The sequence below is a fragment of the Rousettus aegyptiacus genome, unplaced genomic scaffold, assembly GCF_014176215.1.
Source record: "Rousettus aegyptiacus isolate mRouAeg1 unplaced genomic scaffold, mRouAeg1.p scaffold_m13_p_1, whole genome shotgun sequence".
Lineage (NCBI taxonomy): Eukaryota > Metazoa > Chordata > Mammalia > Chiroptera > Pteropodidae > Rousettus > Rousettus aegyptiacus.
In genome coordinates this window covers 87,505,895-87,577,983 of record NW_023416284.1, presented here as the reverse complement: position 1 = coordinate 87,577,983, position 72,089 = coordinate 87,505,895, and the positions used below count along the sequence as shown (strand labels likewise).

The 72,089-nt window shown below is 36.2% G+C and overlaps 1 protein-coding gene and 1 non-coding gene across 3 annotated transcripts; one reads left to right on the top strand and one right to left on the bottom strand.

Moving 5' to 3' along the window:
* Positions 1-7,746: 7,746 nt before the first annotated feature.
* Positions 7,747-7,819, top strand: TRNAR-UCG. Its single transcript has one exon. It is a non-coding gene; the product is annotated as a tRNA-Arg (tRNA).
* A 30,051-nt stretch (positions 7,820-37,870) lies between these two features.
* GPX5 (glutathione peroxidase 5) lies at positions 37,871-44,920 on the bottom strand. 2 transcript variants are annotated; one of them, XM_016133327.1, is made up of 5 exons: positions 44,834-44,920; positions 42,629-42,782; positions 39,743-39,860; positions 39,162-39,261; positions 37,871-38,077 (listed from the first exon to the last, which is right to left on the bottom strand). In XM_016133327.1, exons 1-5 carry the CDS (start codon positions 44,918-44,920, stop codon positions 37,871-37,873), a joined length of 666 nt encoding a protein of 221 aa, XP_015988813.1. The 2 variants fall into 2 exon arrangements, with proteins under 2 accessions (XP_015988813.1, XP_015988814.1); XM_016133328.1 differs by lacking the exons at positions 37,871-38,077; positions 39,743-39,860 and having other exon boundaries at positions 39,200-39,261.
* Positions 44,921-72,089: the final 27,169 nt, after the last annotated feature.

Below are 72,089 nucleotides of genomic sequence, written 5' to 3'. Positions count from 1 at the left end.
CATAGATAGGAAGTCATATGCCTGTGTTATGGTAATATTGAGGGTAGACGCAGGCTCAGTTAACTAATTTTGCCTATATTGGTTGAGTACTCCAAGAGTAAGGTCATACAGTTGTCATCTGTAGTTAATTGACTATGATGGTACAAGGGAGGTGCCTGAAGCCATCAGATATCTTGTTTTCCTATCTAGCTTTGGGTATATGTTTAACTACAATGTCCTGTTATGTATATTTTACTGCTAAACCGGTCTTGGGGCCTCGTTAATCCCTCATTGTCTTTCTGCCTCTGGCTCATCTCTACCTATCTATCTACCCCGTCATGACCCCATCAAGGACTGGGAACTCTAACATCTTTCAGGTTTAGGGGTGACAACAACCTTCTGTAACTATTTCCTGCTGAAGAAGAGCAGTAGTCATTCAAAGTTCCCACCCTTGCTCTGTGTCAGGAGGGAAGAAGGGCTAAGTGATTAGAAGGCCTGTCCAACTGAGCTTAAGGGTCCCAGTGAATCCTCGGGGAATATAGGTTGGTAACTGGAGGTCAGTACCACTTGGAGCTTGATGGCTTCTAGGCAAGAAGAAAATATTTTACTATGAGATTCAGAATAGAAAGCTCTAAGAAGAAGAAGAGAATGAAAACAAAAGTAGGCTAAGAATTGGTGAGGAACCCTATATTCTTCGTTTTTTTTTTTTTTTTTTTTTTTTTTTTTTTTTTTACAATATCTATAGTTATAAAATGCTCAAAGCAGCACAGAGATGTGGAAATAACTGTCCTTTTGGAGAGTACACATTCAGATCAGATGAGACCAAAACCTTGACATGTGTAGAAGAGCAGAAAGCAACGTTCAAGTGCCATTTTATTTTGAGTCACCAGCTCTCTTCTCTCTTGTATGCATAAACTTTTAAAAATAAAATGTTGTTTGATATACTTTGATTTGTATGTATTTTATTCTATATAAAATATTTAATATCAAATAATAATACAGAATAACATTATATAGGCTTTAAACTTTACTTTTTAAAATATAATTAATCTTATCAAGCATATATAAGACTAAAATTTTACTACTTTGAATTATTTGAATGAACAAATAATTTATGAACAAGTAGTTATGAAGAACAAATAATTTAGATATAAACGAGTACATCAGAAAAATGTTGTGAAGAAGTAATATTTTTTAAAATTAAGACTGCATTTTTTTTTAGAGCAGTTTTAGGTTCACAGAAAAATTGAGGGCAAGGTAGGGATTTCCCATATGTGCACGACCCCCAACCCATGCTTATCTCCCCAGTTATCAATATTCTCTACCAGAGTATTACATTTGTTTTGTGAACCTACAATGACATATTACTACCCGAAGTTCATAGTTTACATTAGGATTTACTCTTGGTATTGTACATTCAATAGGCTTGGACAGATATATGACATGTATCCATCATTATAGTATCATAAGAGTATTATCACTCCCCTAAAAATCCTTGGTACTTTGCTTATTTATCCCTCCACTCTACCCACCACCCTTGATAACCACTGAATTTTTTACTGTCTCCATAGTTTTGCCTTTTCCAGTATGTTATACAGATAAAATCAATTGAAAGGGAAAGTATACTCTATAAGCCAGAGAGGAGTTGACTTGTATAGACAGAAGTCCCTGGACCTGGCCCCTGGCTGGTCCATCATCCTAGAAATGAGGGCTCCAAATCCTCACAGTTTGATTGGTCAAAAAGGCATTGTCTTGATTGGTCAGAATGGAGCCACTCTTATTGGTCAGTGAAGATAATGATAGGCTATCGCTGCATAGCTCTGATTGGTTGGGGAAAGTCTCAGTCCTATTGGTTGAAATACTATTGCAGGAATTCCTTTATAAGGACTAGCTCAGGTGACAGAACACAATGTAGGCAGGCAGTATAGTGCAGGAGGCATGCTTCTCCCTGACCTGTGGTTTATGTGCAGAAATGGGTGCTAGGCTCCATTTATTTTATCCTTTTTTAAAAAATTTTGAGCCCAGTTAGCCACCAGGCACCCTTTTTAGTAGGTATCTTCTTTCTCAGGATCCATGGGACATTCTAATTGCTGTGCAGTGGCATCTCATTATTTAAATTTGCATTTTCCTAATGACTTATGATGTGGAGCATCTTTATATATGCTTATTTGCCATCAATATATCTTCTTTCGTAGGGTATTTGTCCCATTTTATATTGTTGAGTTTTAATATTTCTTTATATATTTTAGATACCAGTCCTTTAACAGATACATGGTTTCCAAAATAAGTCTATGGCTTGGTTTGTTCTCTTAACATTATCTTTTGTAGAGTAGAAGCATTTAATTTTAATAAAGTCCACCTTATCAATTATTTCTTTCATGGATCATGCCTTTAGTGTTATATCTAAAAAGTAGTCTCTATACCCAGGGTCACCTAAGTTTTCTCCTTTGTTATTTACTGGAAGTTTTATAGATTTGCATTTTACATATTAGATCGATGATTCATTTTGAGTTAATTTTTGTTAAGAACATAAGGTCTGTGTTTAGATTCATTTTTTTGCAAGTAAATATCTAGTTCCACCATTTGTTGAAAAGACCCTCTTTGCTTTATTGTATTGCTTGCTCCTTTGTCAAAGATCAGTTGTCTATGTGGGTCTATTTTTTGGCTCTCAGTTCTGTTCCATTAATTTATTTGTCTGCTGTTTTGCTAGTACCACACTGTCTTGATTACTGTAGCTTTATAGAAAGTTTTCAAGTCAGGTAGTGTCAGTCTTCTAACTTTATTCTTCTCCCTCAATACTGTGTTGTCCCTTTTGGGCCTTTTACCTCTCCACATAAACTTTAGAGTTAGATACCAACATCTACAAAATAACTTGCTGGAAGTTCAAGTGGAATTGAATCTATAGGTAAATATGGGAAGAATGACATCTTGACAGTATTAACTTTTCCTACCCATTTTTAATTTCAGATTCCACTGTCGTTGCTGGTATATAGGAAAGCAATTGACTTTTGTAAATTAATCTTGTATTTTAAGAACTTGTTATTATTGATTGTTAGTTTCAAGAGGGTTTTTTTGGTCAATTCTTTTGGATTTTCTACACAAATTGTCATGTCATCTGCAAATAGTTTTATTTCTCCTTTCCAATATGTATACTTTTTTTTCTCTTTACTTGTTATTTTGCATTAGCTAGAATTTCCAGTACAGTGTCAAAAAGGAGTGGTGAGAGTGAATATCTTTGCCTTGTAGCTGATCTTAATGTTTCTTACCACAACTGTATGAGTTGTAGGTCCTTTGTAGATATTTTTTATGAAGTTGAGAAAGTTACCCTCTATGCATAGTTTACTGAGAGTTATATTTATTTATTTTTATCATGAATAGGTGTATTTTGTCAAAAACTTTTCCTGTATCTATCGACATGATCATGTGATTTTTCTTTTTTAGCCTGTTGAGGTATTACTACATTAATTGATTTTTAAATGTCAAAGCAGCTTTGCATAACACTTGGTCATGATTTGTAATTCTTTTATACATTATTAGATTTGATTGCTGATATGGTTGTGAGAGATATTGGTCTGTAGTTTTCTTATACTTTCTTTGTCTGTTTTTGGTATTAGGGTAATGCTGTCCTCATAGAACAAGTTTGGAAGTATTCCCTCTCTTAATCCTCTTAAAGAGACTGTAGGGAATTGATATAATTTCTTCCTTAAATGTTTGATGGAATTCACCAGTGAATCCATTTGGGCTTGTTGTTTTTGTTTTGGAATGTTGTTAATTATTGATTTAATTTCTTTAATGATGTAAGCTTATTCAAATTGTCTATTTCTTTTTGTGTGAGTTTTGGCAGAATGTGTATTTCAAAGAACTGTTTCATTTCACCTAGTTTATCCAATCTGTGGGTAGAGAGTTCTTCACACTATTTCTTTATTACCCTTTTAAGGTCCATGGGATCTATAGTGATGCTCTCCTTTATTTATGATATTAGTAATTAATGTACTGTGTCTTTTTTTCTTAGTTAACCTGATTAGAGGCTTTTGATTTTATGTCTCTTTTCAAAGAACTAGATTTTCATTTAACTGATTTTTTCTATTGATTTTCTCTTCTTGGGTTCATTGATTTCTGCACTAATTCTTATTTCTTTTCTTCTGCTTACTTTGAATTTGCACTTCTTTTTCTAGTTTCCTAAGGTGGAAACAGATGATCAACTTTAGATCTTTTTCTCTTCCAATATGTACATCCACTGCTATAAATTTCTTTCTAAGCACTGTTTTTACTGTATCCCCCAAATTAAGTTAAGATATGGTTTCATTTTCATTTAGTTCAAAATATTTATTAATTTTTCTTGAGATTTCTTGTTTGTCCCATGTGTTATTTAGATGTGTGTGTGTTTAATATCAACGTGTTTTGGAATGTTCCACTTTTCTTTGTTATTGATTTCTAGTTTCATTTTGTTATAGTGTATGGGCAGATATTGTATGAATTCTATTATTTAAAAAATTTCAAGGTATCTCTCATGGCCCAGAATATTGTCTATCTTGGTTATGTTCCATGTGACCTAGAGAAGAATGTGCATTCTGCTATTGTTGGATGAATTGGTCTATAGATGTTAATTATATTCAGTTGTTGTTGAGTTCAAGTATATCCTTATTGATTTCTGCTTGCTGATCAGTCCATTTCTGAGAGAGAATTGTTCAAGTGTCCAACTATGATAGTGGATTCATTTGTTTCTCCTTGAAGTTCTATGAGTTTTTGCCCCATATAGTTTGACACTGTTGTTAGGTACTTACAGTTAAAGAATTATATCTTCTTGGAGAATTAACCTCTTTATCATTAGATAATATCTTTCTTTATCCCTGATAACTTTACTTATTTGAAGTCTGCTCTGTTCAAAATTAATATAGCCAAATTCTACTTTTTTTTGACTAGTGTCAACATGGTATATTTTTCTCCATCTATTTATTTTTAATCATATGCATCTTCATATTTAAAGTGGGGTTTTTTGTAGACAGCATAAAATTGGGTCATGATTTTTGATCCACTCTGACAATCTTAGTCATTTAATTTATGCAGTTAGACTATTAACATTCAAATTAATTATTGATATACAGTTGACCCTTGAACACGCTGAGATTGAGGATGTCAACCTCCTGTGCAGTTGAAAATTTGCATACAACTTTGACTCTCCAAAAACTTAACTACAATTGTCCCTCAGTATTTACAGTGGATTGGTTCCAGGATTCACCCCTACCTCTCATAACAGATATCCAAATCCTCAGATGCTCAAGTCTATTATATAAAATGGCGAAGAACAATGTATACAGTTGGATTCCCAACCATGGATCAAAAATGCTGTTTTCGAATTAGAGGTTGGTTGAATCTGCTGTGCGAACCTGGGGATAAGGAGGGCCAAATGTATATGCATTGGAAAAAATCCGCGTGTAAGTGGATTCAAAACCATGTTGTTCAAAGGCCAATTGTAGTTGGATTAATATCGACCACTTCATTACTGTTTTCTCTTTGTTATCTTTGTTCTTTGTTCCTAAATTTGGCTTCCACTCCGTTCTGCCATTTGTGGTATTTAATTGAGCATTTTATATGTTTGCATTTTATTCTTTCTTAGCATATTGATTATATTAAAAAAATAACACTTTTTTAGTGGTTTCCTCAGAGTATATAATACATACTTACAGCTAATCCAAGTACATTTTCAAATAATGTAATACCACTTCATAGATAATGTGAGTACCCTACAAGAGCAAAATAATTCTAATTCCTTTCTCATATCCCCTGTATCACTGCTGTCAATCAGTTTACTTATGAATAAACATGCATAAGCACATATATACATAAGCATATATAATTGAATACGTTGTTGCTATTATTATTTTGAGCAAACTTATCTGTTGGATTAATTGAGATTAAAAAAACAAAAGTTTTTATTTTACCACTTATTCTTTCTTGGATGCTCTTCTTTTTTAATGTAGATCCATGTTTCTGATCTATATTATTTTCTCTCTCTAAAAAAATCTTTTAACGATTCTTGCAAGGCGGGTTCACTGGCCACAAATTCGCTTAAACTTTTGTTTGTCTGAGAAATTTTATCTCAGAATGCTTACTAGCAATTAAAAAAATGAACTTGATACAAACAACATTATTTTAAGACATAAGAATCTCAATACAATGATGTCGAGTGAAAGCATAAAAAGAGTCTATACTATATGAAAATTGTTATAGTTGTCAGGAAAATGTGAAAATATTTTTTTACTAACTATAATAATTTATTTTTGTTTGCTTAATTAATCTTTGTACATGAGCATGTCAACTGTTAAAGATAGTTCTGTTTCTTTCTTTCTAGTTATTGCACTTGTTTTTCTTTCTTTTTATCTAGAAGGGAGTAGAATTGTTGATTCTTGGTATACTCCATGTGTTACTAATATTAAACAGAATGTTTTGAATTTTTGCCTTTAAGTATTAAGTTTTCTGCAGATTTTTTTTTTGTATTTAAAAAATCAAGTTAAAGAATTTTTTTTTCTATTTCCTGATTATCGTATCATAAGTGGACACTGAAATTTATTATGCGCTTATTCTGCCTGTACTGAGATGAACATAACTTTCTCCCTTTAATTTCTTGGTGTGATGAACCATAACAACTGTTTTTTAATGTTAAATTGACCTTTTATCTTTGGTATAAACCCAAATTTGTCTCAGAATTTTTAAGCATTGTTGAATCCAGTTTGCATTTTTTTTTAAAAGAGGATATTTGCATTTATGTTCATGAATGAGATTGACCTATGACTTTGTTTTTTCACATTGTCTTTGCCTCTGGTATTGATATTAAGATGAAGTCAGGCTTACAAAATGAGATGGAGAGGCTTCCTTTTGTTACTATATTTGGAAGTGTTTATGTCCAACTGAAATTATTCTCTCCAAAATGTTTTGTAGGCCTTCAAAATGAAAGTGCCCAGGTTTGGTGTTTTCTCTGTGGGAAAATTTTTGGCTAGTTATTCAATTTATTTAATGACTTAGGGCTATTCATATTTGTCATTTTTTCTTTAGTTAAATTTAGAAATTAATATATTTTCATTACAGAATTTGCTGTTTCATTTAAATTTTTAAATTAATTGGGCAAAATTCTACCTACTGGATATATGCTTGCTTATTTTATTTATTTATTTTGGCTACCTTTTCTCTCCTTTTAGGTCTCAGTTTAAGCTTAATTCTTGATGTGTTTACTGAAGTCTGGGTTAAGAACGGACTCCCACATAACACAACTGCATGACTTCACAAGAAGACACATTTTCTAATTGCTCATGTTAATGGAGGAAATGAAATGGAATAAACATTGCTAAGAGAATCACTTAAAATAGAGTCAGGAGACCATAGATGAAGTAGGGCCTAACTTGTGATGATTTTCATTTACTCCCAGGGTGTCAATTCTGACTTAGTCTCCATTGTGAAGGCAAACTGAGTGAGTGTGACCTTGATTTCTTAGGGACATTCAAAATCTTCCTATTTCTTTACAGTTTAAGGCAGCTGCTGAGAGACACCGCAGCACAAGTATAAACTTTTGTTCAGCAAGGCAATTAATGTGAAGTAAAGAGCAAGAGTTTGGAGAAAATCAGAATATCCATCAAGCTTTAACTAGTTACCGTGTAACATTGGAGTATTTACTTATGAAGATAATCTTTTTATTAAAATTACATTAAATGATAATCCAAATAGTACAGATGCTTCCCACTTGCTATACATTTTGAAAAGAGAAGCGGGTGAGACCACGTGGCCTAATGGATAAGGCGTCTGACTTCGGATCAGAAGATTGAGGGTTCAAATCCCTTCGTGGTTGTATGTTTTCTCTACACTCCCGCTTTCCTGTCTATCACTGTTCCAACTCAAATTTTAAATTACAGCATCCCAGCACACCGAACATCTCCCCTTGGATCGGTCTGATTAAGAGAGTAGGTTCAGGGCTCTCTCCCACTTCCCAACTGCCCGTATTTTGAGAGTTTTTGGCCAGGCATGGCCACAAATCTTGCCGACACTCTTCTAGTGGATTGAGTGAGTCCAGTGAGCGAGGTGGGAACGTCAAGGCACGTGCCAAAATTTGTTCATCTGGTCAGAGAGTTTCCGAGAGGGGTCGGTTATTTTAGCCCCAGACGACTCTCATTCTGTTGTTTACAGTTGGCACTCGGAAATTTGTAACTCTGTTGAAAAATTTGTCTTTTTTTCAAGTTAGTTTAAATGTCGCCCCCTTTCGAAAGGAAAACTCACATTTTAAAGGAGCTGGAGAAACAACGTTGAAAAAGATCCCCTGTGGGTTCTACCCATCCAGATTAGTGAATTATACTTCCAGCAATATCTGAGGAACCAAACAGGGTTAAAAACCGAGACCTGAAACCATGAGAAAAATGGAGCCAGGCAAATTAAGACGAAGAGGGAGCAGCTTCTACAAAAGTGGAAAGAATCTGGCCAAATACATTTGAATAGTTAGATGAAATAGACAGATATTAGAACAATATGATGTATCAAATTAGATTCAAGAAGGAATCACAATTATGAATAGTCTTAAACTATGAAATAAGTTGAATTAGTTGTCAAAAGACTTCTAACTGAGAAAATCCCATATCCGTTATCTACTGGAGACTTCCTTAAAACATTCAAAGAAGAAACAAATCTAATCAGACACAAAACTTCCCCAATATAGAGGGAGGGAGGGAGGGAGGGGGAGAAGGAGAGAGAGAGAGACAGAGAGACAGAGAGACAGAGACAGAGAGAGAGACTGAGAGGAGGAAAAGATCCATAACTATGCTCGCAGAATGCCTCTACAATAAAGATAACGAACATATATATTACCTCCAAAAGTTTCCTCTTATCCTTTTATAATCCCTATCCCCCTCCCATGACCACTGCTTTCTGTCACTTTGTGGTTCTATGGAACGGTATATGTTTGTATTTGTTAGAATTTTATGTAAATGAAATTATATAGTATGGACTCTTATTTTATTTAATTTTTAAATTAAGTTTATTGGGGGGTAATATTGGTTAATACAATTATATAATTTTCAGGTATACATTATAATTTATAATCTATATATTCTATTGTGTGATTACCACCCAAAGTCCAGTTAACTTCAGCTACCATATATTTATTTGATCCCTTTTACTCACTTCACCCTCCCCCTACCCCCTTTATTTGATCCCCTTTACCCCGTCTACCTCTCCCCTCATCCCCTACCCTCATCCTCTCTACTCTCCATTGCTTTTAGGTTTGTAGCCCACATATAAGTGCTATCATGTGGTTTTCAACTTTTTCTGTCTGGCTTATTTCACTTAACACGATTATCTTGAGGTCCATCCATGTTGTCACAAATGGCAGTATTTCATCTTTTCTTATGGATGAGTAATATTCCATTGTATACATGTACCACAGCTTCTTTAGCCAATTATCTTTTGTAGGACACTTTGATTGCTTCCATGTCCTGGGCACTGTGAATTATCCTGCTATGAACATCAGCATACAAATATCTTTTTGGATATGGGTTTTCAAATCTTTGGGGTAAATACCCAGAAATGGGATTGCTAGATCATATGGTAGATCAATTTTAGTTTTTTTGAGAAACCTCCATACTGTTTTCCATAGTGGTTGTACCAATTTGCAGTCCCACCAGCAGTGTATGAGGCTTTCTTTTTCTCTGCATCCTCTCCAACATTTGTTATTACTTATCCTGTTAATTATAACCATTGTAACAGGTGTGAGATGGTATCTCGTTGTGGTTTTGATTTGCATTTCCCTAATAGCTAGGGATGTTGAGCATCTTTTCATATGTTTGTAGGCTTAGGGAGAAGTGTCTGTTCAGGTCCTCTGCCCATTTTTTTTATTGTATTGTTTCTTTTTTTGTTGTTATTGAGTTGTATGAATTCTTTGGATATTTTGGAGATTAGACCCTTATCAGAGGTGTTGCTTGCAAATGTATTTTCCTATTTGCATGGTTGTCTCTTTACCTTGTTGACAATTTCTTTTGCTGAGCAGAAGCTTTTTAGGTTGATGTAGTCCCATTCATTTATTTTTGCTTTTAATTCCTTTGCCTTTGAGATCACATTCATAAAATCCTGAAGTCCAAGGTCGTTGAGTTTCATTCCTATGTTTTCTTCTATGCATTTTATTGTTTCAGGTCTTATATTCAGGTCCTTAATCCATTTTGAATTAATTTTGGTGTGTGGTGATAGACAACAGTCTAATTTCATTCTTTTGCAGGTGGCTTTCCAATTTTCCCAGCACCATTTCTTGAAGAAGCCTTCTTTTCTCCACTATATATTTTTGACTTTTTTGTTGAAAATTATTTGCCCATATAAATACGGGTTTATTTCTGGACTCTTGATTCTGTTCCACTGGTATGTGTGTCTGTTTTTCTGTCAGTACCATGCCATTCTGATTACTGTTGCTTTGTAGTATAATTTGAATTTGGGCAGAGCGATGCCTCCAGCCTCATGCTTTTTTCTCAGGATGGCTTTGGGAATTCAGGGTCTTCCATACAAATTTGTGCTTTCATACAAATGTGATGATTTTTTGTTCTATTTCTTTAGAAAATGTTGATGGTATTTTGATGGGGATTGCATTAAATCTGTATAATGCTTTAGGTAATATGATCATTTTAACTATGTCGATTCTTCCAATCAATGAACGAAATATCTTTCCATTTCTTTGTATCTTCTTTGATTTCTTTTAATAGGATTTTGTAGATTTCATCCTTCACATGTTTCATTAAATTTACTTCTAGGTATTTTATTCTTTTTGGTGCAATTCCAAAAGGAATTATTTTTCCACTTCTTTTTCTGATGCTTCATTATTGGAGTATAGGAATGCTATGGATTTTTGAATGTTGATTTTGTATCCAGAAACTTTACCGTATTTGCTTACTGTTTCTAATAGTGTTCTTGTGGGGTCTTTAGGGTTTTTTATATAATCATGTCATCTGCAAATGGAGACAGTTTGGCTTCTTCATTTCCTATGCCTTTTATATCTTTCTCTTGCCTGATTGCACTTGCTAGAACCTCCAATGTTATACTGAATAACAGTGGTGATAGTGGACAGCCTTGCCTTGTTTCTGCTCTTAGAGGGATGATTTTTAGTTTTTAACCACTAAATACATGTTGGCCGAGGACTTGTCATATACGGCCTTTATTATGTTAAGGTACTTCTATACTGACTTTGTTAAGTGTTTTGATCATAAATGGATGCTGTATCTTGTTGAAGGCTTTTTCTGCATCTATTGATATGATCATATGATTTATGTATGTTGAACCATCCATGTGCCCCTGGGATGAAGTCGACTTGACTGTGTTGTATAGTCTTTTTAATGTTACTGTATTCTGTTTGCTAGTATCTTATTTAGGATTTTTACATCTGTGTTCATGAGAGATATTGGTCTGTAGTTTTCTTTTTTTGTGTTATCTTTACCAGGTTTTGGTATCGGGGCAATGTTGGCCTCATAAAATGTGTTGGGAAGTATTGTCTCCGCTTTGATTGTTTGGAAGAGTTTGAGAAGAATAGGTTGTAAATCTATCAATGTTTGGTAGAATTCACTGGTGAAGCCATATGGTCCTGGACTTTTACTTTTTGGTAGGTTTGTGATGATGTTTCAATTTCTGTACTGCTGATTAGTCTATTTAGATTTCCCATTTCTTCTTGATTCAGTCTAGGAAGGTTGTATCTTTCTAAGTACTGGTCCATTTCTTCTAGGTTATTAAATTTGGTGTTATATATTTTTTCATAGTATTCTTGTATGATCCTTTGTATTTCTGTGATGTCAGTTGTAATTTCTTCTCTTTCATCCCTGAATTTATTCATTTGTGTTCTCTCTTCTTTTGTTTAGTGAGTCTAGCCAGGGGTTTGACAATTTTATTAACCTTCTCAAAGAACTAGCTCTTTGTTGCTTTATTTTTTCTACTGTTTTGTTTTCAATTTCATTTATTTCTGCTCTAATTTTGATTATTTCTTTCCTTCTGCTGACTTTAGGCTTCATTTGTTCTTTTTTTTCTAACTTTTCAAGAAGAAGCATTAGGTTTTTGAAGGTAGGCTTGTAATGATATGAACTTTCCTTTTATGACCACTTTCGCCATGTCCCAAAGGTTTTGATATGTTGTACTATCATTATCATTTGTTTCTATGTATCTCTTGATCTCTCTTTTTATTTCTTCTCTGACTCAATTATTCTTCAGTATCATGTTGTTTAATCTCCATGTATTCGTGGTTCTTCCTTATTTCTTTTTTGCAGATGATCTCTAGTTTCAAAGTTTTATGATCAGAGTGTATGGTTGGTATTATTTCAGCCCTCTCGTATTTGTTGAAGCCATCTGTGTCCCAGTATGTGGTCAATTTTTGAGAATATTCCATGTGCACTAGAGAAGAATGCATCAGCAGCTGTTTTGGGATGGAAGGCTCTGTAGATAGCCTAATGTGTCATTTAAGGATGTGATTTCCTTATTGATTTTCTGTTTGGATGATCTCTCTATGTCCCGACAGTGGAGAATTTAGGTCTCCTACTACAATAGTGTTTTGGTCTGTTTCTCCTTTTAGTTCTGTTAGTAATTGCTTTTCATATTTTACATATTTTAGTACTCCCTGATTGGGAGCATAGATATTAATAACTGTTTTGTCTTCTTGGTGTATGATTCTCTTTATCATTATGAAGTGTCCCTCAGAACCTTTCTTTACCTTTATTATTTGAAGTCTATTTCATCTGATATTAATACTGCTACTCTCGCTTTTCTCTGAATGCCATTTGCTGAAATATCATCTTCCACCTTTTAACTTTGAGTCTATATTTGTCTTTGGAATTGAGATGTGTCTCCTGGAGGCAGCATATGGTTGGGTTTTGTTTTTTGAGCCATTCTGCAACTCTGTGCCTTTCCATTGGTGAGTTCAGCCCATTTACATTTAGGGTGATTATTGAAATATGAGGTCTTCTTATAGCCATTTTATTTTTTGCTTTCTGGTATCTCGGTGTTTCCATTGCTTCCTTGTCCTTGTATTTCTGTTTTCTTTACTTTTTTATTTTTTACTTTTTTTGGTTTGGCCTCTGGTTCTACTTGTTTTATGTTATATACTTCAGTTCTAAATCTTTGATGTGTGGTTATCATTACCAATATGTAAAGCATAGTTATATATATTTAGTCATCCATTTTCTTCTGTGCATACCTTATTTCCATTCCACTTTGTGATATTGGATTTTTGAATCTCTCCTTTTTCAGTCATTGTTGTCTCAGTTTGTCCCTATGTATACTGAATGTTAATTACAATCTTGTTATAATAATTCTTTTCTTATTATTTAAGTTTATAATGCCCTATTCTTAGTAAGGGTTGCATTCCTTTTTTTATTTTATTTTTTATTTTTGGCATTTTGTTTTAGGTGAGCTGACCTCTTTCAGTATTTCCTATAGTGCAGATCTTGTAGTGGAGAATTCCCTCAATTTTTATATGTCTGAAAAAGTCTTAATTTCTCTTTCATATCTAAAGGAGAGCTTAGCTGGATACATTATTCCAGGCTGGTAGTTCATTTCACTTAATAGTTTATATATTTGATTCTATTCCTTTTTGGCCTGTAAGGTTTGTGTTAAGAAGTCCGAGAATGCTCTAATGGGTTTTCCTTTATAAGTTACCGTTTTCTTCTCCCTGCATGCTCTGAGAATTCTGTCTTTGTCGTTGGTTTTTGATAATTTTAATACAATGTGTTTTGGTGAAGGCCTTTTTGGGTTGAGATAATTGGGTGTTCTTTTGACTTCTTGAATTTCAAGCTCTAGCTCATTCTCTAGATTTGGTAAATTCTTGTCAATTATTTGTCTGAAAATGCTTTCTAGTTCCTGCTTTTTTCCCTCACCTTCAATAACGCCCAGTATTCTTATGTTTTCTCTCCTGATGATATCGGCTAGTTCCTGTATTTCTCTTTCATACTTTTTATTCTTTGATTTCTTTCTTCTTTCTGATTTATTTCTAGATTTCTGTCTTTGATATCACTGATACTTTCCTCCATTCGGTCGACTCTGTTTCCCAAACTTGCTGTTTCATTTTTCATCTCTTGCAGTGTGTTCTTCACCTCCAGAAGTTCTATTCTGTTCTTTTTGAAGGTTTCAATCTCCGTACTCTGCATATCTAGGTGTTTTTTCAATTCCTGAAATTGTTAATATGATTTGTTTCAGAATTCACTGAGTTTTTTCAAAAGTACCATTCTGAATTCTTTGTCATTTAAGTCGTATGTTTGTAAGGTTATTTTCTGGTGAGTTTTCTCTTTCTTTCTGCGATGCCTTGTCACTTTGGTTGTTCATGGTGTTTAGTGGACTATTTCTCTGCCTGGGCATTAATGGAAATGTATTCTACTTTTTTTCCAAAAGAAGATTTATTATATAAAGGTCTATCTTTAGCCTGCTGCAAAGTAGGCGCTTCTTTTGGTTTCCAGTATGTGATAGCTAAGCCTTTTGGGTCCTGCTTTATATAAAACCTTAACAATGCCTTTTTATTTTCTGATAGATTTTTATCGCCCTTGCTACCCTCAGTTTCAGTCCCTGTCAGTGTTAGCAACAACTTCCATAGTTTTTTCTCAGATTCTCATTGGGACTCTGTGGTGTTTGGTCTTGGAGAGTATAGTGAAGTGTCCCTCTGCTTTGGGGGTTGGGGGCCGTGGCTCAGTTTCAGTTTTGCATCTGTGGCCAGTAATAATCAACTGTTGTTTTTCTGACTTCCTGCTTCTCTGCTTTTTCTTCTTATGACTGGGCTGCCGGCTTCATGGAACTCTCAACTCTTTCAAGCAGGGCTGTTCAAGGAACTCACTGTTCCTTCTCTTCTCCCCCTCCTCCTACATGTAGCTCCGGAGGCTGCGAGAGGCAGCTTCTTTATTTCTCACAGTCCACTGCCTGACACCTTGAATTCTGACCTGTGGTTGCTCTTATGTGCAGATTCCATGCTCGGATGTGCTCATGCGCAGTTTGGATGTTTTTTTGTTGAGTTTTAGATGTTCAGTTTATTGTTGTTTCAAGGGTAGAGATCTGGGAATGTCTCTCACTCTGCCATGTTTCCAAAGATCTCTCTTTTTTAATTCTTTCACTCAGCATCATTATTTTGAAATTCTTCCATGTTACTTGTATCAAGAGTTCATTTCTTTTTATTGGTTAATATTATACTGTTTCATAAATATACCACAATTTATTTATCCATTCACCTGCTGATGAATATGTATATTATTACCAGTTATAAATAAAGCTGCGATGAACATTTGTGTATAAGATTTTTGTATGGTTATATGCTTTCATTTCTTTTGGATAAATGCCTAGGAGTGAAATGGCTGGGCCATGTGGTAGGTCTATATTTAATGTTTTCTGCAAAACTGAGGCTGGTATTAATTACCTCAGTAATAGGGACATTATGATAAAGGAACATCATAGGTCAGTCTTACTCTGAACATAAATGCAAATTATCCTCAAAGTTAAGGAATTGAACACAGTCATTTTTAAAATGAATTATAAATCAGTTTTATCTTGAGTTTATATCAAGATCGCAAGGTTAGTTTGTCATTGGAAAATAAATCATTCTAAACTGCACATTAAGAATGAAAAAAAAAAAAACCATGTGATCACCTCAGAAACAGCATTTGATAAAACCTAGCATTCAATCATAATCAAAACTTTAAGCAACCTAGTGATAGAAGATAATTTCTTTAATCTAGCATCTTTGAAAAATTATAGTAAACATCAATCTTAAATGTGAAATATTTAATATTTATATGAGGAATATTGAACACATTTTGTTTGATATTGGTAACAAATTAGGGTGCCAGACCTCTATTCAAGATTACAGGTTCCTGTGTACCTTACTCATTGCCTTGTGCAATCATGCTCAAAAAAGAAATAAAAGGTAAAATGATTGGAAAGGAAGAAACAAAGCTCTCATTATTCTCAGATTATATGACTGTATACAAAAGTAAATTATCATGTTATATAGATCTATTACAGTAGAATAGCTAGTAAGATCTAATACAATAAAATGTATTTAAATGAAGAGATACACCATAAAGCAAATGTTACATGCAATGAGAAAATGAAGATGTTAGAGAATAAACTCTGCACTACTTTGAAATACAATGAGCCCTTTTATTTTTTACTCCTCATAAGCCCCAGAATATGATAGACAAATATACTTTATCTATTAAACAATTTCTAATTTTTTTGTTTTAATTAATCACTGGCATACTTCCTTCAGGGAGTTTGCCAAATATGTAATATAATCCAAAACCAAATCACTCTACTTTGCTAAAATTTCCCTGTTCATTCTCTAAGTGCCTTTCTGACCCAGTCCCCTCCAATAATCCTGTGTCTTCTAGGTCCTTCCTGAAACTAAACTTCAAGTAGAGTTTATTCCTGGCCTGAGCCAAAGATGGTGGATTATGAAGCTTTGAGAACTTTGTTTGAAGATAGAAATTCATTCCTTTCTCTAGACTTCTGAGCTCTTCTTGGGTTTTGTTATCAGAACATAATAGTTAAAAGACACTGAAATGTGCCTCAAAAACACTCAAATTCCTTTAGAGCAGCCATGCAAAAGTTTTCCTTTACTATGGCCATAGAGATTTTGGAATTCAAACCCACACTACCAGGTAATAATAATACCTACCTTATAAGATTAAATGAGTTAACATATTGTTATAAAATGTACCTTGGTTTTGTTTTAATCAGGTATGGTAAAAAAAAATACATAGACATGGAAATATCTGTCATCAATGATTGTCATGAATAAGTTTTTATTGTACAAATCCCTAGGATGGCAGCCATGAATATCACACAGGGCCACATGGGGAAGCAGAAAGAGTGAGGGGGAAATGTGGGTAAGAACTTTTATTGGGATTTTTGTGGGAAGAAATGAGTAAGGCAAGGTAAACAAATTAATGATTGACCAGTTTAAATAATTTGGCAGGCTCTGGGGCATAAGGGCTATAGCAAGTTGTCTGGTACGTGGCCCTGGAATGGTTAGAGCAAGAGAATAGTGGCCTGGAGTGTGAAAGTTTGATAAAAAGTAGTTGAAGCATGACCTCTATTAGTCAGTTTGCATTGAAAAGACATAGTCAAGTGGGAATTGTTTTACTATTTGTAGAAATTGGTTAGTCCTCAGCTGGAGGGACAATCTTTCCAGGGGTCATCAAGGCCACAAGATGTCAAAGATTCTCTGCATCAGGAAATACATAAAATTAAAAAAATATGATTAGTACATAAAGCACTAAGCATGAGGCATGACATCTGACATACAAACAATAAATGATATTTGTTATTTACATTATGAATTTGTAGTTCAGAGAAGGTAAAGTGATATACTGAGGTCATATGGTTAATAATGGTGGAAAGAATCCAATTTCTATATTTTTACCTTATTTTGCTCTTCACATGTTACTAATTCCTTACCATCTATAGCTAAGGAGTTCCAGGCCAGGAACCTGCACCTGGGCTTTGAATATTTCATAAAAAGCACAAGGAAGACCAGAGGAGTGAGGCATGCTGTTTATTATTCATGATGCAGAGGCACTCTGAAGGTGGCCAAGGGCAAGCAAGGTTTAAGCACATAAGTAGAGGGAGAGGTAATCTCACTGGGGGAGCAGCCTCCTTCCTAGGCAGATTGGAGCAGGATGTGCTGCTTGGAAACAGGAAGAGAAAATATCTTCGGGAGCAAGACAGAAGCAGAGAGTGTCCTCATGAGCAGGCCTTGCCAAGAACCCTTTGTATACTGCCTTCCTTATGGCTGCAGGCCAGACAGTCAACTGTCTTCTAAGTATGTGGAGGGACTATTTTCTGGGTCAACCTCTCACCATCTATGACTATTAGCCTTTGCTCACCTTGTAATAATTGGCTCTTGAGTGGTAAGGAAACTCTCTTCAGGCCCCACTTCATAGTTCAGATCAAGGAGTCTGAAGACTTTTCTCATATCTCTTTGTTTCAATAGTTCTGATAAGCTTTTGAGTACCTTTGGAGCATGCTTCCAGCATAAGAAGAGAAAATAGTCTAGATTAAGAAGGCAACATGGTAGACTTATGTCAAAACTCCCAACTGAAGGCATCACATATCCATATTACAGTCAAACTAGGAGCAAAAAATAGAGATCAAGAGAGTTTTGCCTACCCAGAGGATCTGTGATTTCCTGGGCCTGGAGGCTACTACCGAAAGATATAAGGCAATAGTGAAATGTAATATCCTATAGTTCTCAATCATCTCAGAGCCGAGGTTTCCATATTGGCCCACATCCTAGATAAGACAAATTGAATGGGAGCGGGATGTGTTGTGGGAGTTTAAGACTACAATATATAAAGGGGAGAAGGCAGAGACGAGGAGAGAAATAAGGAGAGAAAAAGAGAGTAAGAAGGAAGAATGCAGGAAGAAAGAGGAGTACCAACATTCACGGGTGGTTATTATTGCTCCCATTATAAAACTAAGAAAGTCAACATAGAGAGAAAATAAATAATATGTTTAAATTTATTTATCTAATAAGAAGATAAGCAGGAACTCAGCCCTAAATGTTCCAACTTATTTTCACAGTCCGATAATGAAAACTTATGTTATGAAAGAAATGAAGATGAGTAATGAATAAAGGTAGAGAGTAGAGGCAACATGCAGGGGAGAGAAAGGAGAAGAGGAAGGAGATGCAGCAAATTCAGAACCAGTTTGTAAGAAGGTACTCAATGTTCAACAGTGGAATGGCAGTTGAGCTATGGTTGATCTCATTTAGACCTCAGACTCTTCTAAGAAGCAATCACTTATTAATTAAACAAATATTGATATATTTTAATTGCACACACACTTCTCCTACCTTGGAATGAACAGTAACTATAGTATATGTGTGTGCACATGCTTTAAAATAAGTTTATAGCAGAAAGGAACAAGAAAGTGATAAATTCACAGTAGCAAGAAAATGGTGTTACATTATCTTTGACAGAAGAAAGCAGTATTATTTAACACTCATTTTGCTTCCTTCTTTTCCAACAGCAATAAAATAATATTTAAAGTGGAAAAGGAAAAGATTAAGGGGAAATATGAGGCTGAGGTGTGAATAGATAAGAGAACTTTTACCTACTTAAGGTTTTTAAGGTTATATACCCATGGAAATTGTATCTCAGGATATTAAAAACATCATTAGTCAGCTGTAATTCTATAATTATATCTGCAAGAAGTCTTAGAGATAGAAAAATATCCTGAATTAACAAAGAGGTTAAACTAAATTTTAAATTATAAAAGACAAGCTTAATTTAGAGATTCTGTGATTTTTCACACTTATTTTTTAGTAGAATGCACTGTGAAGGCCTATGGAGTATGGCAATCATTAGGTGAAGCCTTAGATTTACAAAGGACAATTTATAAGATAAATATGTAAGTCAAACTGAAGTAGAATTCCAGGTCTGGGATATAAGCTCTGTTTGGACATGTCTTGCTACGTTTGAACTGATTTGGTGGAAGATATACCATGTGTGCTGATTAAATTTGTATATGATTTATAGCTGGTTCTGATTAATGACAGACTTGAGATCCTGAAATTGCTATTGACCAGAAGGCTACACTAAACTTAGAAGAAATCAATTGCTAAGCACAATCCAATTAAAAGTAAGGCTTATGTGTTTTAGTACACCATAAACTACACTTATTTTTAAGCAATTTTAAAATAAAAGAAACATCGACATCAATTCATATTCTGAATATTTGAAGAATTCTTACAAATAAAGAAAAAATTAAATTAGAGACTTTCAAGGTACTAGAAGCAAATGAATATACAAAAATCAATCATATTCTTATATACAAGTAATAGACAATTATAAAATAAAATGATACATTGATTGTTATGGGATAAATTGCATAGAATGTGTAATATTTAGTAATAAATCCAATAAAATCAAATCAATATTTAGTACTAAATCTAATGAAATTGTGCTTATAGAGATCTATGAGACATCTATGGACAAAGCCATGAAATTTTAGTGAGAGAATTTAAGTAAGACCCAAATAAATGGTGATGCATACAAAATTTATGGAATGAAATACTCAGTATTATAAAAATGCAACTTACCCTCAATAGTCTACAGATTCAAAGCAATCCCAATCAAAATCTAACTTATTTGGAAATTGATGAACTTAGTTCTAAATATATATAGAATTATAAATGAGCAATTAACTAAAACATGAGTAAAGATAAGGAACAAAATTAGAGAATTTGCTTCATCTGATATTGAGACTCATTCAAAATCTCTACAGTAATTAAAGAAGCATGGGATTGGCACAGGACAGGTAAGTAGAGAAATCAAACATAATAGAGAGCTAATGCTCATGTGGACACTTGATAGAGAACAGAAAATATACTGCAGATGGAGAGAGTGAACTTTTAAATAAATAGCTCTAGAAAAATGGACATATATGTATTGACCTATACTTTATTATATAGAAAAAAATCTGAGTTAAATACTTAAATGCAAAAGACAAATATATAAAAATTTTGGAACATTATAAGAAGAATATATTTGTAAATTTGGGATAGAATAGAATTTTATAAACAAGCACAACATGACAACAATAAAGAAAATGATTGACAAGTTTGACAACACTAAAAAATTAATTAGCTAATCAAGAGATACCATAATGAGAAAAATATTGCAATAAGTATAGTGTTGGCTGTGAGATATTTTCACAGATGCCCTTTGTCAATCTGAAGAGATTCCTTTCTATTCTTAGTTGAGAGTTTGCATCAGGAAAGGGTATTTGATTTTGTCAAATGTTTTCTGAGATTATTGGGATTTTCTTTTTGTTTCGTTTTATATTCTATTAATGTGGCATATTACATGAATTTTTGGATGTTAAACCAACCTTGCATTCCTGGGATAAATCCCACTTGATCATGATGTATAATTCTTTTTATATGTTGTGGATTTTGTTTGTTAGTATTTTGTTGAGGATTTTGGGATCCACATTCGGAAGAGATATTACTCTATAATTTTCTTGTGATGTCTATTTTTAAAAAAAATTTGTGAAGAATTGATATATATTATTTTTTAAATATTTAGTAGAACTCAGTAGTGAAGACATCTGGACTTGGACTTTTCTCTGTGGGTAGTTTTTTGGTTATTTATTCTATCTGTTATAGCTCTATTTATGTTGTCTATTTTTTAAGTTAATTTCAGTAATTTTTGTCTTTCTAGAAATTAGTCCATTTCATAGTATTTCTTTGTAATTCTTTTTCTTTTCGTTAAGGCCAGTAGTAATGTTCCTTCTTTCATTTCTGATCCTATTGCATTCGGTTGATTATTTTTTCTTTAGTCAATCTATCTAGAGGATTGTCAATCTTGTTTTTTAACCCCAAAGGACCAGCCTTTGGTTTTATTGATTTTTTCTATTATTTTTCTATTCGTATTTTATTAATTTCCACTCTAATATTTATTATTTCCTTCCTTCTGCTTTCTTAATTTTAGTTTGCTCTTCTTTCCCAGTGTCTTAAGGTGGGAAATTTAGGTTATTAATTGAAGACTTTTTCTTTTTTAAAATATGAATACAGCTGTAAATTTTTTTCTAAGCCCCCTTTTAACTGTATCACATAAGATTTGGTTTGTTAACCCATCATTTTTATTTTTATATTTTTTCTTTTTCTTCTTTAAAATTTTTAAAATTAATTACTTTATTTTTATTATGGTGGCATTGGTTAATGAAATCCAGTAAGTGTCAGGTGTGCAATTCAATAGTAAGGTATGTGTATATTGAATTGTGTGTTCACTACCCATAGTTAGATTTTTTTCTGTCACCACATATTTGACCCCTTTTATTCCATTTACATCCTCCTTCCCCTGCTACCCTCTGTTAATGACAAATTTATTGTCCATGTCCATGAGTCTACATTTGCTTGTCTTGTTTGTTTGTTGCTTTTAGGTTTATATCCCACATATAAGTGATATCATTTGATTTTCAACTTTTCTGTATGGCTTATTTCGCTTAGCATGATTATCTTGAGATCCATCCATATCACAAATTTCATCTCTTCTTATGGCTGAGTAATATTCCATTGTATATATGTACAACAACTTCTTTATCCAGTCATCTATTGTAAGACACTTCTGTTGTTTCCAAGTTCTAGCCACCATAAATAATGCAGCTATGGACGTTGGTGTGCAAATATCTTTTTGGATATGAGTTTTCAAGTCTTCGGGGTAAATACCCAGTAGAAGGATTGCTGGATCATATAGTAGATCAATTCTTAGCACTTTTTTTGGTCTCTATTGAATATAATAGACAATTAGTTGCTTGTATTTACATTGTACAATTTAATGAGTGTTTTTTTTTCAATTATAGTTGAAAAAACTATAGTGATCAGAGATCCACATAACTCGCAAAGTGATCACCCCACTAAATCTAGTACTCCTCTTCCCCTTTACATATTTATGCATTATTGCCTGTCTTCCCCATGCTACACTCTACATCTTCAGGTCTATTCTGCAAATACCTATCTGTATCACTTAATCTCTTTGCCTTTTTTTTGTCCCCCCTAACCATCTTCCTATGTAGTATCCCTCTAAATATTCTCTGTATCTATGAGTTTATTTCTGCTTTTGTTGTTGATTTTATTTTTAGGTTCCACATGTACATGAAATGCGATATTTGTCTTTCTCTATCTGACCAATTTCATTAAGCACAATACCCTATAGGTCCATCAAGGCAATATCTTTTTCCATCCCTTTCCCTTTAGTCTGTGTGTCTTTTAATCTGAAGTGAGTCTCTTGTAGACAACATTGTAGGGCTCTTGCTTTCTTATCCATTCAGCCACCGTATATTTTGGTAGAGGCACTTAATTCTTTTCCATTTGAGGTACTTGTTGATAAGTATGTAATTATTACCATTCTTTATCCATGTTTTTGATACATGTTTTTTCTTCTTAAAGAAGTTTCTCCAACACTTCCTGTAATATTGGCTTGGTGATGATAAATTCCTGTAGCTTATTTTTGTCTGGGAAACTTTTTATCTGTCTTTCAACTCTAAATGATAGCTTTGCTGGATAAAGCGTTCTTGGTTGTAGATCCTGGATTTTCACCACATTGAATATTTTTTGCCAAGCCCTTCTGTCCTGTACAGTCTTTTTTGAGAACTCAGCTGCTCTCTTGTAGGTAGCTAACTGCTTTTCTCTTGCTGCTTTTAAGACTCTCTCTTTGTATTTAACGTTTGGCATTTTAATTATGATGTGTCTGTGGGCCTCTTTGGGTTCCTGGTTTTTGGGACACTATGAGCTTCTTGGGGTTTGATATCTATTTCCTTCACCAAGTTAGGAAAGTTTTCTATCATTATTTCTTTAAATAGCTCTTCAACATCTTGTTTTCCTTCAGGTACCCTATGACACAGATATTTTTACCCTTAATAGTTCCCCATAGGCTCCTTAAATTATTATTATAGTCTATGTATCTTTTCTTCTTGCCATTCTGATTGAGTGTCCTTGGCTTTCCCATCCTCTATATAGGTCATTTGATCCTCTTCTTTATTTACTTTGTTTATTCCATTTAATATACTTCTCATCTCAGATAATGTATTCTTTATTTCTGACTGGTTCTTTTATAATTTCCATTTCCATTTTTATGTTTTTAAATCTCTTTTTTGAAGTTCTCATTGAATTTGTCCACACTTTCACTAAGTTAATTTAGTGTCTTTATAATCAGTGTTTTGAACTCTGCATCTGTTAGATTGCTTGACGCCCTTATTTCTGGATCTCTGTTCTGTTCTCTTATATGGTTTCTGCTTCTTTGTCTTCCTATTTTGGCTGCCTTTCTGTGTCTGTTTCTATATACTGAGCAAAGCTCTTAAATCTCTTAGTCTTATTAGTGTGGTAGGTATCCAGTGGCACAGTTCTAAGAGGGGTTCAGCTGCAAGCCAAATTTAGCTCCAGCCTGTGCCCCTGTGGGGCCACCTTTAAGATTCAGCAAGCAATCCATAGATGCTGTGCTTACAGTTGTCTCAAAAGGCCACACAAGAAACCGAGGCCAGCTGCCACCACTGTGAGTCTAGGCACTGCTCAGCCAAGGGCACCTGACTAAGCGAGGATACACCTAGATGCAGCTTGGATGGGGTCATGAGTTGGGGGAGGCAGAGTTTAAGGAACTCCTCTGGGTGTAGTTACCTCTGTTACCCAGTTTGATGATGTCTTGTCTATGGTAGCACTGCAACTAAACACTGGGAGGAGGGAGGGCTCAAGAGAGGAACAATGGATACCGCTGGCACTTCTGTACAGAGGGAGTCTCGCCTCAGCCCTCACTCAGATAACTCATTGTTTCTCAGTAAGTTTCTGGTGCCCTTGGCACAGCCAAACTTGCACTGGTGCTAAGGGCGAGCAGGTCCATCACCGTGAAAGTTCGCTTATGGACATGGCCCATTTAAGAGGTGTCTGCAGCTGCCGCTGCCTCTGCCGCTGCCTCTGCCTCAGCCTCTGTCCCACTCAGACACTCTGGACAGGGCAGCTTCATGTCCTCGTTCTATCTTACCTTCTGTAATTTCAGGGTGATTTCTTAGATTTCTCTGTATTTGTATAGCTATTCATCGAGATCCTAGGCAATTTTTCCTTCCTCTTTGTTCCGTGTTTTTGTCACAACTTTGATGTGGTCACCAGAGGAATGAACAGAGCCTTTATCATCTATGCCATTTTTTTCCTCTCCCAATTCTTAGTCTTTTGAGGAACCTCTATACTGTTTTTCATAGTGGCTGTACCTATTTGCAGTTCCACCAGCAGAGAATGAGGGTTTCTTTTTCTCCACATTCTCTCCAACATTTGTTATTACTTGTCCTGTTGACAATAGCTTTTTTAACAGGTGTGGGATGGTATCACCTTGTGGTTTTGATTTACATTTCCCTAATAGCTAGCGATGTTGAGCATCTTTTCATATGTTTGTTGCCATTTGTATGTCTTCTTGGGAGAAGTGTCTATTCAGGTCTTCTGTCCATTTGTTTAATTGGATTGTTTGGGTTTTTTGTTGTTGTTGTTGTTGTTACTTTTGAGCTGTATGAATTCTTTGTATATTTTGTATATTAGTCCTTATTGGAGACATTGCTTGGAAATATATTTTCTCATTCAGATGGTTGTCTCTTTTCCCTGCTCGCAGCTTCTTTGGTTGTGCAGAAGCTTTTTAGTTTTTTTTTCTTTTCTTAAAGTTTATTGGGGTAACAGTGGTTAATACAATTATATAATATTCAAGTGTACATTATCATTTGACATCTGTATATTCTAAAGTCCAGTTAACTTCAGCTACCATATATTTGATCCCCTTTACCCACTTCACCCTCCCTCTATCCCCCTATATTAGACCACCCTTTACCCTGTCTACCTGTTCGCTCCTCCCCTACTCCACTAGTGACCACTAGTCTATAGTCCTCTGGTAAACATTAGCCTATAGTCCATGTCCATGGGTCTCTGTTTATTTGTCCTGCTCATTTGTTGCTTTTTGGTTTATATCTCACATATAAGTGATATCATGTGATTTTCAACTTTTTCTGTCTGGCTTATTTTGCTTAGCATGATTCTCTCCAGGTCCATCCATGTTGTCGCAAATGGCAGTATTTCATCTCTTGTTAGGGCTGAGTAATATTCCATTGTATACATGTACCACAGCTTCTTTAGCCAATCATCTATCATAGGACACTTTGGTTGCTTCCATGTCCTGGGCACTGTGAATAACGCTGCTATGAATGTTGATGTGCAAGTATCTTTTTGTGTATAGGTTTTCAAGTCTTTGGGGTAAATACCCAGAAATGGGATTTCTGGATCATATGATAGATCAATTCTTAGTTTTTTGAGGAATTTCCATACTGTTTTCCACAGTGGCTGTACCAATTTGCAGTCCCACCAGCAGTGTATGAGGCTTTCGTTTTCTCTGCATCCTCTCCAACATTTGTTACTACTTATCCTGTTGATTATAGCCATTCTAACAGGTGTAAAATGGTATCTCATTGTGGTTTTGATTTGCATTTTACTAATAGCTAGTGATGTTGAGCATCTTTTTATATATTTGTTGGCCCTTTGTATGTCCACTAGAGAGAAGTGTTTGTTCAGGTCCTCTGCTAATTTTTTGATTGGATCGTTTGCTTTTTTGTTGTTATTGAGTGGTATGAGTTCTTTGTATATTTTGGATATTAGGCCCTTATTGGAGGTGTTGCTTGCAAATATATTTTACCATTTGGATGGTTGTCTCTTTACCTTGTTGGCAATTTCTTTTGCTGAGCAGAAGCTTTTTAGTTTGATATAGTCCCATTCATTTATTTTTGCTTACTTCCCTTGCCTTTGAGATCAAATTCTAAAATCCTCTTTAAGTCCAAGGTTCATGAATATAGTTCCTATGCTTTCTTCTATGCAATTTATTGTTTCAGGTATTATATTCAGATCCTTAATCCATTTTGAGTTACTTTTGATGTCTAGTTTCATTCTTCTGCAGGTGGCTTTCCAATTTTCCCAGCACCATTTTTTGAAGAAGCTTTCTTTTCTCTACTGCATGTTTTTGGTTCTTTTGTCAAAAATATTTTGCTCGTATAAAAATACATTTATTTCTGGACTCTTGATTCTGTTTCACTGGTCTGTGTGTCTGTTTTGCTGCCAATACCATGCTGATTTGATTATTGTCACTTTGTAGTATAATTTGAAGTCGGAAAGAGTGATGACTCAAGTCGCATTCCTTTTCTCAGGATGGCTTTGGCAATTCAGAGTCTTTTGTGCTTTCATACAAATGTGATGATTTTTCGTTATATTTCTTTAAAAAATCCCAATGAGATTTTGATGGAGATTGCATTGCATTAAATTTGTATAATGCTATAGGTAATAAGGTCATTTTTAAAAATGCTGATTCTTCCACCCATGTTTATGGAATATCTTTCCATTTCTTTGTAACTTCTTCAATTTCTTTTAATAGGGTCTTGTAGATTTTATTGTATAGGTCCTTCGAATCTTTTGTTAAATTCATTCCTAGGTATTTTATTCTTTTTGGTGCAATTCCAAAAGGAGTTATTTTTCCACTTATTGTTCTGACAATTCATTATTAGAATATAGGAATGCTATGGATTTTTGAACATTGCTTTTTTATCCAGAAACTTTACTGTATTTGCTTATTGTTTCTAGTAGTTTTCTTGTGTAGTCTGGGGTTTTCTGTATAGAGAATCATGTCATCCACAAATAGTGAAAGGTTGTGCTCTTCATTTCCTATTCAGTTACCTCTTATATCTTTCTCTTTTCTTATGGCACTTGCTAGCACCTCCAATGTTATATTGACTAACAGTGGTATTAGTGGAAAGCCTTGTTTTGTTCCTGTTCTTAGAGAAAAGGTTTTTGGTTTTTCATCATTAAGTATAATGTTGGCTGAGGGTTTGTCATAATTGGCCGTTATTATGTAAGGTACTTTCGTTTTATACTGATTTCGTTAAGTGGTTGATCATAAATGAATGTTGTATCTTGTCAAGACTTTTTCTGCATCTATCGATGTGATCATATGATCCTTTCTTTTTAATATTTTTATGTGGTGTATCACATTAACATTTTGCATATGTTGAACCATCGCTGTGCCTCTGGGATGAAGCTCACTTGATCATGATATATAATCTTTTAAATATGTTGCTATATTCTGTTTGCTAGTATCTTATTTAGGATTTTTGCATCAGTCCGTATTTTCCTTTTTTTGTGTTATCTTTTCTAGGTTTTGGTATTGGGATTCTATTGGCCTCATAAAATGAGTTAGGTAGTATTGCTTCCTCTTCAATTTTTTTGGAAAAGTTTGAGGAGAATAGGTATTCAGTATTCTTAAATGTTTGGTGGCATTTACTGATGAAGCCATCTGGTCCTGGGCTTTTACTTTTTGGTAGGATTTAGGTGATTATTTCAATTTCCATACTACTGATATGTCTATTTAGATTTTCCAGTTCCGAAGTCAGCCTAGGAAGGTTGTATCTTTTTAAGTACTGGTCCACTTCTTCTAGGTTATTAAATTTTGTGTTATATATTTTTTCATAGTATTCTTGTAAGATCTTTTGTATTTCCGCAGTGTCTGTCATAATTTCCCCTTCCATCCCAGATTTTGTTTATTTGTGTCCTTTCTCTTTTTTCTTTAGTGAGTCTAGCCAGGGGTTTGTTAATTTTACTAATTTTCTTAAAGAACCAGCTCTTTGTTTCATTTATTTTTCTTTTTTATTGTTTTCAATGTTATTTAATTCTGCCATAATTTTGATTATGTCTTTCCTTCTGCTGACTTTAGGCTTCATTTGTTCTTCCTTTTCTACTTATTTGGTCTCATTCTTGTTTTTTGTAATGATTTGAATTTTCCTCTAATGACCACTTTTGCCATGTCCCAAAAGTTTTGATATGTTGTGCTAACATTATCATTTGTTTCTATGTATCGCTTCACTTGCTCTTTCTATATACCTCTTGATCTCTCTTTTTATTTCTTCTCTGTCCTTGTCATTCTTCAGTAGTATGTTGTTTAATTTCCATGTATTTGTGGTTCTTCCCACTTTCTTTTTACAGTTGATCTCCTGCTTCGAAGCATTATGATCAGAGTTGGTATGATTTCAACCTTCTTATATTTGTTGAGGCTCTCTGTTTTCGAATATGGTCAATCCTTGAGAATGTTCCATGTATACTAAAGAAGAATGTATCAGCAGCTGTTTTGAGATGGAAGGCTCTGTAAATGTCAATTATGTCCAGTTGGTCTAATGTGTCAATTAAAGATGTTATTTTCTTTTTGATTTCCTCTTTGAATGATCTGTCCATATCCGACCATGGGGTATTTAGGTCTCCTACTATGATAGTGTTTTGGTCTGTTTCTTCCTTTAGTTCAGTTAGTAATTGCTTTACATATTTTGGTGCTCCCTGATTGGGAGCATAGATATTAATAAGTGTTATGTCTTCTTGGTGCATGATTCTCTTTATCATTATGAACTGTCCCTCAGAATCTTTCTTTACTTTTTTTATTCTGAAGTCTATTTCATCTGATGTTAGTACTGCTGCTCCTACTTTTCTCTGAATGCCATTTGCTTGAAATTTCATTTTCCACCCTTTTACTTTGAGTCTATATTTGTCTTTGGAGCTGAGATGTGTCTCCTGGAGGCAGCAAGCATATAGTTGGTTTTTTGTTTTGCTTGTTTTATTTTGTTTTGTTTTGATACGATCTGCAACTTTGTGCCTTTTTATTGGTGAGTTCTATCCATTTTCATTTATAGTGATTATTGAAAGAAGAGGTTTTCCTATAGCCATTTTATCTTTTATCTATCTATCATCTATCTATCTATATCTATCAATCTATCTATTTATCTATCTATCATCTATCTATCTATCTATCTATCTATCTATCTATCTATCTATCTATCTATCTATCTCTATCTATCTATCTATCTATCTATCTATTTATTTATTTATTTATTTATTTATTTATTTATTTATTTATTTATTATTTTGTAGCTTGGTGTTTCCATTGCTTCCGAGTCCTTTTGTGTCTGTTTTTTTGTTTGTTTGTTTTTGGTTATTGTTGAGTTTTCTGGTTTTTACCTCTGGCCCCTTTTGTTTTATGTTATGTATTTCAGTTCTGAATCTTTGATGTGTGGTTACTATTATGTATATATAAAGGACAGTATATGTATAAATTAGTCCATTTTTTTTCCCTGTGTGTGCCTCATCTCCATTCCTCTTTCAAATTTGGACCTTTGAATCTTTCCCTTTTCAGTCATTGTTGTCTCAATTCATCCCTATGTATGCTGAACGTTCATTACTATCTTACTATAGCAAATCTCTTCTTATAGTCTAAGCTTATAATGCTCTATTCTTAGAGTTGCGTTTCTCTACTTGTATCTGCCTACTAGTTATCTTACTCATAGTTATGTTGTCTTTTTTTTGTCTTTTTGTTTTCAGTATTTCCTATAATGCGGGCCTCATAGTGGAGAAGTCCCTTAATTTTTGTATGTCAGAAAGGTCTTTCTTTCTCTTTTATATCTAAAGAAGAGCTTCGTTGGAAACATTATTCTTTCCTGGTAGTTCCTTTCATTTAATAATTTGGATATTTAATTCCACTCCTTTCTGGCTTGTAAGTTTTGTGCTGAGAAGTCTGAGGATAATCTAATGGGTTTACCTTTATAGGTTACCATCTTCTTGTCCCTGGCTGCCCTGAGAATTTTTCCTTTGTCATTGATTTTTGGTAATTTTAATACAAGGTTTCTTAGAGAAGGCCTTTTTGGGTTGAGATAATTGGGTGTTCTCTTGACTTCTTGAATTCCAGCCTCCAGCTCATTCTTTAAATTTGAAAAATTCTTGTCAGCTATTCATCCAAAAATGTTTTCTAATCCCTGCTCCTTTTCTTCCCCTTCAGAATGCCCATTATTCTTATGTTTCCTCTCCTGATGGTATCAGCTATTTCTTGTAATTTTCTTTCATTATTTTTCATTCTTATGTTTCTCTCTTCCTCCTTCCGATTTATTTCTAGACTTCTCTCTTCACAATCACTGATTCTTTTCTCCATTTGGTTGACTCTGTTTCCTAGGCTTGCTATCTCATTTTTCATCTCTTTCAGTGTGTTCTCCATCTCCAGAAGTTCTATTTGATTCTTTCTGAGGTTTTCTGTCTCCTTGCTAAAAAAGTCTTCTAACTGTTTTTTCAATTCCTGAAATTGTTGATATAAATTGTTTTGGATCTCATTGAGTTTTTTCAGAAGTGCCAATCTAAATTCTTTGTCATTTAAGTCATATATTTCCATGTTTGTAAGCTTATTTTCTGGTGACTTCTTTTCTTTATTTCTGAGCTACCCTATCACCTTGTTCATGGTGTTTAATGGACTATTTCTGCACCTGAACAATAATGGAAGTGTATTCTGCTTTTTAAAAAATTTTTCCAGATGATGTTTTATTATATAAAGGTCTCTCTTTAGCCTAATGCCAAGGATGCATTTTTCCTTTGGTTCCAGTAAGTGGCATCCAATCTTCTTGGATCTCTGTGACTTAATAATGACTTTTGTTTCTTATAAATATTCAATCACCCTCACTTTTTTCAATCTCTGTTCCCATCAGTGTTAGTGACACTAACACTGCTTCAATTCCCCTGGGGCTCTGTGGTGTTTGATCTTGGATGATATGTAGGGAGGTGCCATCTGGGTTGGAAGATGGGGACTGCAGTTCAGCTTCGCATTTTGTGACAATGACTGGTAATAATCAACTATTGCTCCTCTGCAGTCCCCACTTTTTTGCTTTCTCCCCTTATCTCTGGGCACTGCCCTATGTGGAGCTCACAGTTCCCTCAGACAGAGCCATTCAGGCAACTTGCTGCACCTTCTCTCCTCCCACTCCTCTAATAGGGAACTCCAGCTGGAATAGTCACCTTCTTTGTTTCTCCCAGTCTACAGTCTGACTTCTGGGTTCTGACCTGTAGTAGCTCTCATTCACAGTTCTTTTGCTTGGACATGCTTGTATGCCGTTTGGGTGTTTTGTTGTCGTTGTTGTTGTTGTTGTTGTTGTTTAGGTATCCAGCTTATTGTTGTTTCATTGAAATTTTGGTTATTTAGGAGTGTGTTTAATTTTCGTATATGTGAGTTCTGTCAATTTTTTTCTGTTATTAATTTCTAATTTAATACATTGTGGTTGGTGAACATACTTTGTATTATTTCAAATTTTAAAAATTTACTAAGGTTTGTTTTGTGGCTGAGTATATGGTTTGTACTGGTGAATAAACAATGTGCAATTGAAATGAATGTATATTCTGTTTTTGCTGTTAGAGTGCTCTATAAGTGTCTGTTAGTTTATACCTTTGTTCAAGTCTTCTATTTTCTTGTTGATCTTCTGCCTAGTTCTATCTATTATTAAAAGTAGGGTAGTGAAATCTTTAGCTATTATTATTGAATTGTCTATTTATTCCTTTGTTTCTTTAAGTTTTTGCTTCATGTACTTCAGTGCTCTTTTATTGGGTGCATATATGTTTATAATTTTATATCTTCCTGGTGAATCAATTTTTTTTCATTATTAATTCTTGCACTTTATGTCAATTAACATTCTTTTTTGTTGTTGTTTTAAAATCCATTTTATAAAATTAGTTTTAGTAGACACTTCGACATTCTTGTTGTTGTTTACATGATGTATATTTTTTCCCATCCAAGCTATTGTATCTTTGAATCTAAAGTGTATCTCCTGTGGAGAGCTTATAGTTAGATCTTGTTTTTTTTTTTTTTTTTTTTTTTTTGTTGTTTTTGTTTTTTGTTTTTTAAATCTAGTTTGACATCTCTGCCTTTTAAATGGGTTGTTAAATCCATTCATAATTAATATTACTTTTTATATAGTGGGATTTACATCAGCCATTTTAATTTTTGTTTTCTCTTTGTTATTGGAAAATATATTACATTTCTATATATTATAGGTGCAACACATTATACATATGTTGTTTCATATGATTGCTTTAGGTAAGTTAAGAGAATACAGGAGAAGAAATATGCATTTACACTATATTTTTAAATTACATAATTGCCTTTACTGGTGCTTTCTGTTTTTTGTGTAGATTCAAATCACTGTCTGGAATCACTTGCTTTCAGCCTAGAGAACTTCCTTTAGAATTTCTTGTAAGATTGGTGTGCAAGCAGAAAATTATCTCCCTGCTTTTTTTTTTCAAGGACCATTTTTGCCTTGATTTTAGAATACAAGCTTTCCTGAATATATGATTCTTGATTGATAGATATTTTTCTTTGAGCATTTTGCATATTATCCCACTTCCTCCTGTTATCCATTGCTTCTGATGAGAAGTTAACCTTTAATTTTCTTAATGGCAAACTCTCTGGAGCCCTTTTCCTCCTACTTTAATCTGGACTGGTTGCTCTCTAGCTGTGCTGCACAGGTGTCTTCCTTTGGTTTTCATTCCATCAACCTGGGGATGTGTTTTACCTTCTTTATATTTGGGATTCACATGCTTTTCTATTTCTTAGTTTATATTGTTTTGATGGAGAACAACCTCTCAGGGTTTTCTGAGAAGGTGCTTCTCCCTGTAAATGGTTTTATAACGTATTTACTTTGATTAAGAGTTTGGTTAGGTATAGAAACCTAGACAGAAAATCTTTTCTCTCATAATTTATAATACATTATTACATTGTCACTTTCAACTGTTATCTTTATTAAAACCAACATTTCCAAATAAAATACATATGCAAAAATATTTAGCCTAGTTCTGGTGTCTTGGTGGGTACCCAGTGGGAAAGTCTTCAGGAATATCTGAGAAAACACTATACACCAACTTCCAGCCACCATGAAAACAAGTGTGCTACCCATAAGAATTTTCTATTATGGAATTTCTTTGAAAAAAGTTGAGCAAATTGGCAACAAGCTACCAGGTGTGACTGCTTAATATCTTTAAACTATTAAAAATTAAATATGTAAGTGTTTTTTAGTGTGGATATCAATATCTTCTCTCCCTGTCATGGGTGACAAGGCAAACCAGTACACTAAAAGGACAGAGCATATTTGGAAGATGCAGCTAGAGAAAAACAGTGAATTCTGCAGGCCAGTTTGTTTGCAAAATCAGGCAAGGAATGTTGACCTACTCATTTATATCTCTACTCACTCTAGAGATCTGTAAACTCTGAGTCTTTCACAGCAGGAACTCAGAGCTTGGTACAAGGGCCTAGGAATAAATTTAAATAGCTCAGGGTCCCAAATAATTTTGGAGTTTTCAGGCTATAACAAGAGAAGAGAGAACCCAACCTATGACATTGAGAAAATCCCCAAAATAATAAACTGCTAACTTATCTTAGGCTCTTATTCTGTGCTAAATACTTTTATTAGTCATCTATATCATTGTAACAAATCTAACTCAAATTTAGTGACTTAAGTCAATAATTATTTCTCTTGTTTACAATTCTACAAGTCAATGATTTGGGCCCTGCTCAGCTGGACAATTATTTTGCTAGTTTTGTTTGTGGTCGCTCATGTGATTGCAGTAATCTGGCACCTTAATTAGTACTGGATGGTCCAAAGTGTTCCCATTCACATGTCTGGGGTGCTGACTCTTGCTCCATGTGATCTTCCATCTGTTCTTCACAGGGTGGTCTTAAGGCTCCAACAAGGAAAGAAGGAGAGTTATAAGACTTCTTGAGGCCTAATCTTGGAATTCCCATGACATCACTTTGTGAACACCATTTTAACAGCCTTCTATTGGTTAACAGAAATCACAAGGTCAGTTTACATAAGGAGGGAGGGAAGCAGACTCCACCTCTTGATGGAAACTGCTGCAAAATCACATTGCTAAGGGACATGCACACAAATATAAAGGAAATTTGTGGCAATCAATGATTTATTATCTTATTTAATACTAAAAAGTAACACTGTGAATAGACCCTATTGATATATCCACTGTATATATTGGAAAGTAAATTATCCATTATCACTTCTTTACCAAGTATTAATCTAAGTCGGTCGTGGGGCCAGGGAGAATGTAAGCAATCCAAAATGTTTCAGCAGATGGAAAAAAAAACTGATAGTGTTGAGCATTTGCGTGTGGGCAATTATGTAACTTCTGTAAAACTATAAAATTATATTTCTATGTCACCAGGATGTCCCTGGAAATGGTTAAAATTCAGAGGGAGAGATTATGTGGCCCACACACAGGCTTCCTGCCAAACTTAGAGGCTGTATTGGGCCAATTTGTTTCTTGAGACAACTGATATAACTATAGGCATCATGGACTTATTGAGAGTTATAAGAATCTCAGAGGAAACCAAGAGAGTAATGAAACTCAGATAAGGAAAGCATGTTTAAGGAAAGGAATTTTTCAACCGAAATACTTATAAAAACCAAGATTGTCCACAATTCATAGTTAATGAATCAGACACAGTATTATCTTTCACTAATTTCTATATATACCTGAACTCTGACCTGAGACCCTCATTGTCACTTTCTTACTCAATCAAATACTGTGAGCAGTTGTTTTGTCACTGTCAAACACTAGTTGCCAACGTTTTAGAAGGCAGGCACCAAACATAGTGAGATGATATTTGTTATGCATGAACTTCAGTAAAGAATTTTAGGAAAAATCGTAAGAGAGCTCTGAGTAAGAAGTAAATCACAACAGTTAATATTTTGAACTAGCATTTTAGCTTACACTGGGCTATTTCTAGGAAGAGGATACATGGACTCAGACAGACAGCACCTGTTCTGGAGCATTGGTCCTTAAACTCTAAAATGCAATGCAGTAACAGATATCTGCTTCTCAAGAGACTAATCAGAGATGTCCAGCAGCATTCATTAAATGCAGGAATCAAGGGATAGATTGAACAGTGTCTTTTGAAATATGTAATAAATAATACTGAATAATGAGTCATTATATGCACAGTTCTTAGAATAGTTCCAAGCTTGTAGCAAGGGTTTCCTTTAACACTATTATCATGGAAAATAGTTTATATTATGGTGTTAAAATAAAACTAAAACAGAATACAAACTATATAGATATTATAAAGTATATATGTACATGTGTGTATGTATGAGTATGTATGTGTGTGAGAGTGTGTGTATGTGTGTGAGAGTGTGTGTATATAGTTACAGACTCTAAAGACTCCAAAGAAAACTTTCATTGAATAAAAGCATGAAATAAAATATAACAAATGTAAACAATGTATTTCTCTGAGTATGAGACTTTAGAACTTTTTCAAGTAATTATCTTATTGTTTTTCTGCATTTCCTTAAATCAATTGCATCCATACATTTAAAACTGATTTGTCTAAAGGAAATATTTGCTCTCTTAATGTTTCAGGGTAGCAATGTATTTTAACATTCTTAGGTTAAAAAACGGTGAGTGACTGGGTGGGAATGGGATAGGTGGCATCTGAAGCAGAATAAATATCAGCAGAGCACAGAGAGTGAGAAGTGAAGGTGAAAGAAAGTAGAACAGCTGAGGTGGAAAGTCTGCAGGAATCTGAAATATACACTACTAAGTAGAAACCTCGATTATAGTGTAGTGATAGACACATCTGTTTTGCATGTAGTCATTTCAGCTTCCTGTTTTTGTGGAACCAATGTGATTTCTTTCATTCAAATGCTTTAAAGTAACAGTCTGAATTTAGAGAAGTTATGGGAATCTGAATGGAAAATTAAGATACAGATGTGTGTGTAACCCTCGGCCCTGGGAGCAACTCTGTGTTGTAGGAGAAATGGTTCCTTTTGTGGAAGTCCCATATCAGAAGCTGCCATTTTGTTCATATCATTTAATACCTCTAATAAAAATATTTTGAAAATTCTTACCTATGAAAGCATATTCATTTATATCTCTCTAAGAACAAACCTGGCATAGTAACAGGGGTACAGTTGGCTAGTGCATGGTACTTATATGATAGCACACCCTTAAAAGCATGCTGATGTTGTAAATTTGAGTCTCATCTAGAGCAGCTTTCACTACTTTCTGGACCAAGAAAATTGAAGGACTGAACACATATTAGTGCATATTCTTCCACCAGTGTACTGTTCGAGTTCAGGTTTAGTAAAAGTTGTAACAATTTCACTGCTACTTTATGACAGCGGCTGTTTGTGCTGCACCCATTCCCTCATTGCCAACCAGATGGTGGATAATTCAGTTTCAAAAATTTTATCTTAGCATCTTCTTTCTCAGGTCATTTTTGGTACCACTGTTGCAGGTTGGGTTCCCTGGAAAGATTCTAAGAAGGAGATGTGTGTGTATTCAGAAATTTTACTGGGTTGTTACTACAGGGTCAATGCCTGCGGGGCAAAGAAGAGAAGCAGAATTTGTCAGAGGGAAAAATTGTGCTATACTGCAAGTACAAAAAGGCATCAACCTACCCTCTGGGGTCTCTGCAGGTGGAATGGGCCTTCGGAGTTGTCCTAAATTGAGAAGTCAGGTGCTGGCCTTTATACCACTCATTGACCAATAATTGAATATAGGCTGCCCCTGGAAAGGGGACATGACCTTTATCTGAGGCAATTCCTAAAGAGGAATGACAATTGAGAGATATCAAGAGGCAACCTTCCAAGGACCTGGGAGGATAAATCTTTCTGTTTGAGGGGTTCAGATAATTTAAGGAATACACCATCTGTGACAGAGTGAGAAAGAGGAGAGAGATGACACAGGATAGGATTTTAAAACCAACACAGTGATCCCAGGTGCAACAGAAAACATTTTATTGGAAACAGTGGTAAGGCTCATACTGAAGGTGAGGAACCTAGGGTTAAGGGAAAGCCCATCTTTCAAAGTGTGCCTTCCCCAAGAGTTATAAGAAAAGACAATAAGGAGTTTTTGTAGGATCCAAATTAGAGAGGGGCTCTGGGTCTTACTATAATGAAGATGTCCTTCCCTTTAGGTGAGGTAATTTTGTGTTCTCACTCTACCTTGGGGCTACTACAGGAAAAGGACAGGTTAATTGGAGAAGTGGGTACCATGAATGATGACAGATTTGAAAAGAGTCGGAAGCTGACAATGCACATTTGTCCTAGGGGAGGAAAAATGTGAAGTGGAACATAGATTGCATGGCTCTAACCCCCAAGGCTATTCATCTACCTTTAGGGTACAGAGAGAGAGAGGGGGTCAGAATGTCTAAGAACATTCTTCTTTTGGATATTGTGACAGACTGAACCTTTCTCATGGAAGAATGATTTTCCTTTGATGGATATGAATTATCAAATTTGTGACAGAGGTCTGAAAATTTAGAGTTTTTATTCTTTTGTTCTTCATGCACATATTCATGCAAAGAGAAAGAACAGTAGCATTCCAAACATAAATCTACTTAATAGAGAGTGTGAATTTTAGCAGTACAGAGGCAATTTAGTAAAGAGGAGACCATTCAGAAAGAGAGCATAGTGAAAAGATGGATATTTTGAAAAGGTCTTCAGGTGAAAAGCAGGATGACTTCTGCCCCCCACCTTGGCCTTTCTATTTAGTTTTGAATTCCTTGAGGTACTCCAGGATATCTGACTTAACTGTACTGACTGGAGCCCAATGAGACCAGCGCATGACAGGGACTCCATCAGGGCCCACCAGGAACTTTTCAAAATTCCAGCGAACATCATGGACCTTTACGGGCTCCCAGGAGATATGTTTGAAAGAGCCCAAAAGCTCAGAGGGGTGAGGACAGGAGTGCTGAAGCATAGAAATGGAAGAAAAACAACAACATCATTTCTGCTTCTGGATGATCCAGGCAATTTTCACTTACAGGTGATTCACTCCCCATTTCAGAGCTAGATGTTTTAATTTCGTGTGACTCTTAATAAATTCTGTGAATTACCACCATGCCTAGTTCCAAGAATGTTGTAGATGTTCTAGCAAGTGTGTTCCCTCTTAATGTTTTTTTTCCCATGATCTCATCACAAAATCATGTTGCTATGGGCAAGTCATGTCACCTCTTTAGCTTTTGGGTTCCTTTTCTGCTAATAGCTTGGATTAGAATGCGGTTTCCCAGGTCTTGGGGCTCTGTGGGCCAGTAGAATTTCAAAAATGTCTTTTGGGTCCAACATAGAGTCACCAGCATTTTGTTTTGTCAAATAAATTAAAAAACAAACACTTCATTATTTTATTTAATAAAAAAGATTATTTTAAGGGTAAATTGCATATAGGTCATAATCTTAGAATAAAGGGCAGTCCTGTAAATCATTTGAGTTTTTAAAACTTGTTATACTGTTTTGATTTTTTTTCAGTTTACTGAGAATTTATAAAAATCTTTCCCTAGGCCAGTTTTGGCTTGCAGCCAAGGAACAATTAACTCTGGTACCCCTCAGAGATCCTTCAGTTCTTGTGCTCTCTATATCTAAAAGTTGTTTTTCCCTAAAAAGCACTTAATAAATACTTGTTGATTTCTATGCCTTCCTCTCTAGAATGGGTTCGTCAAGGGGTAGGAAGTGTGTCTTATTCATCTTTATATCCTCAGTATTTAGCAAACTGCTTATTGATAGCAGGCACTCAGTAAATGTACCTTGAACAAATGAATGAATGTCAATGAGCAGAAGAGTCCCAGTAAAAGTGCCATTTTACACAACTCTCTCTCCACCATGCAAAGCAAGAGCCCCATAGATACTAACAGATTAAACCTCAGTCCCTCTGCTAATCTAGAGATCTCTTTCAGAGAGTCCAATTCTACCTCCAGGCATGTACCCTTGGGTCCATTTCTACCACATCAAATCTATGCTAGAAATATTAGGGAAGAAGCTTATGTCAGTAAATCACTCACCTTCAAAAAGTTGTAGACTTTCTGTTCTTTTTCACCATTCACATCCCCTTTCTCAAAAAGCTGGAAATTAGGTTCATATCCTCCCCCTGGACGGACATACCTGTAATGAGTCATAATATTCCCAGGAAGCTCCAGAATCTAAGAAAGTTATAAGGGGCACCAGAATTTAAGATTATGGGAAAGGGAAGACAGAGGTGGAAATGTAATAGACAGGGCCGGGAAGTTAAAATGAGGCTTTTCTTTCTTTTTTCTTCATTTTTTTTTTTACTTTGGACTCCTTGACTCACTTAATATTTCTCTGTTCTATAACCTGTCCCTGTCCCTTACACTGTTTTTGTACCAGCTATTTCAGTGCTCTTGCTCCTCCACAGTCTATCCAAGTCTCACAACCCAGGGATGGGGAGAGCCTCTGGACACAACTGGACTCACATCAGGTAGGTCAAAGTTAAAATGAATTTGTGGATGTCACTGAGCCTATTAATTCAGCACTCCTCCAGTAAGTCTCTCATATGTAAGGTACTCTGGAGACTGAAGAAAGATAGAAAGAGAGGCCTTTTACAGAGTTTTAAGCAGGCGCTTACTTCAGCCCTGGAAGGATCTCCAAGTTTTCTCCTGGTTCTTGCTTTCCAAATTGGTTGCAGGGAAACCCCAAAACAACTAGGCCAAATGGCTTCAGCTCCTCTTGAAGCATGCTCAGTTCTGTGGTAGAGAGGGGACAATATGGCAGTCTGGCTAGACTTTGCCTTGTGTAGAGAAAGATCTCATTTTACAGAGGAGGAAACAGAGGCCCATAGGAAAAAAAAATGCCTCTAGGTTAGAAAGACTGGTAGTGCAAGGATGAAGTTAGATACTAAATCTCTAAACACATGTTCGAAGTCCTTTCTTAAAGTACAGTGTTTACCAAATTGCAACACATCAGAACCAGCTGTGGGCCCTTCTTTAAAATTAGGGATGACTAGGACCTATTTGAGAGAATTCTCTGATTCCATTCCTCTGAGATTGCTCCAAATCTCTTTATTACTCAAAAGCACACCCGGTCACTGTTGGTGAGAATGTAAAATGGTGCAACTGCTATGGGAAATTAGATGGAGTTCTACCAAAAAATTAAAAGTGGAGCTATCAGAGACCCCATTTTGGGGTATATATGCAAACAATTGAAAGCAAGTTCTCAAAGAGAAATTTGTACAACCATGTTCATAGCACTAGTTATAATAGTGAAGAGGTGAAAAAAAATGTCCATTGATATAAATGAATAAACAAAATATGATATATACATACAATGAAATATCATAAAGCCTTAAAAAGGAAGAAAATTTTGTCACATGCTGCAATGTGGATGAACCTTGAAGATATTTTGCTAAGTAAAATAAACTAGTTATAAAAAGACAAATAATGCATGATTCCACTTATGTGAGTTATATAAAGTAGTTAAATTTATAGAAACAGATATAGAATGGTGGTTTCTAGGACCTGAGTGGAAGAGGGGACAAGGGGAGTTATTTAATGGGGAGAGTTTCTATTTTGCAAGAAGAAAAAGTTCCAGAGATTTGTTTTTCAACAATGCGAATGTTCTTAACACTACTGAACAGTACACTTAAAAACAGTTAAGATGATAAATTTGTTATGTCTTTCTTTACTACAATTAAAAAAAATGTTCACCAGGTAATTTTTAAACAAAGCCAGGTTTAAACATCACTGTTAATCAGTTTGCCTTCTCTGGTTGGTTAATTAGTAGATTGAATTTTTTTTTAAAGGAAAATACATGGACAATGAAAGTGGGCTACTCTCCTCTGTACAGGCTGGTTCAACCTGGGTAAAGTGTGGGTAAACCTGACAAGGGCAAAGAGAACTAAAGAAATTGCAAGTCTAGCTTTCTAGTGTGCTTCGGGATGTTAAACATGCATTCTACCTAAAAATCCTCATTGATATGCCAAAATACAATCTTCCAACTGCCTTCTCCCACTCCCAGGAAGTTTGCCCACCTGTTTGCTCAGACTTTCATAACCGTTTTCTTTGTTAACACTTTTGGGGCTAGATGGCTTCAGTCTCCTGACAAACACTAGCCAAACCCACTCAGATTCAGTTCAGTGAACTGTATCTCCTCTTAGTGTTGTTGTTTTTATTTTGTTATTTTTTTTTAAAAATGGGGATTGCTTTCCTGTTTTCACATGGTTCCTCAGGACCTCTCCCTCCATTCTTCTCTCTTGTCTTCAGTCACTATAGATAATCACTTTTTCTAGGAAAGAGACAATAAATCAGGAAGCTTGTCTTTCAGTCCGTGAGCAACTATTCCTCAGTTTCCTCATCTGTTATGTACAAAGTGGGAATTGACTAAATCGATTTTTAAAGTTTCTTTAAACTGATAAAACAAATTATGGTCTAAGAGTATATTTCAGTCTTAAAAAGAATGAGGAAATGGCCTGAATTCCAAAGCACTTTACTAATTTTAAAAAGCAAAATGACAAATAATATTTGTAGTGTATTATCAACTGGGAGAAAAGCAGAAAAAAAATTGTATGTTTTGTAAACATGATAACATTATCTGGAGGGAGAGGAAGGAGGCAGAAAACTTTCTACTCAAACTTTTTTATACCTTTTGAATTGTGAATCTTTTGAATATATTACCCATTCAAAACATAATTAAAAACAAACAAAAAACCCCCCAAAGTTCCTATTAGTTCAAATATAAGATGTGCATTTGTTTCTGGTATAATCCATCCTGTTCATTATTTATGGGCTTTTAAGCCACATGGCATAAAGTATGAGAAAGATAAAATTCTTTGCTGCATAATGCACAGAGAGAGAAAGAAAAAACTACCTCTATAGGGGGTGCTGAAATTAGAGAGGGAGTATTTGCCTCTCTAATTTCAACACCCCTTATTGCCTTCTTTACCAGCCTTCTTTCAGGTAAAATGTAGCTCTGAGTTTAAAATATCCCTCTTTTCTTTGCCTTTGTAAGTTACCTATAGACTCTCCCCAAAAGTTGCAAAAACATCAATCCCCTCTCTTGTATTTACCAAGGAGATTTGAATACTTGGAGAGGCTTCTAGTTCTCACATATATATTAATTCTCCTGGAAATGGCAGGAGCAAAGCAGAGACAAGACATAGAGAAGAGATTAGCAAACTTTCTCTGTTAAAGTCAGATAGTAAATATTTCAGACTTTATAAGCCAGATGGTCTCATACAATCTCTCAACTCTGCCTTCTAGCATAAAATCAACCACAGATAATATGAAAATGAATAGACATGGTTGTTTTCCAATAAATCTTTGTTTACAAAAGTGGATTGGCCAGATTTGGCCTGCGGGCCATAGTTTGCTGACTCCTGACATTGGGAAATGAAGTCATTTGATCATGGATATTTATTTTAATACATAATTTAAATTAAAACATAATTTCGATTATGACTTAGAATATAATGAGCTGAAAAATCTAGTCCCCAGGGGATTTGGCTATAAATTCTTACCAGGATATTGAACTGTTAGACCACAATAAGTGGCCACATTGACAAAAAGGACATGCTTGCCCACATATTTCTTGAATGGAATGTGTTCCTTCCCATTAAGAGTGAGAGCATCGTATTCATAGATGGTACCTTTCACACCTTTGTAGCAATCCATCTGGAAGATTTAAAAATGATAATATTAGTAACAACAATTTCTGACATCTGTTTAATCTTTTGAAGCACTCAAAGAATAATATGTGTATTAATGGAGACCCAGAGAACAAATAAGAGTTGTATAAGATATCAATAACAAGACTGAAAAATCTCAATGGTTTTTTGAGCAACAAACAGTCAAGTCTTTCTTCCTATTACCCTGGAAGAGGCTGGATACCAGGAAATGCTTAGATGAATGGAAAAGAGCAGAGATGCATGAGCTGGGATGGGAGGACCTGGAAGTAAGGGAGCCAAAGAGAAGAGCACACTGACATTCATGCTTCTGTGAAAATATGGCTACTTTTTAGCTCCGACTTGAAGATACCTGTCTGAATTCTCTCAATGTAGGGAAGGCTTTAAATTGCTTAAGTATTTCGCAATGGTTAAAGTTACTTCTTTAACTTCCCCTAGGTCTTCTGGGAAAGTTACTACACTCATTAGCATGGTGAAATACAAAGAGCTCTGGCTCTTTGATTTCTGGAATCAAAAGTCAGCTCTATAGTTAAATTCCTTTGTGAATCTGGGCAATTCTCATTCTTGGACTTTAGTTTCCCCATTGGTAAAATGAAGGCATTCATTTTGATTACTCTCAAATATTTAAGGGGCCTCCCAGGAGTGATGCAACACAAAACAAAACTTTTTCCAGTCTTATAAGCCCACCAGGTTGTAGCTACTCAGTCCTTACTCTTGGGGAGAACACATTTTCTCTATGCAGGCTTTTGGAGTTTTCCCTAATACATACACATATACATGCACCAGCAACACTGAGACATGTATGAAAAAAATATATAAAAGTATCCATTTATGTTTTCATGATACCTGGTTCCAAGCTAAACATTTTTAAGAATTTGTCGTTTTTTGTTCTTTGCTATTGCAATAAAAATTACTGAAAATCATGTTGGGTATGAGGATGTGGGGACATAGAGGGACTCTGGGCTTGAAGACTCCTTTTAGTCCAGCTTACTCAAGGTATTCATGGTTGTTCCAAGTTTATTTAAGTCTGTATGATATGGCTCAAATACCTCCAGACCAAATTCTTTGATTTTATTGAGCAAATTCTACAGCTCAGGGTCTCTACGCCCAATTAGGCATTAATGGGCAACATAAAAATGTATCAGTTCTCAAAAATAGTCATCCAGGAGGTCCTCTAGTCAATTTCAGAGAGTGAGGAAGATCTTACTAGAACTGCCATTTATAGAACACATTATATGAGTAAAAATTATTGCTCACCCACCCATAACATAGATACTGTTACTCACAAATTTATAATGAGGAAGTGGAGGCTAACAGAGGTGAAGTGACTTGTACAAGGCCAAGAGTGGTAACTTAACTATGTGAATAAGGATTCACTTGTCCCTAACCTCATGCTTCATTTTTGCTCCAAGTCATCTAATTCATTGCTATCCTTCCCTGAACTGCCCTTACCACTGTCATACACATGTTTTATCAATTAGGCAACTGAACCATGAATTAGAATTAGAACTGAGGCCAGAATCCGACTCCTGATTGCAAATCCAGTTGTTTTAGACCTCCTATTATTCTTTCCATGTATTTTATGTTTCTCTGATGACTCTCTGGCTTTATACATCCCTAAAGACTTCTTGCTCTTAATGGGTTTCCTGCTTAGCAGCATGTGAGATGACTCAGCTCAGCCTCTTCTCTAAAACCTGGTCCTCACTCGCTCTTATGTCCACCACTCTCTCATGCCTCAGCTCAGATGCAGATACTGATGTGGCTGGAGGGATAGTCAGGTGACCTCTACCTGGAGAAAGAGGGGAGGAAGGACCACAGTAAGGAGACTCCTTTTTCCCCTACCCATATTCAACTCAAGGAACACCCATTTATAAAATTGAAGAAGATTCAAGAAGAGAAGAAAAGTTTAGGGAAAACCACAAAATAGAAGAAAGCAGAGTTTGGAGTCCTACAAGGGCTGGAGAGCAGGATCTTGAGTAGTAGGACAGAAGAGTAACTTCACATTTGAACCCTGACCCACTTTCTCTGATAGTCACTCACCTTCATCTTCTCTGGCTTGGGGTTTGTCTGAACAAAGCCAGCTAGAAGAAGGGGAAAAAGATAAGAAGCCCTTAGCTGTGCAGTCATTATTAGTGTTTGTAGGTCATCAGTATGAGATCTGAGTTCCTTATGCACCTCATCAGCCTTTTGACACCCTGGCGTGGACTAGCCCAAACCTGCACAGGCCAATAGCAGAGTGGTAAAGATTTCTGGGGTGTGAGTGGGACACAAGGATGTAGAGTTCAAACCACATCCTTGCCTACATACACCTCTATGAGCACTCAGTGTTCGCCAGTGCAATGAGGAGCTGGGACTCATGAATTGTGAGCTGAGACTCATAATTGTAAAATAATGAAAAGATGGTGATAGGAACTCCATGGTCTTTGAGGATTATTGTCTGATTTTACTGAGTGGATGGGAGTATCTAGATGCAGACACAGACTTCCAGACATTTTACAGTAAAGTCACTGCAGAAAGGATGACATAGACATTCTGAATACTATTCCTAATATTATTTCAGCTTAAAAAAAAATCAAAGGATGAACTACTTAGGATCTCTCTAAGAGAGTTGGAAGGAAACTGGCCCTGAGTAGGAAAAACTATTCACAATATATGTAAAGGAAGCACATTAACATGTTCATAATACAAATGCTTTCAAGTAAGAAATATCAATCAGCCCCACAGAAAAATGGGCACCAGACTGTAAACCAAGTGACACCTGTGGTAGGATACAAAGTTCTCTCTCACTAATAATTAAAGAGTTATTGATAAGAAAAGATGCATATTACATTTATCAGATTGGCCAAAGTTAAAAGGAAAGGCGATACCCAGCCTGGGTGTCAGTCTGTGTAGGAAGCTTACACATTAGGTGGGGTAAGGGAGAACTTCTAAGGGCTGCTAACTTTCTGGAGGATAATCCGCCATTCTGAATGTAGTACTTTTTAAAAAGTACTCTTGATCTCTTGAAAGAATAAAAAAAATGCTTTACCTCTTAACTAGCATCCATTCTCATAATCATCCATTTAGTAGCAGTTTCCAACAATTGCTTAATAGTCTCAGATAAATAGTCTCAGATATGTTGATGATGCATATCTGGAGCCCTAGGAATTGCTGGGTTTCTCTTATAATGTTATTAACATATTTAATTCCCATCAACCTCCCTCAAGGTTTACCAAAACTTTCCTGTTTTTTGTTTACATTACAGTTTTACTTTTTGGACATCAAGTGCTAGGTGTGAGTTAGTCATACCCTAAATTCATGATCATTTGTTCTTGCTTTTATTGCTCCTATTCATTGACTCCAAAACTCCATTCTCCTTCCTCTCTCCCCAGAGATATACTATGTTTATTATTGATATTATTTGCATTCTTAAAAAATTTGTATAGTCTTCATCAGATTATTAGCTCCATTTTTGTTCATTTTGTAAAATAAATTTTTACTTTGTAAATAGTTTTGACATACAATAATATATTAGTTTCAAGTGTAGTAATTTTTAAATTACAATGTAGTGTTTAGATAATTATTTAAATTATAAAGATATCACTCCAATAAAATCGATTACTTATCTGACAGCACACATACTTATTACATTATTATTAACTATACCCCCTTCTGCTGTACTTTACATCCTCATGACTATTTTTATAATTGCCAGTTTGCACATCTTCATCTATTTCCTCTTCTTACCCATCCCCTTAACACCTCTACCATCTGGCAACCATCAAAATGTTCTCTACAAGTCATTCTCTGTTTTGTTTGTTTGTTTATTTGTTTCTTTCCTTTTTTATAGATTTCACAGATAAGTGGAATTATATGATATTTGTTTTTCTCTCTTTTACTTATTCGCTAAGCATAGTACCCTCTAGGTCCACCATGTTGTCACAAATGGCAAGATTTCACTTTTTTTACCAGTTATTTTATCCAGTTGTCTATTGATGGTCACTTAGGTTGCTTCCATAACCTGGCTATTGTGTATAGCCCTGCATTGAACATGGGGGTACATAAATCTTTTCAAATTAGTGGTTTTGGTTTTCTTTGGATAAATACTCAGAAGTGCAATTACTGGGTCATAAGGTAGCTCTATTTTTAATTTTTTGAGGAACCTCCAAACTATTTTCCATAGTGGCTGAACCAATTTGCAGTTCTACCAACAGTGCATGAGGGCTCCCTTTTCTCCACATCCTTGCCAAAACTTGTTCTTTAATTTATTGAAAACAGCCATTTGACAGGCATGAGATGATATCTTATTGTGATGTTGATTTGCATTTTTCTGATGATTAGAGACATTGAGCACATTTCCATATGTCTATTGGCCATCTGTATTTCCTTTTTGGAGAAATATCTATTCAGGACTTCTGCCAATTTTTAAATTGGATTGTTTGTATTTTTGTTGTTGAGTTATATGAATTCATTATATATTTTGTATATTAACCCATTATCGGATGTATCATAGGAAAATACCTTCTCCCTTTCAGTAGATTGTGTTTTTATTTTATTGATGATTTCCTTTGCTGTTCAAAAATTTTTTTGTTTGGCATAGTCCCATTTGTTTATTTTTTCTTTGTTTCCATTGCCCAAGGAAATATATCAGAAAAAAATATTACTAAGAGCAATGTTAGAGAGTTTACTAGCTATGTTTTCTTTTAGGAGTTTTATGGTTCCAAGTCTTACATTTAAATCTTTAATCCATTTTGAGTTTATTCTTGTATATACTGTAAGAAGGTAGTGTAGTTTCATTTTTTTTTGCATTTATCAATCCAGTTTTCCCAACACCATTTATTGAAGAGACTGGCTTTACCACATTCTATATTCCTGCCTCCTTTTTCATAGATTAACTGAGTGTATAGGTGTGAATTTCTTTCTGGTCTCTCTACTCTGTTTGTGTGTCTGTTTTTATCCCAGTACTATGCTGTTTTGATTACAAGTAGTATAGTTTGGTATAAGGTAGCATAATACCTCCAACTTGGTTCTTCTTTCTCAGGATTACCATGGCTATTCAGGATATTTTATGATTCCAAATAAATTTTTGGATTATTTGTTCTAGTTCTCTGAAAAATGTCATTGGTATTTTGATAGGGATTGCATTGAATCTATAGATTGCTTTGGGTAGTATGAACATTTTAACAATGTTGATTCTTTCTATGCAAGAGCACGGTATATGCTTCTATTTATTTGAATCTTCTTCAGTTTCCTTTTTCAATGAGTTATAATTTTTGGGAACAGGTCTTTTACCTCCTTGGTTAACTTGATTCCTAGGTATTTTATTGTTTTTATGCAATTGTAAATGGGATTGTTTTATTAATTTCTCTTTCTGATAGTTCATACTTGGTGTATAAAAATGCAACCAACTTCTGAATATTAATTTCGTATCTTAATACTTTCCTGAATTCATTGATCAGTTCTAACAGTCTCTTGGTGGAATCTTTAGAGTTATTGCTATATAGTATCATGCAATCTGCAAATAATGACAGTTTGCATCTTCCTTTTCAATTAGAATGCTTTTTACTTCTCTTTCTTGTCTGACTGCTATAGGCAGGACTTCTACATAATGTTGAATAGAAGTGGTTGAAGGTAAACATCTTTGTTTTGTTCCTAATCTTAAGGAATATATTTTTAGCCTTTCCTCAATGAGTATAGTGTCAGCTGTAAGTTTGTCATATATGACCTTTATTATGCTGAGGTATGTTCCCTTTATTCCCACTTTGCTGAGAGTTTTTTTTACCACAAATAAATAAATATTGGATCTTTTCAAATAACTTTTTGGCAGCTTTTGATATAATCAAATGATTTTTATCTTTCAATTTGTTAATGTGTGTATCACATTAAATGATTGCTGAATATTGAACTAAATGTGCATCCCAGGAGTAAAACCCACTTGATCATTGTGTATGATCTTATTAACATATTGCTGAATCCAGTTTACCAATATTTTATTCTTTCATTTATGTTCATCCATGATATTGGCCTATCTTTTCCCTTTTTTTGTAATGTTTTTGACTGGTTTGGGAATCAGGGTGATTATGGCTTGTAAAATTAGTTTAGGAGTGTTTCCTTTTGAATTTTTTCAATAGTTTGAAAAGGATAGGTGTTAATTCTTCTTTGAATGTTTAGTAAAATTCACCTGTGAAGCAATTTGGTCCCAGAGTTTTTTGATTGTTGATTCGATTTTGTTGGTGGTAAATGGTCAGTTCAGTATTTTTGTTTTTTCTTGGCTCAGTCTTGGGGGATTTTGTGTTTCTAGGAATGTATCTATTTCTTTCAGACTGTCTACTTTGTTGGCATGTAATTGCTCTCAGTATTTTCTTATAATCTTTGTATATCTGTAGTCAGTTGCCACTTCTCTTTTATTTCTGATTTTATTTTTTTTGAGTCTTCTCTTTTTTTCTTGATGAGTCTGATTAAAGGTTTAACAATTTGTTTATCTCTTCAAAGAACTAGCTCTTTGATCTTTTACATTTTTTGAGACTTTATTTTGTTTATTTTCACTTTGGTCTTTATTATTTTCTTCCTTCTATTCACTTTGGGTTTTGTTTGCTGTTCTTTTTCTAGTTCCTTTAAGTTAGATTGTTTATTTGAGATTCTTCCTGTTTCCTGAGGTAAGCCTGTATTGCTCTGAATTTCCCTTTTAGAACTGCTTTTGCTGTGCTCTGTGGATTTGGGGTCATAGTGTTTTCATTTTTATTTGTCTCTAAGGATCTTTTGATTTCTTACTTGATCTCATTGTGAATCCATTTATTGTTTAGTAGCATGTTATTTAGCCTCCATATATTTGTATATTTTCCATTTTCTAGTTTCATACCATTACATTCAGAGAAGACACTTTATATGATTTCAGTCTTCTTAATTGTTTTTTTCATTTTTTAAAAAAATTTTTAATTAAGTTTTTTGGGGTAACATTAGTTAATACAATTATATAATTTTCAGCTGTACATTATCATCTGTATATTCTATTGTGTGTTTACAACCAAAGTCCAGTTTCCTTCAGTTTCCCCTTTACCCACTTCACTTTCCCCCTAAACCTGATATTTGACCCCCTTTACCCCATCTACCTTCCCTGTCCTCTCCCACCCCACTAGTAACCACTAGTTTATAGTCCTCTGGTAACCACTACCGTGTAGTACATGTCCATGAGTCTTTGTTTGTTTGTCCTGCTCATTTGTTGCTTTTAGCTTTATATCCCAAATATAAGTGATATGTGATTTTCAACTTTTTCTGTCTGGCTTATTTTGTTTAGCATGATTCTCTCCAGGTCCATCCATGTTGTCGCAAATGGCAGTATTTCATCTCTTGTTATGGCTGAGTAATATTCCATTGTATACATGTACCACAGCTTCTTTAGCCAATCATCTATCATAGGACACTTTGGTTGCTTCCATGTCCTGGGCACTGTGAATAACGCTGCTATGAATGTTGATGTGCAAGCATCTTTTTGTGTATAGGTTTTCAAGTCTTTGGGGTAAATACCCAGAAATGGGATTTCTGGATCATATGGTAGATCAATTCTTAGTTTTTTGAGGAATCTCCATATTGTTTTCCATAGTGGCTGTATCAATTTGCAGTCCCAACAGCAGTGTATGAGGGTTCCTTTTTCTCCATATTCTCTCCAACATTTGTTATTATTTGTCCTGTTGATTATAGCTATTCTAACAGGTGTGAGATGGTATCTCATTGTGTTTTTGATTTGCGTTTTCCTAATAGCTAGCGATGTTGAGCATCTTTTCATTTATTTGTTGACCATTTGTTTGTCCACTAGGGAGAAGTGTCTATTCAGGTTCTCTGCCCATTTTTTGATTAGATCATTTGCTTTTTTGTTGTTATTGAATTGTATGAGTTCTTTGTATATTATTGGAGGTGTTGCTTTCAAATGTATTCTCATTCAGATGGTTGTCTCTTTATCTTTTTGATAATTTCTTTTGCTGAGCAGAAGTTTTTAGTTTGATGTAGTCTCATTCATTTATTTTTGCTTTTACTTTCCTTACTTTTGAGGTCAAATTCATAAAACCCTTTTTAAGTCCAAGGTCTTTGAGTTTAGTTCCTATGTTTTCTTCTATGCATTTTATTGTTACAGGTCTTATATTTAGGTCCTTAATCCATTTTGAGTTCATTTTGGTGTGTGGTGAGAGACAACTGTCTAGTTTCATTTTTTTGCAGGTGGCTTTCCAATTTTTCCAGTATCATTTATTGAAGAGGTTTTCTTTTCTCCACTGTATGTTTTTGTTGTTGTTGTTGTTGTTATTGTTGAAAGCTATTTGCCCATATAAACACGGGTTTACTTTTTGATTCCATTCCACTAGTCCATGTGTCTGTTTTGCTGCCAATACCACGCTGTTTGGATTACCATCACTTTGTAGTATAATTTGAAGTCAGGCAAAGTAGTGCATCCAGCCTCATTCTTTTTTTCAATATGGCTTTGGAAATTCTGGGTCTTTTGTGCTTCCATACAAATGTGATGATTTTTTTGTTCTATTTCTTTAAAAAATAATGAGATTTTGATGAGGATTACATTAAATCTGTATAATGTTTTAGTTAATATAGTTATTTTAACTATGTTGATTATTCCAGTCCAAGAACATGGAATATCTTTCCATTTCTTTGTATCTTCTTCAATTTCTTTTAATAGGGTCTTATAATTTTCATTATATAGGTCCTTCACTTGTTTCATTAAATTTATTCCTAGGTATTTTATTCTTTTTGTTGCAATTGCAAAAAAAATTATTTTTTCCACTTTTTTTTTTTCCTGATGCTTCTTTATTAGAGTATAGGAACACTTTGTTGCATTTACTTTTTCTATCTTTTTTTCTTGTTTTCAATTTCATTTATTTCTGCTCTAATTTTGATTATTTCTTTCCTTATGCTGACTTTAGGCTTCATTTGTTTTTCCTTTTTTAGTTTTTTAAGATGAAGCATTAGGTTGTTTATTTGGGCTCGTGTCTGTCTTTGGAGATAGGCCTGTAATAATATGAATTGTCCTCCTATGACCTTTTTTGCCTTGTCCCAAAAGTTTTGATATGTTGTACTATCATTATCATTATCATTTGTTTTTATGTATCTATCGATTTCTCTTTTTATTTCTTCTTTGACCCAATTATTCATCAGTAGCATGTTGCTTAATCTCCATGTACTTGCAATTCTTCCTGATTTTTTTTTTTTTGGCAGTTGATCTTTAGTTTCAAAGAATTATGATCAGAGATTATGGTTGGTATGATTTCAACCCTCTTATATTTGTTGAGGCTATCTCTGTGTCCCAGTATGTGGTCGATTCTTGAGAATGTTCCATGTGCACTAGAGAAGAATGTTTAAGCAGCTGTTTTGGGATGGAAGGCTCTGTAAATTGCAATTATGTCCAGTTGGTCTAATGTGTCATTTAAGGATGTTATTTTCTTATTGATTTTCTGTTTGGATGATCTGTCCATATCTGACAGTGGGGTATTTAGATCCCCTAATGTGATAATGTTTTGGTCTGTTTCTCCCTTTAGTTTTGTTGGTAATTGCTTTACATATTTTGAGGCTCCCTGATTGGGAGCATAGATATTAATAAGTGTTATGTTTTCTTGGTGCATGATTCTCTTTATCATTATGAAGTGTCTCTCAGAATCTTTCTTTGCTTTTTTATTCTGAAGTCTATTTCATCTGATGTTAGTACTGCTACTCCTACTTTTCTCTGAATGCCATTTGCTTAAAATATGATTTTCCACCCTTTTACTTTGAGTCTATATTTGTCTTTGGAGCTGAGATGCATCTCCTGAAGGCAGCATATGGTTGGGTTTTGTTTTTTTGATCCATTCTGCAACTCTGTGCTTTTTAATTGGTGAGTTCAGTCCATTTACATTTAGGATGATTATTGAAATATTATAGCCATTTTATTGTTTGCTTTCTAGTATCTCGGTGTTTCCATTGCTTCCTTGTCCTTGTGTTTCTGTTTCTTTATTTTGATTGGCTTTTTGGGTTTCGTCTCTAGTCCTTCTTGTTTTATGTTATATACAATGGTTCTGAATCTTTGGCATGTGGTTACCATTATGAATATGTAAAGGATAGCATGTATACACACACACACATACACACACACACACACACATAGAGTCATTCATTTTCTTTTTGCACGTGCCTTATCTCCATTCCCCTTTGTGAATTTGGATCTTTGAATTCCCCCCTTTTTAGTCATTGTTATCTCAATTTGTTTCTATTTATGCTGAATGTTCATTACTATTTTGTTATAACAATACTCTTCTTATTGTTTAAGGTTATAATTCCCTATTCTTAGTAAGGATTGCACTCCTCTGCTTCTATTTTCCTGGTAGTCACTTTATTCCTAATTATGTATTTTTTTTCTTTGTCATTTTGTTTTAGGCGAACTCACCCCCTTCGGTATTTCCTATAGTGCAGGCCTCATTGTGGAGAATTCTCATAGCTGTGGGAAACAGCTTCTTTATTACTCTCGGGGTTCTGACTTATGGCAGCTCTTATGCGCAGATCTCACACTTAGACATGCTGGTGTGCAGTTTGGGTGTTTTTTGCTGATGTTTAGATGTTCAGCTTATTGTTTTTTTAAGGGGAGAGATCTGGGGACATCTCTCACTCCTTCATGTTTCCAAAGATCAAAGGTTGCTTTTAAAAAAATCTTCTTTATTATATTGATACTTGGTCATGTCCTAACATGTGTTATATAATGGAAAATGTTCCATGTGCATTGAAAAAGTGTATATTCTACTGCTTTAGTGTAAAATGCTCTAAAAATATCAATTAAATCCAACTGGTCTAGTGTGTTATTTAAAGCCACTATTTTCTTGTTGTTTCTCTGTGCAAAAGTCTGTCCATTGGTTTAAATGAGATGTTAAAGTTTCCTACTGTGACTATAATACTGTTGATCTCTCCCTTTATGTTGTTCCATATTTGCTTCATATATTTAGGTGCACCTGCATTGGGTGTATAAATGTTTACTAGAGTTATGTCCTCTTATTGTATTGATCCCTTAATCATTATGTAATGTCCTTTTTTGTCTCTTATTATAATCTTTGTTTTAAAGTCTATTCCGTTTAATATAACAATGCTACTCCAACTTTTTTTCATTTTTATTTCCATGAAATCTTTTTTTATTCCTTTAGGTTTAGTTTGTGTGTATTTTGATCTGAAGTAGGTCTTTCGTAGACAGCATATGTATATGTCTTGTATTCTTTTCCATTCAGATACTCTATTTCTTTTGATTGGAGCATTGAATCCATTTACATATCAAGTGAACATCGATAGTTACATAGTTAGTGACATTTTATTATTCATGTTTATGTATTTTTTCCTGTTGTTTCATTTGTGACATGTTTCTTTGTTTTCTCATTTTACTTGTCTCTCTGTTCCTTTCTATATATTAGGTTGATTTGTTACATATTACAGTCCTGACCAGGTGGCCTTATGTGGTAAGGTCCCTGTGTGACCCAGTGGAACAGTCCCCCTATTCACCTGTGCTGGGAGCTCCAGGAGTGTCCCTTGTGTGAGCTGTGTATGCTTTTCTGTTGTAGTTAAACCTTGATTGTTGTTAGTATATAAGTGGATGGGATTGACTCTTGGGCTGACTGGCTGTGAGAGAATTGGTCACACACACAGGGTATGAGCTACTGTGTGAAGGCTGACACCACAAAGTGAGATTTACCCCAGTGTACTTGTATACTGGTTGAGACCACCCTTTGAGTGTACAACTTATGGGGCTAGTCAGGTGGTGTTTTGTTGTGTTCTAATGCCAATATCTGGATGTGTTGTTTCTGGGACTCTTTGGGAGGGAATCCTGTGTAGGCCAAGATCTACCACCACTGCTTACGACCACTAGGGGCGACCAGGTAGGAGATACGAAGCAATCTGCGGGTGGTCACTGCCTGTACTGGACTTGGAAGCAGTGGTAATGACCATGCTGCAAACTAAGGCTGGCTGCCACAAATACCAGGCCTAGAGTACCCCAAGGCCTGAGGCTGCATGCCAGCTACATGTAAGTCTCAGTAGCTGAAAGAGACTTTGTGTGGTATAAAAGTTGGGTGGAGCAGGGCCCTGGGGAGTCACAGGGTAAAGTGAATGGATTTCACTTAACCAGTGCAGATTCAGGTTTGGTGCCAGTGGTGAGCCTGGGGCCACTTGCAAAAGTCTCAGATCACAATGAGGCTAACCGCCACCCACCTCAAGGCCACAGACATCTGGAATTTGTTCAAGAAAAACTGCAGCTTAAGTGGGGCTGGTTGCCTGCCATCAGCATTGTCTCTGGAGGTATGTGAGCAGAGGCTTATTGATTGTTGCTAAAAGATCTTCCTGCCAGGAAGATTGGGTGGGCCTGGTTAACCAGCCACAAATATGCCTTTAGCAATTAGCAAGTGAGGTGTTGTGGGAGTCTCAGGGAGTCTCCCAGGTAAAAGGAGTAGATTTCACAAGGCCAATGCAGGTTCATTTGGTGCCAGTGCTGAGCTTGGGGCTATTCACGAAAGTCTCAGATCACAATGAGGTTAGCTGCCACCCACCTCAGGCCCAAAGACCCCAAGATTATTTCAAAAGATACTGCAGCTCAGACTGAGACTGATTGCCTGCCACTGAAAATTTCTCCTGACATTAATGTGCCAAGGACTTGATTGTTGTTGAATGAGTCCCCTGGTTGCTGAGCAACGAGTTTGCCACTCAGAGTTAGATAGGGCAGGGAGTCACAGGGTAGAGTGAGCCAATCTCTCTAGGCCACAGCAGATTCAGAATTGGCCTTGTGGGGGGAGGGTTCAACATAGGCAAGATGGTGCCAGCTTCAGGGCTGCACAGGAGAGGGGCCTGACAAACGGATAATGGTGGCTGTCCCCCAGTCCTCACCCCAAAGACACACAACTCAGTCTTTCTCTGTATGTCTCCTGTGCCTCCTAAGCTGTTTACCCTCTGCTGGAGCCCAGAGTGATTGTCTGCAAATGAGTAAGTCTGTGTGTGGGCCCTTTAGGGGGACATTAGGATTTTCATGTTCCTTCTGTCTTACTCAGATGATCAGAATCCCCACTAGTTTTTACAGTTACATTTTGTGGGAACTCCTCTTCCCAGATCTGGAACCCTGTGTAGGGCTAGGCCCCTTGCTCTTCTAGAGGGACCTCTACAGCTGAGATATCCCTCCTGATGCTCAACTGCCATACTCAGTGTGGGGCCAGCCATTTTGCATCTCTGCTCCTCTTACCAGTCTCTATATGGCCTCTTCCTTACATCTTCAGTTATAGGTGATATGTTTAGCTGGACTTTCGGTGGTTCTCCAAGTTGATTGTTCTATAATTTAGTTGTTCTATCATTTTAATGCAGTTATGGGAGGAAGCAAGCACAACATTTACCTACCCAGCCATCTTGACCCTTCTATAGCTCTTTATCATTCATATTTTTTAAAAATCTTTTCTTCTTCTTCTCTCTTTCTCCTGCTCCTGCTCCTTCTTCTTGTTGTTCCTCTAACATTTCTTTAAATGTTGGTTTGGTGGTGATGAACTCCTTTAGCATTTTCTTGTCTTGTAAACTCTTTGATGGATAGCATAATCTTGGTTGTAAGTTCTTACTTTTCATCACTTTGAATATTTTATGCCAGTTCCTTCAGACCTGCAAAGTTTCTGTGGAGAAATCATCCGACAGTCTTATGGGAAATCCCTTGTAGATAACTAACTGCTTTTCCCTTGCTACTTTTAAGATTCTCTCTTTGTCTTTAATTTATGGCTTGTTAATTATAATGTGTCTTGGTGTGGGCCTCTTTGGGTTCATCTTCTTTGGGACACTCTGTGCTTCCTTCCTGGACCTCTACATCTATTTCCTTTGCCAGGTTAGAGAAGTTTTTCATCATTATTTCTTTAAATAGGTTTTTTAATTCTTTGCTCTCTTCTCCTTCTAGTTCTCCTATGATGTGAATGTTGGTATGCTTGATGTCATCCCAGAGGCCCCTTCAACTGTCCTCATTTTAAAAAAAAACCAAAACTTTTCTTTTTGCTGTTCTGATGAGGTGTTTTCCGCTGCCTTATCTTCTAAATTAGTAATTCGATCCTCTGCTTCATCTACTCTACTGTTGATTCTAATGTATTCCTTATTTCAGGTATTGCAGTCTTCATTTCTGATCAGTTCTTTTTTATGCTATATATCTCCATTTTTATCTTTTCTGTCTATTTGTTAAAGTTCTCACTGAGATCGTCTATTCTTCTCTTGAGTTCATTGAGCATCCTTATAACCAGTGTTTTGAACTCTGCTTCTGGTAGACTGATTATCTCCATCTCGTTTAGTTCTTTTTCTGCAGTTTTGTTCTGTTCTTCCATTTGGGACATTATTTTTTGTCTCCTCATTTTGACTGACTCCCTGTGTTTGCTTTTATGTATTAAGTAGATCTGCTATGCCTCCCAATTTTGGTAGAATGACTTTATATAGTAAGTGTTTTGTAGAGCCCAGTGACACAGTCTCTCTGATCACTTGAGGTTGTACCATGTGTAGGTTATGTGTGCCCTCTTGTTGTAGTTCAGCTTTGCTTGCTGTTGGCACATCAATAAGGGGGATTGACCCTAAGTGTGATTGGCTGTGAGGAATGGCCATGAATACAGTGGAAGAGTTGTTATGCAGGGGATGATGCCATGAAGCAGGATTTACTTTAGCGGGGCTCTGGTGACTTCCAAGTCCACCCTTTGGGTGTGTGTGTAATTTGTGTAGATTGTTGGGTGGTGCTCTGCTATGCTCTGAAGGCAGTCACCAGGTTTGTTGGTTCTGTGACCTCTTGAGAGAGGCTCTGGTGCAGGCCAAGGTCAGCTGCTGCATATCCCTGCCCAGGCCTACCTAGTATGAGCTACAAAGTGATCTACAGATGATTGCCTCTTGTACTGGGCTTGGATACACCTGAGAGAGGCTAAGATGTAAACTGAGGCCAGTTGCCACTAGCACCACCTTTGGGGCTGCTTACCAACTTTATGGAAAACACCAAGGCCAGTTATTGCTTGTTTGAGGTGTTTAAACTTTTGAGAGATTTCAGGAAATTTCATAGTAAGAGCCAAGAGTGGCCATTTTCTTTTGGAAAACCTGGAAGTAGCTTGGGTGGGCTGGCAAGTTAGGTGGGGCAGAGTCTCAGTAAATCATCAGGGTGAGGTATTAACCAGGTTTATGGAGACTCAGACTTGGTGCTTACCTGCACCTGCAGGCTGTGTCCAGTAAGGGCTCCATGAAGGAACAGTGCCATCTCCCAGCACTTTTGTATGGGATAAAGCTGCTCTATTCAGGCCTCACCCTAAAGCCAGATAAATTAGCTCCTCCCGTATATTCCTGATGCTTTTTAAGCTGCTGCCCGAGCACTGGAGCTCAGCATGAATGAATCTGTCAGTGAGTAAATCCATGTGCAGGCCCTTCGAGAGAAATACCTGGGACTCAAACAGCCTTTCTTTTTGCTCAGCCACAATCCCCACTAGTTTTAACAGCCTGAAGTTATAGGATCTTTTCTTCCTGGCACTGGAACCCTCAGTTGGGGAGCCCCGCGTGGGGCTGTTACCTCCCACTCCATAGGGGGAACCTCCACAGCTTAGATATCTTTTTCATTTTTTTTTACCATCATATGTGGGTGTGGGACCAGCCCATTCTACATCTCCACCACATCTTCCACCACTTTTACTGGTCTTGACATGGCTTCTTCTGTATTTCCTTAGTTATAGAACTTCTATTCAGCAAGTCTTCAGGCAGTTATCAATGATGGTTGTTCTGTAGTTTAGCTGTAATTTTGATATGGTTATATGAGGAGATGACCACAGTGTTTACTTACTTCTCCATCTTGACCGGAAGTCACTATTAGCTCCTTGGTGTTTAAAATTACTGATTTTTTTTTCCTATTTGGACCTCGGATTAAAAGGATTGAGCGAATCAAACTCTTAAATTTGTGGCACTTTATTGTCATTAAGCTGTGCAATAATTTTCTTATTATATTAATTTTTTTTTTGTCTCAATCCACTCCTATTTTCCCACCCCACAGAGAGGAAGAGTGTCAAGGAAATAGTTATTATAGACTGAAAAGTTGGCAACTTTTGTTATGTTGCAACAAAATATTTGGTAATTATTTGGTAATTAAGCCTGATGACTTAAAATGACTAAACGACTAAAACAAGAATGACTGTTAGTGTAGGTCGGCTGTTCCTAAAGCTTTAGAATGCTAAGCCAAAAAAAACCTTCCATAGCCAAAAGCTTTTCTATAAAGGTTTATTGAGCCATGTCCTAGCCAGAAAAGGACCAGGATCTGGGACACAAAGTCTAAACAATCAGCATCATGGCTAAGTGAAGAAGACAACATGCCCACCGTCCTCGAGATGGTGGATTTTTAAATACAAGTATGGGGAAGATAGTTGTAAGTTGTTGAAAAAATTCACATTAGTTATAGATAAAGAGTGCAGGAGAAGGTGAAGTGGGGCTAGCTCTGGGATAGGAGGAGAGTTCATAACAGAAAAGCGTGTGCTCCTTTGAATTGGTAGTAGGCAATGGTCCAGAAAGTTTACATGTAAACAAGAAGTGGAGGTTCCTGGGAGTAGGTGATGCCTGATATTCTCTTCAGATTGAAGAATTTTCCACTCAAAAGGCTAATTTTGTAATTAGCTCTGTGTTCTGCTTCTGTAAACATGTTTGCTTGCTGTAATCAGTTTCTTGTCCCGTTTCCGTAAACATGCAGACCCACTCTCCCCTTAGGAATGCTTTGAATAGATAACTGATTATTGCCTAAATACCTGTTTGAACTGCCTGTAACCCATAGCAACTCCTGTGGTCTGCAACTGGCTGAGGACAAATCAACCAATCAGCCTATGCCAGCTGTTAACAGTATGGATATATGAACAAAATTTCCCCTAAGCTAAGTGCCCAGATTTTCTGAGCACTAGCTCTTCTGGGACCACTGGTGTAATAAACCTGAGTTCCTCCAACCTTCCCAGTGCTACTTGATCTGAGTTTTGCAATTTTTCTGCAACAAGATAATCAAAGAAATAGCTAGTTAACTTAAAGTTCCAACATAATTTCAGTAACGTAAGCAGTCTTTTGTTGGTTTCGGCCTGCAGTATTAACTGATTAATCTTTTTTTGTCTCTTCCTTTCACTCTCTGGCCAGTTGTAATTTAATTTAGGGCATCTCAGGTTTGTCTCCTTGTCAGGAATTACAAGAAAGGGAGAGTTCAGGAACTAACTGGGCTCTAATGAGATAAATAACAGAGATGATGAACAAATATTTATATTAGTTGAAGAGGATCAGGTTTGTTTACTTTTACCATTTTTGCCACACTCCTTCCTCTCTCCTTCCATAGGATTTGCACTGTCAGTTTAGCTTTACTAACATCTGTTTTTTGACATAAATTCTTTGTCTCCAGTTCCAAGTTTCTTTCCAAACAGCCCTCTCCACCAGTCCTGCCCCTTCCAGATTTACCCAAGATTCTGCTTCCACCTCCTTAAAACTTAAGTCTCAGCGGATTTAATTCTTACTCTGGTGGAGCCTGGGCATTCATGAGCTCTCTTGGAAAATAGAGCCTTTTGTTATCCCAGATTTCTGATCTCTTTTCAGAAACCTGCGGAAGGAACCTCAAACAACGGCATCTGACCTGACCACAAGTTTCCCAAAGCCCTTTGGGGCAGCAGTGCAGGTTTTCTATTTCGTGGTAGCTTCCTGTCCATAGACACTGGTTTTCCTGCCCTTGTACTCTCTATCACAGTTCAAAAAACTATGAAGATTAAAATATCAAGCCTCAAAAACAATGTACTTTAATTTTTTTTCCTTCCCAAGCTATGTGACTTTGGGTTCGTTACCGTCTAAACCTCTGGTCCTCATTTTAAAATTAAGAGAGTAATATAAACTTCATAGTAATGTAGAGAGGAGGCAAGAGAATTAAAATGTTAATCAAGCCACAATCAGAGACTGTAATATGCTGAACAGCCCTGCAGCCAGGCCAGGAGGACACCTGCAGAACAAAGGAAGATTTCTGCTGAGATTGCTAACAACCCATTCCCCACACCTGTGAAGGAGAAACAGGAACCAAGCATCATTCCCTATGGCTAACACTATGGGGAACCTATGGATTAAAGGCTAGGAACTGCCAGCAGGCCTTTCACCCTACATATTCTTACCTTTTCATACTACATACTCTTCCCCTTCCTCCTGTATGTTCATATCAAAGGAAACGGGAACTAAAGAATGACATATAAACTGAATTCCCTGAACACTCAGGGTCCCTCTCAGTGCTTTTTCTCGGTCTCTCTCTCTCACTGTCTCTCTCACTCTCTGACTCTGAGAGGGGACCGCACACTGTCTGTGGAGTATTACCTCTTTTCTAATAAACTTTCTTTTTGACTCCAATTTTAGCGTATGCGTCAAATTCTTTCTTCACTCTGTAGGTGCATGACTTTGTCTCCCCCTCACCAACTCGGGGAAATTTGCCCTCTTCTGCATCCATAAGGCTAATTTAAAAAATAAAGGAGATAATTTACGTAAACTCTTAACATTGGACCTGGCTCAAGGTAAACACCCATTTTAAAAAATACAACAGATGAAGAAACTGGCTTATCCAAACTCATATGTAATTACACATTGCACATACCTTGGTATAAATTTCTTACTTTCTTAGCCAGATTATCTTTGTTTATTATACATTAACTCCTAGAGTAGAAGAGAAATTTGCATCATAAACTCTACCCTCAATGGTGAGATCAGGTGGTCTAAGATCTCTGCTTTTCCTAAGACTCGGTGTGCAGTTCTTTTAGTTTCCCTTGTGCTGGCTGGAAAATTACTGCTTGGCTATCGTCCATGGGAACATAGGTTATTGTCCATGGATGGGAACATAATGCTCTAACAATAAGCTTTCTGCTTCTGTACCACCCGCTTGCACAACTGACTTGTGGGTTGACAGTAAAAAGAAGAAAAACAGACTTGTATATTCAAACAGGATGAAGAATGGGGTTTAGGGCTTACAAACACTGTACCTCTACATTTGGGGCTGCTTAATTTGGCGTCTGTGCACCTCTGGCAGACCCAGCTAGCTGAATAAAGAGTGTGTTTCCTATAACTCACTGATTTCTGGTGGTCTGTGTGTCTAGTGGGGGCTGGCGGCTACAACACCCTGAGGCAAGAATTCTGTCCTTGAGAAAAGATTCTGGAGTCTAGGCTCAGCAGGGGACCACATGGGGACACTTCATGTCATGGTTCATCTGACTGTATCATATAACTACTGCCTTCTCTTCACATCTTCCAGTAGAGCCACATATCAAATTCCTGTCATTTTCTTTCTAGAATGATGAAATAATCTTCTACTTGTCATTTTTTTTTCAGGCTCTTCCTCTTGCTTTTTTTCTCTTCACCCTGCTGCCAATGGAACTGCTAAACACTCGTCTGGTGATATTCTTCCACTGATAGTAAGAGAGGAGTCATCTGAAAAATGCAAAGGAAAGAGCTTGCAGAAATGACCAACTCAGTAGATTAACCACACCCTACAGACCTCTGAATGGTCTTCTGGAAACTTGTCACACCTACAAGACAAACAATCTGTAAATAGATAGGACTGATGATCTGGAAATTCCTTCCCCCTTGCATCCCCACCTGAAACTCCTCCTCCCATCCTGAGTCAGGAAGTGCATATAAACCCTCAGACAAAGGAATCATGTGCCCCTTGCATGGAACACTGTCAGGGTATATAAGCTGTAAGAAATCTAACCAGAATGGGCTCGTGCTTCTGTGTGCTCCACTGGCCTAATAAACTGTTCTTCCTCTAACAAAGTTATCTGAGTATCCAAATTTCCTCTGTTGGATGTTGCTTCTTGCAACAATAGTCAATAAGGCTAATTAATTTATTATTCTATTAATGTAGGAAGGAGGCAAGAGAATTACAATGTTAATCAAGCCACAATCAGAGACTGCAATATGTTGATCAGCCCTGCAACCAGGCCAGGACACCTTCAGAACACAGGAAGATTTTGGCTAGATTACTAACCACCCATTCTCCACACCTGTGAAGGGGAAACAGAAACCAAGAGTCATTCTTTATGGCTAAAACCATAGGGGTCCTATGAACCTATGAATTAAAGGCTAGAAACTGCCAGCAGGCCTTTCACTCTATATATCCTTACCTTTTCATGCTACACACTTTACCCCTTCCTCACTGTTTGTCCATGTCAAAGGAAATGGGAGCTAAAGAATAACATATAAATTGAATTCCCTAAATACTCAGGGGCCCGTTCAGTGCCTTTACTCTGTCTCACTGACTCTCACTGTCACTCTCACTCTCTACCTCTGAGAAGAGACCACATTCTGTTTGGGGAGTGTTAGCCCTTTTCTAATAAACTTTCCTTTTGTCTCTAACTTTGGTGTGTGTGTTGAATTCTTTCTACACTCTGCCAAAGGACCCTCTTCTCTTGGCACAGGGCTTGGTCTCTCCCCAGTGGGGGAAATTTGCCCTATCCCGAATCAATATCAAATCTAGAATCTCCAACGTGGTATCCAAATTTCTCCTGATGTGGTCTCAACCTCCTTCTCAGTCTTCACTCCCAGCGGCTCCTCCTTTGAATCTCATACTTCAGACAAGTTCAATTTTTTCTAATATAGGGAGGAAGCCAGAGAACTAAAAGTTAAATCAAGCTATATTCATAGACTGCAATATGCTGATCAGCCCTACAGCCAGACCAGGAAGAAACCTGAAAAACAAAGGAAGATTATTGCTGAAATTGCTAACAAACCATTTTCCTATACCCTGATGGGAAAACTGAGTCTTTAAGTTATGCCATACAGAAAACAAAATCATTCATTCTTTATTGCTAAAACCATGGAGAACCTATGGATCACAGGCTTGGAATTGCCAGCAAGCTTTTCACTCTACATATTTTTACCATTTCTCTGTAATTTAATTCATAGAAACTGAGAATGATATATATGTGATAGCAAAGCCCAAGCTAATTGCTTCCTAGGATAGTTGGAAGTTATTCACTTCCCCTTATGGCCCGTGAACCAATCAAAATACACTTTCCTTATATAGAAAGAACATGCAAGTCTATAAATATGAGAAAGTATAAGATGTGTATAAAAGGGAAAGCCCAGTTGCGATCCGGGCTCAGCCTTTGGATGTGAATTCACTGAGCTGGGGCCGGCACCAATAAATGCTACTTCCCGCTATTGCCTCAGTATCTGGTGTCTGTCCTAGTATCCTGCAACATATAAACCAAATTCCCCAGCACTCAGGGCTTTCTCTTGTTTTTGCTTCTTCTCTTGGCTTTTTCTGTCTTGACCCTTTCTCTGTCCTTCTCTAATAAACTTTCTTTATAACTCTAACTCTGGAGTGGTTTTGAATTTTTTTCTATGCTTGTTCAAGAACCCTTTCGCTCTCAGTGCAGAGCTTGAGCTCCCACCAACTGGATGAATTTGTACTGTCCTGCATCATTTTCATTCCTCAGAACACAACTCTTTGGATTTTTTTTTTCAGAAATATATATTTTAAATTATTTTATTTTTTATTTTTTCAACAATAAGTCATATATATTTTGCATTGTATGTTCACCACCCATAGATTTCTTTCTGTGGCCACATATTTGACCCCTTTTACCCCACCTACTGTCTCCTTCTCCCTTCCCCTTTGGTAACCACTAGTTTATTGTCCATGTCCATGAGTCTCTATTTGTTTGTTGTTTTTAAGTTTATAGTCCACATATAAGTGATAACATGTGGCTTTCAACTTTTACTGTCTGGCTTATTTTACATGATTATCTCAAGGTCCATTCATATTGTTGCAAGGATTTAGATTCTTGATCTTGGAAGTCAGTTATTCTGAGTACTCTGGGATGCCACCTCCTCTGCTCCAAATTATCTATATGTTCATTCCCACTAAAAGGACAGGGAATGTAGCTTTATCAAATATTACCAAACAAGATTTTAGATGAAAATGTTTGTGACCTGAGCTATAGATTAAGACTGAAAACTAGTCCAGATCTAAATTGTACTGATGCGGGACCAGGCAAATTTCTTGGAGTGGTGGGGGAGACCAAGACCTGCACTGAGAGAAGAAGGTCTTTTGGCAGAGAGTGTAGAAAGAATTCAACACACACATTCAAGTTAGAGACAAAAGGAAAGTTTATTAGAAAAAGGGTAACACCACAGAGTGTGGTCTCCTCTCAGAGGCAGAGAGTGAGAGGTACAGTATGAGAGACAGAGAGAGAGGGAGACAGAGAAAAGGCACTGAGAGGGACCATGAGAGACATGGAAAGACAGTGAATAGGGCTGAGTATTCAGGGAATTCAGTTTATACATCATTCTTTAGTTCAGGTGAGTTATTGTTTAAAAGAGTTTGTTAACCCACTTCCTTTGATACGGACTTACAGTAAAGAAGGGGAAGGGTATGTAGCCTGAAAAGGCAAAACTATGTAGAGTGAAAGGCCTGCTGGCAGTTCCTAGCCTTTAATCTATAGGTTCCCCATGGTGTTAGCCATAAACAATGACTCTTGGTTCCTGTTTCCCCTTCACAGCTGTGGAGAATGGATTGTTTGTAACCCAGCCAAAATCTTTGTTCTGAAGTTATCCTCCTGGCCTGGCTATAGGGCTGATCAGCATATTGCAGTCTCTGACTGTGGCTTGATTAACATTTTATTTCTCTTGTCTGCACCCTATATTAGAACCATAAGATCTTTTACTTCTTGACTTTAAAAATCCTATAATTACACATAGTTTATGATCTTAAATAGATAAGGTAGCAAAAATTAATATGTCTAACCACTGCCTATTTTATCCAATCAGACTCCAATTTTTCCTTGAGTTAGGATTCTTATGAGGATAACCTTCTTGCTTAAATTCACACAGCTAGTGAGTAGCAATTTAAAGATCGAAATAAAACCTTTCAGATTCACTGTCTTAGCCTTTGTTAAAACCTAAATCCTACCTGAAAATCAACACCAAGTTTCTTATGTTTAGTTCTTTTGATCATAACGGAAACAAGTTTAATTTTTGCTGAAGTGCAGTCCACCACTCCATCCCAGATTCAACCACAGGTTCCGCAACCACCCTAATCTTAGAGATTTTTGCCCACTATTTAGTTTTATTTAAATATTTCCCCTGAATTAGATAATCTCCACTGAAAACTGGGATCCTCATTCAGGTATCAACTCATGGTCCTTGGCACCAATTCAGTGCTAACAGGAATCCCCAGTTAGGGATGCTTGGAAGAAAACTTTAGTGAAGATAAACAGAAAAAGAGACATGAGAACTAAACTGGGTTGTAGTCAGATCCTGCGATGTGCTTCTAAATATGAGAAACTGGCTAATCGGGCATAGGGCAAAGAGGATTCTTGCTGAGATTACTGATAACCTTTATCACTGCATACCCATATCATGAAAGGAAATAGGAAAACAGACTTTAAACTGTTCCCTACACAAGTTATATATAAAAACATTCATTCCATTTTTTACTCCTTATAATCAGTGATTTTTATAGAAACCAAAAAAATAGGTATAAACCCAATTCCTCAAACACTTAGGGTTTCATTCTCTGACTTTGAAAGGAGACCACGTCTCTGTCTGTGGAGTGTTATTTCCTTCTCTAATAAACTTTCCTTTGTCTTTAACTCTGACGGCTCTCGAATTCTTTCCTGTGCAGAGCCAAGGACTGTCTCTCAGAAGGGTTGAATCTTCACTCTGGGGGATTTGCTTCACTGATCGTTCATATGTTACACAGAAGGGCTGTGAAAATAGCACAACTGTAAAACAGCTCAATAGTATTATAACTGAATTATGAGACAGCATGGCTTCAAGGTGGCCCTGGGGCGAAGTGGCCCTGCTCTGCTCAACCCTTGTCCTGCTAGACAGCTTTGGTGTTTTGGTTCCAGCCCCTCCAGCTGCTCCAGCAGGGGAAATACAGACTATGGTCTTCTGTAGAAAGAGAAAATGTGCTTTCCAAGCAAAAGGGTTATTTGCTCTAATTTGCAATGGAAAAGTGAGGTTTAGAAAAGAGAAGTGACTTGGGCAAAGTTTCATAATCATGTAGATCAGAGGTCTCTACCCCCTGGGTTGTAGACTGGTACTGGTCGGTGGCCTGTTAGAAACCAAGCCCCACAGCAGGAGGTGAGCAATGGCTAGTGAGCGAGCAAAGCTTCATCTGTATTTGCAGCTGCTCCCCAGCACCAGCATCATCATCTCAGCACCACCTCAGATCATCAGGCATTAGATTCTCATAGGAGCACCAATCCCTGGTGCCAAAAATGTTGGGGAGCACTGATGTAGACCTACACTATAATCTTGAGTTTTCATTTCAAAACTACTTGTCTCTCCACTCCAGGCTCGATTTCTCATACTATATATGTTTAGAAATGGAAGAAAGTTCTAGAGAGACCACTGTTCTTTTGCTTTTAATTTTCAGTTTTGTGCATTTTTCACCTTCTGATCTTCTTTCCTAAACATGATAAGATTTGGGTCACACACTCTAGGCTGACTGTGACTGAGCCTTTACTGAGGTAGCTTGCTGGCCTTAATACATAGACTTTCTGAAGTCTCTGTCACTAATGCCAAACTTTCCTCCCCCTTTTTCAGGAAGGTTCTTGTTTTTGGAGGTTGTGGTGGGGAGAAGGTGAGAGTAAAGATGGTGAGAGGAAGGATGTGTACGCCCCTAGACAGTGTTCTTGTCTGTTATCCGGCCTTAATTAAGTGGAGGAAGGCGTGGGAGAGAGAGATCTATATCAATGCACAACCACAGGAATTTCAGTAACCCACATCATTCAAAACCAGATGCCCTCCCACCTGGAAATGTTCCAGTCTATGACTCAGATTTTTGCTGCTCCCAGGGAAAGAATAAATATGTTCCATAGTATGAACACACACTGCAAGCCATCACCAACAACTCAATAAAACTGTGGGACATTGGGAAAATATCTTTATAGGCCTCAGTTTACTCATTTTAAAAAATTGACTGTTGGATCAGAAAATCATGAAGGTCTTCTAAAACTGAGATTCTTGGTTTATTTTCTCAGCTTTTGAGATATTCTGATCACCTTTGAAACTGATTCGATTAATTGATATCTAGAAAGTTGGAAAATGAGAGTAAGAATCATGAAATTTTACAAATTTTAAGCTCTAATGTGTCTAACAGGTCTTGTTTTCCAGGTCACAACTAAAGAAATGAGAAGCATATGCTCAGCAAATTGGAGAGATTGCCTCATCAAAGTCACAAGGCCAGGGATAGACACATCGACAACTCTGACCCTCCAACAATCTCTATTCATGTTGCAATCAGATCAGATTTAGAACAATAAGTTTGATGCTGACGACATTTGCCTTCTCCTCCCTCACTCCCATCCCCTTGGCCTGTGGCAACTTATGAAAGGCATCAAAGACAGTGGAAAAATATCGGAACTTAACCTAGAAATTCCCAGTACTTCTTAGGCATAAGGTTACTTTCTTTCTGACTGAGAACAGAAGTGGCAGAAAATATTTATGAATAAAGTGATATTGCATTCAAAATCTGCTTCTAAATAATTCAGTGTATACCTGTATGTATGCAGGGGCAGAGGTGGTGGTAAGAAGTATATGAGGGTTTAGATAAAATAAAATTAGCAGAAGAGGAGTCAAGATGGAGTAGAAGGTAGAAGTCATGCATCTGTCTTCTTGCAACCACACCAAAATTATAATAAAAGTACAGAGCAACCAGTACCTGGAATTGCAAGAGGTTTATCTGAATGAGAGGCTTACAACTAGGTCACCTCAAATGACAGGTCGCCTCAAAATGGTAAGAGGGACAGAGACACAAAATGGCCCACTCCCACAACCATGTGTGGTGATCAAAAATTGGGAGAATTATCTTGCCTGCAGAGCTACTTCCTCCTCCTGAGGATTGAGGGGCCCCAGCTACACACCGGCCTCCCCAGCCCAGGGTTCCAGTGCCAGGAAGAGAAGTCTCCACAACCTTTGGCTGTGAAAGCCAGCAGAGGTTGCAGCTGAGTGACACGGAAGGCTACAGGAAGTGCAGACCCTCATCTTAAAGGGCCCACACCTGGCCTTGCTTGCTCTGAACTCCAGCACCAGAGCAGCATGTTGAGGGAAACCAGGGACATATGGGGAGGTTCTGAGCTGTTAGGATTCAAGGTAAGGGCTGGAGGAGAGTCTGCCTCCCAGACAGAGGTATAAGTAGAAGCCATTGTTCCTTTGTTGAGCTCTTCTCCCTCCCAACCTGCAAATCCAAGTTCCATCAACCTGGACAAAAGGTCACTTTGCCCAGAGGATTCCCAGAGACTCTGCCTTTCCCAACTTGAGAGCCCACCCAAGCTGCTTCCATTGATTTATTCCATACTAATGGTCTGTTTTATCTCTTGTTGAAAATTTTTGTCAAATCTCTCAAAGGCTCACAAAACTCAGAGAAGCAGTGTCTGGCCTCAATGTGCCCTGTACCTCTTACTGATTAGCCCCAAGCCCTACAACAGTGGCAGCCAGCCTCGGTTTCTGACTTTGGCTCCTTGAGGCACCTACAAACCCACCATAAGCGGATTGCTTGGTGACTCTTACCAGGTGGCTTCTGAGGTGCACAGACTACAGTGATCCTGGCATATGGGTGAACCCCTCTCAAGTCTGTGCCAAGGGGCCCCACAGCACATCTATTACATAAAACCACTCTACTAAGACCAGAAGGCTTAGGAGCCCTACCTAATACATAGAAACAGGCACAAGGAGATGGCCAAAGTGGTGAGACAAAAAAAAAAAAAAAAAAAAAAAAACCAGAAAAAATCTCGAGATAAAGAATTTACCAAAATGGAGAAAAGCAATCTACCAGATGCAGAGTTCAAAACACTGGTTATAAGAAGGCTAAAGGAACTTAGGGGAAGAGTAGAAGAACTCAGTGAAAACTTTAAAAAAGATGTAAAACATAATAGGAAAACAGTCAGAAATAAAGAGGACATCCAATCAGAACAGCAATAAGAAAAAAGAATCCAGAATAAAAATGAAGATAGTTTAAGAAGGCTCTGGGACAATGTCAAGCATAACAACATTTGCATCATAAGGGTGTCAGAAGGATGAGAGACAGAGTAAGGATTGAAAACTTATTTGAAGAAAATAATGACATAAAACTTCCCTAACCTGGTGAGAAAATAGACATACAACTCCAGGAATTTCAGAGTCCCAAACAAGATTAACACAGATAGGCCCACAACAAGACACACCATAATTCAAATAATAAAAGCTAAATTCAAATAAAGAATTTTAAAAGCAGTAAGATAAAAGTAATTAGTTACATACAAGAGAATGTTCATAAGGCGCTCAGCTAATTTCAGAAACTTTATAGGCCAGAAGGACTTGGCACACAATATTCAAAGTGATGAAAATCCAGCAAAGTTATTATTTAGAATCAAAAGACAGATAAAGAGCTTCCTAGACAAGACAAAGCTAAAGGAGTTCATCACCACCAAGCCAGTATTACAGGAAATGTTGAAGGGACTTTTTTAAGAAGAAAAAAAAAATCAAAAGTCTAAATAAAGAATGGCAATAATTACATATCTATCAATGAGTATTTTAAATGAAAAAGAATTAAATGCTCCAATCAAGATAAGGTGGCCGAATGAATTAAAAACAAAACGAAACAAAACATCTTTTTATTTTCTACCTATAAGAGACTCAATTCAGATGAAAAGACATATACACTAAAACTAATGGGATGGAAAAAGATATTTCATGATGGACCTAGAGGATAGTGTGCTTAGTGGAGCAAGTCAGATAGAAGAAGACAAATGTCATGTGGTTGCTCATATATGTAGAATCTAAAGAACAAAACAAACAACAAACAAACAAACAAACTCATAGATACGGAGAAAGTTTTGAAGGTTACCAGATGGGAAGGGTCTTGGAGGGGTCAATAAAAAAGGGAGAAAGAATTAGAAAGTACAAATTGGTAGTTACAAAATAGTCATGGAGATAGAATGTATAGCGTAGGAATATAGCCAATACTATTGTAATAACTTTGTACGGTATCAGTGGGGTACTAGATTTATTGGGGTGATCATTTTGTGAGTTACATAGTTATATAGATGTCTTATCACTATGCTATAAACCTGAAACTAATATAGTATTATATGCAAACTATAACTGAAAAATAAATGATCATTTATTAAAAAAAGAACTTGGCCATGAGTTGTATTGATCATGGTTGAAGTGGGTAATGGGCATATGAGGTTAATCATACTCTTCTTTTGTATATATTTTAAATTTTCCATAATCAAATAAGATGGAGATATTCAAGGTAGAGAGTGTGGGAAAGGGGGACATCCCCCCAACTTACCCTTCCTGAGTTCTTACGGATGGTTTCATAAAAATAGACACGAGAAAGATTAACAGGAGAAAAAAATTCAAATTTAATTCATACATATGCAGGTCTTATAAAAATATGGGACTCCCAAGATGACCAAAACTGGCTATTTATATACCCTTTTTAAAGAAAGGAAAAATTATTTGTGAATATTATACAAACAAACAGGTTTGTGTTTGGGGCAGCAAACTAATGAAAAGTTTGTTTATATGGTTTTCTCAGCCTTAAATTCCTTAACTCTGATGATAAGAATGGCTTCTATTATCTTGGCATAGGAAGGATAACTTTACATGGTAGATTGATTTCCTACTTTTAGGGTGAAAGAGGGGAGTCAGAGTATCTTTAAAAAAATGTTTATTGGCACTGGCTGTTTCTCAAGTAACTTTAATTCAGAATAATCAGTATGCCATGGTGGTATATCTTGATGTAGCCTTGATGTAATCCAGAGCCACAACAGGGGCTTTTAAAAACTGATGGTAATAAATAAAAGAGATAAATGGAGAGGGAAGGGAAATGAAAAAAAGGAAGAAAAGTAAGAAATAATGGGGCCTTATATCAGCACTGAGTTCTTACTATGTGTCAGGCATTTCCAGATATAAATTTTTACTTGATCTTTATTTTAAGTCATCATTATTATATTTTTTACAAAGATGTAACTAATACACAGAAAAATTAAAGAATACACTCAAAATTGCATAGCTAGGAAAAAAAGAAACTGGGTCTGTTTAAATCCCATATCCAAGATTTTACCTTGTGCACAGTGGGGAGGGAGAAAAGGAGAGAGCAAAAGGAGACAACAAAAGATAGAAAGTGTAGAAATAAAAAAAAATTAGGAGAAAAAATGAAGTTCAGTAAATTTAAAATCAGGGACTCAGTTGATAAGGACTTCCAAAGCCATTCCTGGAATAGCAGGTAACAAGGGCTGGCATTGCTTAAACTTTGACTCTTCAGAGGAATAATTATTCTTTCACTCAGGATAAATTAATA

Bases quoted from the DNA above. Each gene is read 5' to 3' on its own strand.
- GPX5 (XM_016133327.1), bottom strand. From the start codon at position 44,920: ATGACTGCACAGCTAAGGGCTTCTTATCTTTTTCCCCTTCTTCTAGCT. The intron at 39,861-42,628 runs GTAAGAATTTAT...TCTCTACCACAG, and splicing joins TCTAACAGTTCAATATCCTG to AACTGAGCATGCTTCAAGAG. The intron at 39,262-39,742 runs GTAAGCGCCTGC...GACTCATTACAG, and splicing joins GAGATCCTTCCAGGGCTGAA to GTATGTCCGTCCAGGGGGAG.